We start from the raw sequence: 72,089 nt of genomic DNA, 5'->3' as shown, positions 1-72,089 counted from the left end.
TACAAGCTTGTTGAGTTGGTTATTTGAATCAGCTGTGCAGTGCTAGGGCAAAAAACTAAACAGACCCCAGGACTAAGTTTGGGAAACCTACCCTGCTATAATCACAGACAAGCCTTACTGTAGATAAAGCTGTAAATGGAATTTGAAACTCCCAGATGCTATTTGGGTCAAATTAACAAGAAAATCTCCTGGAATCCATTTTTATGCCCCAATTTAAAAAATAGATTACATTATAAATCAGGGATTTAACAATCCCACGCAAGCATTTATACACAACAGGTCGTTTATTACAGTTCGCAAACATGTTGAGATGTGGAAAATAAACTTTTGACATTTGGAAAATATGCATTTGAAATTTAAATGTAGACAGTGATTTGGCAGCGGCACTATGCTGCCAATTTAGTTTGATTGCTCAATAGAATAACAAAAAAAGATGAATTGTCAATGTTTTAATAAATTTGCGTGAGCCCTTGGAAGAGGATTGCCTAATCAGATTTTTCCACAACTCGACCATCTTGTTTTAGGCTGTATGACCTGCACACACCTTGTTACCATTAATCTATTATTACACCCCCGTGTGGCCAAACACTGTGAACTAATCTTGTATGTTGAGCTCTTCAGGTATACCATACTAAATAGAAAGTAGCAAGTACCCTACACTATGTATCAACATCAGGTGAACAATGTTCAGCCTTTTATCTGCTACAATACTTAACTGACGTGTTTAGTGTCCAAGAATAGTGGTCACCGGTTTTTACCATAAACAGATACCTGCCATTCCAGTTGTCAGAAAATCTGTTTTGTTCATTGGGACAGTGCACGACACCTCAGCTCTTTCAAGAAGTGTGTCACATCTGTCAAACCCACTGGCCACGCATGGGTCTGCAAAGCTTGGGCGGGCGAGGTGAGACAAAAAAAACGTAGGACAGAGGGCACATCCCTCTAAACTGTGAGCCCCACTTTCCAGTACCCCAACGTTTGGCCTCATGAGAACAATGGTATGCAAGTAACCCCATTCATAAACCTCCAGTAACTTGCTTTGGTTAAATTTAACTACACAGGACATGCCCAGGCAGGGCTTTCAAATTCAAATCATGCATAAAAAAAAACTAATTAGGCTAATTATGGAGACATACAGAGACCAAGTTGGAATAGCATTTAGTCATGTTTATGAAACGGCAACTTCCAAATGCAATGAACCAAACTAAGAGTGAAGTTAAACTTTTATTAAAAAACTGGAACAAACCAAAACTTCCACCAAATACAGTTTATTGGCTAAAGTAAATCAAACAATCATGGAAAACAAGTTGACGTTGAAAGGCAGTTTCAATAAAAGAAAAGATCACTTGAAAACAGAAAAGCATACAACTGGTTAAAGCTTGAATAACTCAGGAAAAAAGCCCTGTATTTATCAAAATTACAGCTTATAGAATATTATCTTCCGACCAACTGAATCATTTAAATCTTCCCTTTAGTTTGTATCACAATTCAGATTTTATAGTTTAATGTCTGAGGGCATGTATAAATAGAGGAATGGGGAAAACACATTTATCAGTCCTTTTTCCCCTTAGATCCCCAATTACACAGAAATATTTTTTGTAATCAAATGCATTGCCAGCACATGACCACTTCCACATCTAGAAGGGCATGCTTTATCTAATAGTCTGTGTAGATTTAGAACAGGACTTGTGCATGTTCAAAATTACATTGTTTCTGAGAACAGGAGTGTAGAAAGACTAGAGGGTCTATTGGGAATCAAGGCCAAGCTTTACACCCTGATCATGATAAAATGACTGTTAAAAAAAAAGAGAAATGGCAAGCATGTATTAAGCAGAGCATTAAACATGGCAGGAATTTGCATCGTCACCCTCAACCATGTATGTGGCACACTTGAAGTAGACCAACATAACCCACAGATCATTAAAACATTCAAGAATTGGTCAACAAACTTCCTGTACACTACTGAACACCCCCCCAGCAAAAAAAAAAAATATGGAACAGGTTATTTTTTTTGTCACAGCAAGAAGTCTACTTTTCTACTGGCTAAGATAAAGATCTAAGTGACAGCATAGAAATTAAATGACAAGAACCAAGGAGATAGATTATCCCTTTCCATGAACAAATGTGTAGCCTTCCCAATATATTGTTTAACCCCCACAGTAAGAATGGAAAACAAGCACCCCTTCACCCTTTTCAGTTTACTTGTGACCCCCCTTGCTGGTTTTGAAGGAAACCTGCAGGACCTTGTCTCCAATGCGGTAACCGTTGAGGCTGGCGATGGCCATGGCGGCCTCCTCGTAGTTGGTCATGGTGACGAAGCCGAAGCCTTTGCACTTGTTGGTGTTGAAGTCTCGGATGACCTTGACATTGGTGACGGCTCCAAACGGCCCGAACATCTGCCACAGGATGCCCTCGTCAGCGTCCTGGCCCAGGTTGTAGATGAAGATACACCAGCCAGCGGTGGAGTTCCCCTGAGCGCTAACCGTAGACATGCCACTCATGTGGTCCACACTCATTGGAGAGAACCTGCCAGTGGCACAGAATGAGGGTTCTTCAAATGCAACTCCATAGATGCCTGTTTAAAATAACCTAAAAACATAAGTCGCAGGCCTGTTGTCCAAGGAAATATCTGACCAAAGTACTAAAAGAGACTATAAAAATAACAAATAATTCAGGGGTGTAAGTCTTTGGGATTCGAGTCTTGACTCTCCAGGTTCACAAAATACCCTTGTTTAACAACAGGGCACTAGTGCTGAGGGATTAGTGCTTTTCTAGGTTGGTTCGATTTAACATTTTTGGAAACGTTAATTGAATTATAAAATCAAAACATCAGCTTTTTAATGGAAATTCCCCAAATAGTGAACATTGAATTACCAAAACATTTAAAATATTCCATTGTCTGTCAGGTCTCCATTGGGTAGCCCAGACTTCAATAGAAAAGGAAATTACGACGGGAAAAATATGTAATATTTCAGTTGTGTACATCACTTAGTTTTCATTTGATTACTATTATTGATCTTTCCTTAAAGTTACCATCTCAGCTCACGCAGTATCAGCCAAACATTCTCTGTACTCCCCATACATCCCATTTAGTTAGGCTAGCCACAGAGCTATCTGACAAAATAAGTTGACTAATTTGTCAAAGATGACAAGGCTTAATTTCACGAACTGTCCCTCTCGTCGTTGTGTACATTCCTTTCTATCGTAGTCTATGCGGTCCATGTGCATCTAATGTACACGGACCGCATAGATGGATTATGGTCAATCTAGTTAATTACCACATTTCTGCACTGAACTAGGTTGAATACTTGCTCAATGAAAACTAAAACTCCCGTCAGCCCAGTGTCCAACAGTTACTGATTTCTCTAGAGAAACAGAGTTGGGCTCACAGGAAACGCATACATTTCAAGTAATTGAACTAACGTTAGTCAGTTAAATAACCAAAAGAAGAAAATAAAAAAGTTGAAGCGCTCAGCACTACCGGTCACTGACATGGATTGTGTGTGTAGAACAGTCAACCATACCTGAATCTCTGGGCCTGGTGGTGTACTGGACCTCCAAAGCGCCGGCCCTGGTTGTGGTAGAGCTGGTTGATGAGCTGGGAGTTCTTGGCCTGGTTGGGGCTGGCAGCAAATTTCACTGTGATGGGCTCCGAGGCACCAGGGGGTTTCTGCCCATTCAGGTCTTTGATGGCGTCCTCCGCCTCGGCCCGTTTGTCAAAGCGGATAAAGGCCACACCCCTGGACAGGCCTGAGAAGCAAGGGGATGAAATGGAGAAGTCATTAATGGAATAGGGTGAAGATGCTGATTTGAAGTCTGTTGAAAATGTACATGCAAATAGTTAGGATTTTGAGAGGGGTAAAGTCTAGCAGAGTGGTATCCTTGGTGCTCATTTAAATGATTATACACAAATATTTCTCATTCAGGCTGTGCCTGCCTACCAACCAGAGGCCTGATCGACCAATACACGCGAGTTGATGATGCGGCCATAGCGTGTGAACATATCCTCCACGTCTTTCTGTGTCATGGTCTTGGGCAGCCCACTAATGTAAAGATTGGCATCCTTAATACCGTCAGAACTCGGCCTGGCAAAGGACACCTGATGAAGAGACGGCAGGTCAGTTTCCATTGAGTGCAATTTAAAGGAAAACAATTTTTTTTTAACAACTTTGGAATCAATTTGACAATATTACACACATTTGAAAAATAAAATCAGATTCAAAATGCCCAAATATCTCGCATTGAAATTTTCAAGCAAAATAAAAGTACAAAAAACATTCCTATTCTGATAATTCAGTCACATTGCTGAGCCGCTATTTAAGTAATAAAATAAAACCCTAATATTAAGTAAAAGGTCTGTTTTAAGAAGTTAAAAAGCTATAAAATGAAAATAGATGTAATTGCGAAATTATGCAGGGCTTTGATTCGGCACAACGTCACACTCAAGCAATAACCAGTAGTGTTAAATAAAAAAACAAACGTAGTCTGAACAAGATGAATATAGGCTTCAGTATAAATATGTGCCGAAAATAAAACCATGTCAGGTTAACCGCACACGCAAATTGCTTAAATCAAAATCGCCAAAAATGATAAATTATAGAACAAAAAGGTTAATTACATGATTAAGTAAACATGTTACCCAAATACCTTCATATCCTTTCGTAAATAGACACTTTGCAGGAGGGCTCGCCCTCAACTGCCCAGGGACTACTTGAGGAACATATCACATCAGTTGAAACATGAAAAAAAAACACCTTATTGCACGTTACCTTGATAGTTTTAGACTGTAGTCTCAGCCCATTGAGGGTATTGATAGCCCTTTCTGCATCACTAGCGTTAACATAGTTAACAAATCCGTACCCTAAACTGTGGCCTAGAGAAAAAAAAGGAAAAACAACAAAATAAAATAACAAAAGTTTGTCCATTTCTACAGATTGGATACCAGTCTTCCACGGGAGATATCGGTACACGGCATGCATTTTGGCAAAAACATTTGCAAAAGAAAACATTTTCTGCTAAATATGGCTCAAGAAAAAAAAGAAAAGCTGATCCACATTGAAAAGTCTAAATGAAAATATCTTCTTAAAATAACAATGATATTAAAACGTTGGCATTCTATCAAACAAAAATAACACTAAATTAAAGGAAAACAATTCTTCTGTTTCCAATAAATATAAAAAATGTGAAACTAAAAAGACAAGAGAAAACTACAAAAAATTCCATAATATAGGGTCCACAAAATAAATGCATTTTAAGATTGGGTCTACATATGTTGTAATCACCAGATCTTATAACACCCAATGAAATAAGAAAACATCTGCAAAGACCATGAATAGAATTCCCAACGACCACCATTTTAAAAAAAGAGACACTAAAGTAAAGTTTAAAGAACAGATTCAACAAGATGTATAGCACAGAAAAACAGGAGTTGAACAACATCCCAAAGAAAAAAAGTCTCTGATCCCAACACTAATCAGCGAGTCTGCAACACACAAAAATAGTCTTAGCATCTAAATACATTTTCATAAGATTGAGGGGGTACACAGGAGTTATGTACAAAGTAAAAGACAATTGCGGTAACCAGCAAATACCGCATTGATTTTACAGATTAGTAATCGAGACAGAAAATCTTGGTGAAGTCAAACAAAAATATCTGATGTCACAGACTTTTGTAGTGAAAAACAAAAGAGCACATGTGCAGACAAACAATGAGAATTCCAGGGCATTATTTCTCCTCAAAGTAAGTGAACCGAGGTCAAAAGAAAAGGGGTTGGACTCACTCTGGTTTTTGTGATAGGGATTACCTGCCACTTTATCGCGGATGAGTTTGGCAGACTCCACCTCGCCGATGCTGCTGAAGAGACTCCGCAACTCGTCCTGACTCATGTTCTGGGGCAGGTAATTGACAATAAGGTTGGTTTTGGCATCTTTGGGCTCATCTTCCATGTGTTCGTCGTAACCGTTATCATAAGCGTCTTGCTATAATTTCAGGAGAATGGGATGGGTGTAAGTAAGCAGTTATAAAGACATCTAGAACTTTATGAAAGATGACAGTTAACTGGTTCTGTTCTTAGAGAATGCTGCCCATGTCCCAAAATAACAGAAAAACAAAACAGAATGCTTCTCAAAATAAAGCCAAAGTTAATCTGTGGATTTACCTTCATGTTAATCGAACCCTTACTGACATGCTGTTGTGATTCCCTATTGTCACCCTGACAACTCTGTACCTCACACACCTGCAAGAGTAAACACTGGGTAATTCACAATCCTCTGCTGCAGACAACAGAGCACTTGACACCATTTAAAATACCCCCCCAGTTCTTTCGTGTCCATTTCACAATAATACAAACCATCTGTGCAACAGCACAATATATAGACAACTACGAAATAACTTCAAAACACTTAATAGAGCGACTCACTTTGAGGTATCTGATGTGTCCCCTTCTGACTGCCATGTTGATGCTTCACAGAGGTGGATTCTGAAAGTACGGGGGGGGGGGTGTTACCTTAGTTACCTGAACACAAAAGCATGTTTCCTTTGTTGTGTCCTACTGAACACCACGCAAAGGGCTTGATGACTAGGTTTAACGGAATTTATTGAACCAGTGTCATTCATTTGGAATGTGTTCGGTCAAGGACGGGTCTCTTGCCTTCCTGGCTTGATGATACTCAAACGCCCCCCCTTGAGTTATCGAGTTAGCTCGATAGATGTTCAAATTGCAAAGAGGACCAAAACAATATGATCTATTGTAGCTAATCAACTAAAGGTAATGTTCGGCAGCTAAGTGCGTCGTTAACGTCGTTAACTATCTAGCTGGCTATTACAAACTAATAGCTAGCAAGCACTAGCAGCGTGGGCGTGACAACTTTGGACAACGCAAGGACTAAATGAACTCGCTAGCCAAATGGCTAGCAAGCTAACGTGAGCTACGAAGCTATCTTTGGTAATAACATAACGTTACATATTTACGCAGTTATCTAGCTAACATTTTCTATTAGAATAAGGTTTAGAAATCATGCCTTGAATTGGTCAAGTTATTCCAAAGAATTCGGTATTTTGTAGCACAGATATTTTACAGTCTTTGGTAGTAGCGTTCGCTAGTTAGTTAACGTTACTACTACTAGGCCGGCTTTCTGGACCGCATGGCACATAGCTAGCCAACGTTACTATCTAACTAACGTTAATCTGCGAACTAATGGAAAGATTGAACACTAGACACATTGGGAAACGTACCTGCTTTATTGATACTCCCGTGATTAATAATAGGCCAAAACGGACCTAGGAAAAAAATCAAAACAAATTAACGGTATCCTGGCTAGCCAGCAATTTTTCTCTTCGTCCAACAAAAGCAAACACTGGTGCTGCTACTAAGCATGCGCGGATAGCCGACGTCACAGCTTCTCAACACACTAAACCCCGCCCCCTCCCCAAAGGCGGCAAAGTGTTTTGTTGCAGTTGATTGGGTTTGATGGCTGTCCTTCAAGTTCATTTTATCAACTCCACTAAAAGGTCTGCAAAATACCGAGGTTAAATTGGTTTTATATTCACACATTCGGACATTCAACAGACATTCGCCAAAAGCAATTTAAAAATGTAAACATCAATAACTAATTCACCGTTTGTCACAGAATCATCAAACAAGATATGATTTAATATATAAATGTCTAGCATACTTTAACAGCCTTCGTTTTGAGTAGAAATTCCATTTGACTTGATAGAAATACATACAATCAATAAAATGCCATTGAAAGCAGTATACATAAATAACTTATTCACCGTTTGTCACAGAAACATCAAACTTGGTATGAATTTTTCTATAAATGACTAGCATACTTTTTTACCTTTGTTTTGAGGAAAAATTCCAGTTTTGATTTGATAGAGGGCGTGTGGTCAAAGTTCTAACGAGTCTGTTATACCCTATTAGAAGGGACCCGGCAGAAAATTATGCATCTTCAGTCATAATAAATTAGATTACAGAAAGAAACTACGGGATGAAGGGGTCAAGCCTGACTAACAAAGAAGATAGGTGGATGGATCATGAGAACCAAGAGGATCAACATGGGCATTCCACAGTGGAGATAAGAGTGAACCATAACATACACTACCATTCAAAAGTTTGGGGTCACTTAAAAAACATCATATAGATCAGAAATACAGTGTAGACATTGTTAATGTTGTAAATGACTATTTGTAGCTGATTTTTAAAATGGAATATCTACATAGGTGTACAGAGGCCCATTATCAGCAACCATCACTCCTGTGTTCCAATGACACGTTTTGTTAGCTAATCCAAGTTTATCCTTTTAAAAGGCTAATTGATCATTAGAAAACCCTTTTGCAATTATGTTAGCACAGCTGAAAACAGTTCTGATTAAAGAAGCAATAAAACTGGGCTTCTTTAGACTAGTTGAGTATCTGGAGCACCAGCAATTGTGGGTTTGATTACAGGCTCAAAATGGCCAGAAACAAATAACTTTCTTCTGAAACTCGTCAGTCTATTCTTGTTCTGAAAAATGAAGGCTATTCCATGCAAGAAATTGCCAATAAACTGAAGATGTCTGTGTACTATTCCCTTCATAGAACATTTCAAACTGTCTCTAACCAGAATAGAAAGAAGAGTGGGAGGCCCCGGTGCACAACTGAGCAAGAGGACAAGTACATTAGAGTGTCAAGTTTGAGAAACAGACGCCTCACAAGCCCTCAGCTGGCAGCTTCATTAAATAGTACCTGCAAAACACCAGCCTCAATGTCAACTGTGAAGAAGTGACTCTGGGATGCTGGCCTTCTAGGCAGAGTTGCAAAGAAAAAGCCAATAAAACATGTAAAGATCCAATTGAAATACCCCTAAAGAAAAGTTTTTGAGTTCATGAGTTGTATAGGCATATCAATTAGAATTGACCCCAACCCAGCTCAGGTGGTAGGAAGCTCTCACATCCATTTGTATGACAGTTTTATACTCAGCGAGCCCCTCCCCGTATTTTGTGTTAAACAAGTTCTCTGTCCTTAACCTTGTTCTGAACACCTCCAACACAAAGGTCATTAGGTTTTGGTAAGAAGAATGCCCCTCTCCCCACCGGTGTGATTACTACCTCTGAGCGTTTAGAGATTGAGGTAGTCACCTCATATAAGTATTTGGGATTATGGCTAAACGGTACACTGTCTTTCTCTCAGCACATTTCAAAGCTGCACACTAAAATTTAATCTAGATTTGGTTTCCTCTATCGTAATCACTGCTCTTTCAACCCAGCTGCCAAACTAACTCTGATTGATGACCCTCCTACCCATGCTAGATTACGGAGACGTAATTTATAGATTGGCAGGTAATTGTGCTCTCGAGCGACTAGATGTTCTTTACCATTCGGCCATCTGATTTGCCACAAATGATTTTTTTATAGGACACATCATTGCACTCTACACTCCTCCGCCATCTCTGTATAGTTGCGAGTGTAACGGATGTGAAACGGCTAGCTTAGTTAGCGGTGCACGCTAAATAGCGTTTCAATCGGTTACGTCACTTGCTCTGAGACCTTGAAGTAGTAGTTCCCCTTGCTCTGCAAGGGCCGTGGCTTTTGTGGAGCGATGGGTAACGATGCTTCGAGGGTGACTGTTGTCGATGTGTGCAGAGAGTCCCTGGTTCACGCCCGGGTATGGACGTAAAGTTATTCTGTTACATTCGCCCCACTGGTTGATGCTTATTTATAAAACCCTCTTAGGCCTCACTTCCCTCAATCTGAGATACCTACTGCCGCCCTCATCCTCCACATTCAACACCCGTTCTGCCAGTCACATTCTGTTTAAGGTCCCCAAAGCACATGTAACAGTATAATTTTAAACCGTCCCCTCGCCCATTCCCGGGCGTGAACCAGGGACCTTCTGCACACATCAACAACAGTCACCCACGAAGCATCGTTAACCATCGCTCCACAAAAGCCACGGCCCTTGCAGAGCAAGGGGAACTACTACTTCAAGGTCTCAGAGCACGTGACGTAACCGATTGAAACGCTAGCACGTGACACACACACACATCCCTGGGTCGCTCATCTTTTCAGTTCGCTGTAGCTAGCGACTGGAACGAGTTACAAAAAAACACTCAAACTGGACAGTTGTATTTCAATCTCTTAATTCAAAGACTCAATTATGACACTTACTGACAGTTTGGCTGCTTCGCGTGATGTTTTGTTGCCTTTGTGCTGTAGTCTGCTCAATAATGTACCATGTTGTGTTGTTACCAAGCTGTATTGTCATGTGTTGCTGCCATGCTATGTTGTTGTCTTAGGTCATTCTTTATGTAGTGTCTCTCTTGGCGTGATATGTGTTTTGTCCTATATTTTTATTTTTAATCCCAACCCCCCTTCCCCGCAGGAGACCGTTTGCCTTTGGTAGGTCGTCATTGTAAATAAGAGTTTGTTATTAGCTGTCTTGCCTGGTTGAATGTGAAATTTTAAAATATGGTTTCCAGCAGAGTATGTGAGCAGAGTTGTGTATTTGGAAATCCCATTCATCGCCCACAGAGCGGTCTTTGTGCACTATGAGGTGTTATACGTGTCTATACCTCGATTGTAAAATGTAACTAACAACTGATAAGGCAATGCCGCAATAGAGTGATTATTGAAAGAATCGAACTCCTCATGCAACGAGAAGCAGCAATGCAGACTGCTATGAGAAACTTCAGAGCAAACTTCTTTGGGAGACTGTTATGTTGTTAGTTACATTTTACAATTGAGGTATCGACATTTTCCGGCACTCAACCTTTCCCATCTCCGCTAAAAATCGCTCAGTCCTCACACAAAAAAATAACTGCAGCTTCAAATATAAAAATATGCTCCATTCATTTTTTGTTTAAAAATATCATTTAACAAACACCCCATCTACTTTTGTGACTATGTGCCATTTGATTTTAAAGTAGGCTATGGTAAAAAAAACGTTAACATTTCAACAACATGTTGTAGGCTATTAAACAAGGACCTACCTAGGATAGGCTAGGCACTGTTAAAAAACACGTTTTTTTCCCTCAAATCTATTAATGATCAGATACTTCAGTTATAAGTGGCTCTAATGCACTTACTGATACAAATGTAGACTCCTCTTCTTTAAACAATAGCCTAAATAGAAACCAAAACGTCTCCTATGCTGTCACACAGGCTCCGTCATTGTCTAGCCATCAATACACAGGCTGTGACCTATTTCTTTGCTGACTCATAACAATATCTCTGCACATATGTGGTGAGGTAACCTAAGTAAAGGCAACAAAATAGGCCTAATTAAAAGAACTGTGATGAAGGAAATTAATAATGCTGGGCAGAGCATGGCCAGAGCTCCTAGCTGAGCAGTACCTGAGTGAAATTGGAGCGGGAGAGAAAGCCGATGATCCAGACAAATTACGCAAGCTCCGCACATTACTCCACTCCTGCACTACTCTGCTCCCTTCCTCTAAGATACATTGTAGAAATTGGCGGGGTTTATGACTACGTGGCTATAGAAACTAGTGATGGCTATAGAAGCTAGTGATGACACTACCCTGCCCACTCTGCAGGCCTTCGGTGTAACAGAGTACCACACTATGAGTCATAATACCGATAACACCTAGCGGTCAAACACGGAAATGCTTCCAAACGTTTTTCCACCATTAATTTTCCCATAGTGGATTTTAAAAACACTTCAAATAAGGGCTGTGTTTTATGTAGGCCTACCGTGGCGTGACGTTTTGATAACATTGTCACCCCCCCTCAAATGAAATGCAAATTAGCTGATAATGTCACTCTTTAATTTTTTTTATTTTTTACAATTATTTTTAAATTATTTTTATTTATTTTTATTAACAACAAATCAATACATAAAGCACATGAGGGAACACAAGCATACATAGATTACAAACAATGGACAATCGAGCTAGGGGGTACAATATCACATTACAATTACACAAGGACCTTAAGGGACATGCATATACTTACAATTCTAACAGCTTTTTTGTTAGTAGAGCATTTAACCGTCTTAAAATACAGTTCAATTTCTTTTTGTAGGATACGAAAATGTGGTTTTCTGTTTGTAAATTTACATTTGTGTATATGAAATTTGGCCAAAAGAATAATGAAATTAATTACATAAAAATGATTCTGCTTATTTCTATTGTATGTAAAGTATCCAAACAGTACATCTCTCCACAATAGTGTAAAATCTTCATAAATGTGTTCAATTATAAACCTACTGATGTCTTGCCACAGTTTTCTTACATGCATACAATGCCAAAAAATATGCACAACTGTTTCTGGGTGGTCATTACAAAAGGAGCAATTTTAGTTGATGTTTTCCTTAAACTTCTTCATATTGTGGTTGGCAGGATAATATTTATGAATAATTTTAAAGGAAACTTCCTTAATTTTGTTAACAAGTAGGTATGTTTGTGGCAACATCAAACTTTTTTCCAACAGATATTATCAATAAATCCCAATAATTCCAATAAGGCATGACATAAGGTATATAGATACAACATCCTGCTGAAACAAGGATCGTATTGCTCTGTTGTTGAATGGACCAAAAGAGAAACAAATCTTTCCTAATAATTTTGCACGCCCAATTTTTCAGTTTTTGATTTGTTAAAAAAGTTTGAAATATCCAATAAATGTCGTTCCACTTCATGATTGTGTCCCACTTGTTGTTGATTCTTCACAAAAAAACTACAGTTTTATATCTTTATGTTTGAAGCCTGAAATGTGGCAAAAGGTCGCAAAGTTCAAGGGGGCCGAATACTTTCGCACGGCACTGTAAATGATATCTTGTTTCAGCTAACTGGTCTACAATTTCATTCCCTTCTACACCCGAATGTGCTGGGACCCAGCAGAATCTCACTCAATTCTCCATAATAACATTAATACCTCCAATAATAGGTCACTGTTATTAGATTTACCAGATGATAAACTACTCAATACAGACAGAGAATCTGAGCATACTATAATTCTAACAGGTTGTACGTCCTCCACCTGTCACACCCTGATCTGTTTCACCTGTCCTTGTGCTCATCTCCACCCCCCTCCAGGTGTCGCCCATCTTCCCCATTATCCCCTGGGTACTTATACCTGTGTTCTCTGTTGCCAGTTCATCTTGTTTGACAAGTCAACCTCACGACGCCAGGACAGCGGAGTCAATCACCACCTTCCGGAGACACCTGAAACCCCACCTCTTTAAGGAATACCTAGGATAGGTTAAGTAATCCCTCTCACCCCACCCCCCTAAGTTTTAGATGCACTATTGTTAAGTGACTGTCCCACTGGATGTCATAAGGTGAATGCACCAATTTGTAAGTCGCTCTGGATAAGAGCGTCTGCTAAATGACTTAAATGTAAATGTAATGTAAATGTTTTCTCAGCTCCTGCTTTTCCCCAGTCTCTCTCTTTTTTCCCCCCCTTGCCTGTCCTGACTCTGAGCCCGCCTGCCTCTGAGCCCGCCTGCCTGACCACTTTGCCTGAGCCTGCCTACCATCCTGTACCTTAGTCTCTACTCTGGATTACCGACCTCTGCCTGACCTGAGCCTGCCTACCATCCTGTACCTTAGTCTCTACTCTGGATTACCGACCTCTGCCTGACCTGAGCCTGCCTACCATCTTGTACCTTAGTCTCTACTCTGGATTACCGACCTCTGCCTGACCTGAGCCTGCCTGCCATCCTGTACCTTAGTCTCTACTCTGGATTACCGACCTCTGCCTGACCTGAGCCTGCCTGCCATCCTGTACCTTAGTCTCTACTCTGGATTACCGACCTCTGCCTGACCTGAGCCTGCCTACCATCCTGTACCTTAGTCTCTACTCTGGATTACCGACCTTTGCCTGACCTGAGCCTGCCTGCCGTCCTGGACCTTTGCACCACTACTCTGGATTATCGACCCCTGCCTGCCTTGACCTGTCATTTGCTTGCCCCTGTTGCTGTAATACACATTGTTACTTCAACAAAGTCTGCATTTTGGTCTTACCTGAAACGCGATAGCCCCCACTGGAGGGCAACTATTGTCGGCAACAGTTCAACTGAGTATACTGACAGTTCATTTATTAGTCTTCTACATATGTGCACATCAAATTTGGGAACTTAAAACGCCTGCTGCTGTGCTCCACTATCTGGGTCCTTAGATCCATCTGTGAAAAGCGCTAAAAAAGCATCAACCAGTTTTTCTATATCACTGACTACTGACCATTCTTTCCTTTCCTCTACCCAGGATAGATCAACAATGAGATCTGGGAGTAGCCATGGAGGAACATACCCTATCACCACAGACTGGCCAACCTCCAACTCCCTCAAACCACTTTCATCAGCAAGCTTTCCAACTGTCCAACCAAAACCACTGCCTTGTCTACTAGTATATTCCCAACAGTCATCTAGAACAGTATTTATTTGTCATTTAACCTTTATTTAACTAGGTAAGTCAGTTAAGGACAAATTCTTATTTTACAATGACAGCCTACCCCGGCCAAACCCTCCCCTAACCTGGACGGCGCTGGACCAATTGTGCGCCGCTGTATGGTAGCAGTGGGATGCTCAACCTCACAGCCTTTCATCCTACCACTTTCTTTGCACTGTATATCCAAAGGCATCTCACCAGGATTGTCAACTCTATAAGCATCAGATAGAATGGATCCTATTTTATCTCGAAAAGAGCGAATAAATAAGGAGGACAAAACCCAGTTATATTATCTCCCACCAATACCAAGTCTTTCCATCTTAATCAGTAGGAGTTCTCTCCACATAGTGTCATAGGCCTTTTCAATGGCAAAGACAGTATCCATTACTAGGCTGTCATTGTAAATAAGAATTTGTTCTTAACTGACTTGCCTAGTTAAATAAAATAAAAATAAACCTCTATGTTCCAGAAAATATGACATATGACAAAATATGATCTATTGTATATAATCTTTTCCATCAGTTTACACAAGTTAGAGGTCAGTTCTATTGGTCTGTAATTATCAGCACACAAAGGGTCCTTACCAGGCTTTACAAAAGGTAATATTACTGCACATTTCCAACCAGAAGGTATAACCATCTCACTCCAAATCTTATTAAATAATCCCAGGAGAACATGCATGAGGTAGATGCTTAAACATTACATAGCACAATTGATCATGACCTGGGGCTGCATATCCACAGCCTATTAAGGCTGAACACATCTCGTATGGTAAAAACAGCATCCAAAGAAGTCAAGTGTTCATTTTTCTTATACACATTAACATGAGCATTTAAAATCTCACACCTGCGTTGCTTACATACTTCATCCAAAATAACCCCACTATGTACCCTAGCAAATGTGTTTGCCAACAAACAGCTTTTTCTATATCAGTTACGGCCATTTTTTAAACACACAACCAAAAGTGGAATTTGAGTGGACTTGCTTCTTCCAGTCATCTTCTTCAGCATAGACCATGCACCCCCAGCTCAGTACCCCTGCCTATTGTAGAGCAGAATTGTCTCCATGCATTTCTCTTAATGACCATATGTAGGGATTTTCTGGTGACCGTATTACCGCCACACTGGCGGTCACAAGTCATGAAGGCAGTCAAATTCCACTTGACCGCTTAGTCACGGTAATTAGGCTTCTCCAAGCTCTGATGCTGCTGATGGTCATTAGTAGCTTACCAAACTTGCTAACTGCCTGGTACTCAGAACTCTATTGTCTCTCTAATCACTCTGACATCAATGAAAATCTAATCCAAAATCTAATCAAACACTTCATGAGAGCCCATGAGCTCATGTTGGCAACATTTCTATAGGTTATGCAATTGTGCAAGAAAACAGAGTGATGGCCTCTATTAAAAAGAGGAGGATCCCATCAGCTTTCTATAGGCTAGGCCTACTATATATATATATATATATATTTCTCAACTCTCCTATATTAAGCATATTGCAAAGATTTTTAGGGTGCATTACGACCACACAAAGGGAATGCCGGCGTGAAATTTGAGGCATTATTAAGTGTTGTCAGATTGTGAATGAAAGACTGATGAAGTGTTTACAGCCTGCGCAAAAAAACATAGAAGAGGTCATGCCGTTCATGCAACTTTTTCCAAATCATCATTAGTTGCATCATGCAGCTAATGATGTATTAAACATCAAAACATATGGCTCAACATAGTGGTCCTTCTGTAGCTCAGTGGGTTCGATCCCCGGGACCACCCATACGTAGAATGTATGCACACATGACTGTAAGTTGCTTTGGATAAAAGCGTCTGCTAAATGGCATATATTATATTAACATTTGTAGAACAACTAAAGTTACATTAATAACTCTAAATGAATCATATAGGAGTACCTATTTCTTTGTTAACCGCTCAACACAGAATGTGCATGTGCATACTCCCTCAAATCGTTTGGAGAAAATATATTTTCGATTTTATTCAGCTTTGTTCAATTGTATTCTTCATACTATAAAATAATGCCATGGAATTCTAAGCAAATCTTGTCTGCTAAATGAACTAGTGTAGCCCACAGCCATTTGGCATAGCCAGATCAGGACAACAGAGTATGCTATTCTGTTCTTCTGAAAGAAGGGGGGGGGGGTTTGTGTGCATAAAATCCCACATGTGACTGCAAGAAGACCAGGGCCAGTTAGTTAGTTGTTTTTGGAGGATAGTGGGGTGTGGCTCCTGTCCTTGAACCCAGACTGACAGCAGATGAGTTTTTTTTTAAATGTATTTTTTAGCATTTGTAATAGTTGTATTGGTTGAGGAAAATGTCTTCCATTTTGAGTAGTTTTGTTCAAGCTCCTTCAGAGGTAGCCTTAGAGTTGCGTACTAAGGAGCAGTTAATTGAATTTGCTGAACATTATCAGATTGAGATTGTTGATTAAAAAATGAGACTCTTAAAACTAGATTAAAGCAGCGTCTTAGAGAAGTGGGTGGTTTTTGTGGTCAGTCTGCTAGTAGTGAGGGTGCAGGTTTTCAGTCTAGCCCTTCATTAACTTTTGGGCAGCAAAGGGAGCTGTTGCAAATGCAGTTAGAGATGGCATTTCTCAATCACTCTAATAGACCAGAAGGACTACCACAGTTTGATGTTTCACAGAATCTTTGTTTGTTGCCTAAATTTGATGAGTCAGATCCAGACACATACTTTGCTTTATTTGAGCGTATTGCAGAAGCTAGAGCTTGGTCAGATTTGGACATGACTATGTTATTGCAATGTGTACTTACAGGTAAAGCACGTGAGGCTTTTACAGCACTGAGTGTAGGTGACAGTAAAATTTTTGCTAAAGTTAAATCAGCAGTTCTGAAGGTTTACGAGCTTGTGCCAGAGGCATATCGTCAACGTTTTCGTTACAGGAACAAGTTAGATTCACAAACCTATTCTGAGTTTGTTCGTGATTTGACTTCTGCATTTAATCGTTGGTGTACATCTTCTGACGTTAGTACTTTTGAGGGTCTGTCTAATTTGAGGCTACAGCAAGGAAAGGAAAGACCCAGAGCGAAATACATACATTTATATACATTACATACATACATACATACATACATACATACACGTAAGGGATAAACACTTTACATTATCTAGAAATAATGGACAACTTGGTACTGCCCGAGTTTTGTTCCAGATAATGTACAGAGCGAAGGTGTTTCTACCACATACAGTGACGATTTTAGCATGTAAATCTTGGTGGGGCAAAAAAAAAAAAGTCACTAAACAATACATTAATTGCACTATAACGATGACAAACTGTGCCCACAAACTGTTAGGGCCAAAAGCTGTCCCAACAGCAGTCCCAACACCCTACCGCTGCTTTACTGCCTTTAAAAAAAACATAGCTGATATGGCTGACTTGCTTAAACAAATGTGGTTTCTACTGACAATTGAGATGTTCAGACTATGTCATATGGGGACGACCAGCGGTTAAGAGGCAATCCGTAATTTCGATTAAGACTCGAGTGGATTTGGGCCGTTCCTGGGGCCGTTTCTGTCCCTAAAATGGCAACTTTGATTCAGTTCAGGCTGCCGTATCTGGCCTGAATGACTCGGGCCTAGTCTGTATCGTCATTCATTTCAGACTGGGGCTGGATCCGGTAGCTGGGTCAGCAGTTTTAGATCTGGCATGCCGGAATCAGTCCAGATGTTTGTGCTACCTGGTTAGGCATAGGCCGACACACTTGTGATTTAAAACAAACCACAACTAACTAATGTAAAGAAGCTCATGAACACTGTGGCTAGGTCATGCTCCCTGGTGAAGTAATTATATTATATATAATTATATCATTTGGGCCAAACATGAATTTCCTTTCGTGCAATCCAGCAAACTACAATGTGCACTCGCCAACTTTCTTTTCCAATTCACAAGAGACTGAAACCAGAGATCTGTATATAATGACGAGATGATCACGTCTCTGCCCTAACAATGGGAGTCTTTGTCCCAAATGCCAGAAGGCAGGCACCAAGTTTATGTCTGTATATTATGCCCATAGAAATGCATTGGGCTTATTCTTGACAGATTTTGGCGAGATCCATCTCGCTTCGTCTCTTCCCCTCTGCTGAAGCTATATCACCTGAGAAAGTATTTGAGCGAGCGAAAGAACAACCCCTCTATACAGTGGGGCAAAAAAGTTGTCAGTCAGCCACCAATTGTGCAAGTTCTCCCACTTAAAAGATGAGATGCCTGTCATTTTCATCATAGGTACACTATGACAGACAAAATTAGAAAAAAAATCCAGAAAATCACATTGTAGGATTTTTAATGAATTTATTTGCAAATTATGGTGGAAAATAAACTTTGTTATTGACCAAATACTTATCTCAATACTTTGTTATATACCAGAAACAAAATTGTAGACCTGCACCAGGCTGGGAAGACTGAATCTGCAATAGGTAAGCAGCTTGGTTTGAAGAAATCAACTGTGGGAGCAATTATTAGGAAATGGAAGACATACAAGAACACTGATAATCTCCCTCGATCTGGGGCTCCACACAAGATCTCACCCCGTGGGGTCAAAATGATCACAAGAACAGTGAGCAAAAATCCCAGAACCACACAGGGGGACCTAGTGAATGACCTGCAGAGAGCTGGGATCAAAGTAACAAAGCCTACCATCAGTAACACACTACACCGCCAGGGACTCAAATCCTGCAGTGCCAGACGTGTCCCCCTGCTTAAGCCAGTACATGTCCAGGCCCATCTGAAGTTTGCTAGAGAGCATTTGGATGATCCAGAAGAAGAAGATTGGCAGAATGTCATATGGTCAGATGAAACCAAAATATAACTTTTTGGTAAAAACTCAACTCGTTGTGTTTGGAGGACAAAGAATGCTGAGTTGCATCCAAAGAACACCATACCTACTGTGAAGCATGGGGGTGCAAAGGGACCAGGACGATTGATCCGTGTAAAGGAAAGAATGAATGGGGCCATGTATCGTGAGATTTTGAGTGAAAACCTCCTTCCATCAGCAAGGGCATTGAAGATGAAACGTGGCTGGGTCTTTCAGCATGACAATTATCCCAAACACACCGCCGGGCAACGAAGGAGTGGCTTCGTAAGAAGCATTTCAAGGTCCTGGAGTGGCCTAGCCAGTCTCTAGATCTCAACCCCATAGAAAATCTTGATGGAGTTGAAAGGTCCGTGTTGCCCAGGAACAGCCCCAAAACATCACTGCTCTAGAGGAGAACTGTATGGAGGAATGGGCCAAAATACCAGCAACAGTGTGTGGAAACCTTGTGAAGACTTAGACAGAAAGACATAAAACGTTTGACCTCTGTCATTGCCAACAAAGGGTATATAACAAAGTATTGAGATAAGTATTTGGTCAATAACAAAGTTTATTTTCCACCATAATTTGCAAATAAATTCATTAAAAATCCTACAATGTGATTTTCTGGATTTTTTTTCTCATTTTGTCTGACATTGTTGAAGTGTACCTATGATGAAAATTACAGGCCTCATCTTTTTAAGTGGGAGAACTTGCACAATTGGTGGCTGACTAAATACTTTTTTGCCCCACTGTATGTAGCCCATGTATCTGATACTGTCTCGCCAGAAATAGTATGCCATACTCTTTTGGTCCAGACAGAATCAGATACATGGTCTACACATACTGAGACACAGGGACACTGTTTTGCTCGCTCAGATGCCTTAGCTGAGATTGATGGGTCTTTCTGTCGGCGCGTGTCTCGGTCAAATAAATGATCAATATTTGATTTGGTCGGGCAAGGAGGTACGCAGGCCCTGCTTCAGATATATAGTACTAGACCTATACACACGGAGGATAGATTTCACAGGTACTTGGTTGAGTGTACAATTACAAGACAACAACAAAAAATCAGCTCCCCAGAGTGGTTTCCACAATTTCAGATTCAGAAATCCTTGTCTGATATCCCTATTTTTAGTTATAAGAAAGGAACTCTGTGTAGGAATAGATTAACCTGAGGCTTCTTTAATTTACAATCAGTCTTTTCTCCCGAGTGGATCTAAGGCACTGCATCTCATTGCTAGAGGCATCACTACAGACACCCTGGTTTGAATTTAGGCTGTATCACAACCGGCCTTGATTGGGAGTCCCATAGGGCGGTGCACAATTGGCCCAGCGTGGTCCAGATTTCGCCAGTGTAGGCCGTCATTGTAAATAAGAATTTGTTCTTAACCGTCTTGCATAGTTAAATAAAGGTTACATTTTTTAAGTCAAATAGTAATGTTATTACTTTCCATATCCTGTTTCTCTCTCTCGTTGACCCAACTAGTATGCAATCAACATTTTGATTTAGGATAAAAAGGTTTCCCTTGTCCAACGTTTGAATTACAGTTCACAATGTTTCTCACAAAACATTTTCAAATTGCCATTCTTAAAAGCATTTTACAATGTTGTAGAAGGTTGTGGTATCGTACTAGATTGTATATGCTCCTGTCCTGAAAGTCATACAGTAAAAAATAAATCAGTTTAATTTCATGTGTATGTTCAGCACTAAAGAGTCAAGACTAAAGTATACTGCAATCTAGCCTCATGAAAAGCACTAGCTGGTAGTGGTGTAGCATTGCGTGGGTGATCTTCGGGACAAGTAAGAGTTGTGATTGTAAGCATAGAGTTGTGTTCTATTGAATTCTGTGATTGAGGTCCTCTCTCGCTCCTAATTTCTGTAACTCTCATGCAGGCTACAGTTGGTAATTTAGGGAACAGTATTTATGACACGAGTTAACTGAATGAAGGTTATCTGCATTATGAGAGCGGCTGGAGACTGGTGTCACTTATAAATATGAGGAATCATTGTCATGAATATAAGATTTTTTTTGTAATACCATTTATGAGTATTTCAACCATAACATAGCATACAACATTCAATGGTATAATTAAACACACGTCATGCTAGGATATCACACTTTGAATGTATGTATGCACATACAGTATACATTTAAAATACAATCAATGTTCTTCTATTAGTACCTGCTGACTAATATGCGGCTGCTGCCCTCCCATTACGAACGGAGAGTATATGGTGGCTCAGAGACTTAATCATCTTTTCCAGGCGAGGTTTGGGCATGGCATGGCGGCTGAACCAGTAATTATCCCAGGGCCTATACTGGCTCAGTGGGCAACAGTACATTGCATCAGAGGCGATCAGGTGGCTTCCAACACGCTTGGATACATAAAGCTTGTAGTCCCACAGGGGGCAGCGTTCTGGGTCGTCGGCCAGGCCATGCATCCGTACGGGGCTCTGTTCTGGGAAATTAGTATTGTTCCACTCCAGGTATTCCAGTTTTTCCCCGTCGCCCGTCCCTGGGTGGGTCTCAGTGGCCGTGTGGAAGTCGGAGACTCGCCCGGGCCAGACTCCCTGGAGGTGGAACTTCCCAAAGGCCTTGAGGTTGTTGAGCAGGACCAGGTTGAGCAGCCCATCCGGTGTGGCCCTAGACAGGACCCCTGCCTGCCTCAGTGCAGCCTCCTCTTCTCTCCTCAAGCTCTGGATCACCAGGATATCTCTGTCCCACTCTCTCTGCTTCAAGTGCTGGCAGCAGCTATCCAGTTCCCTAATGGTGTTTGTGAACTCGGCTGACTTCCGGATACTGAAGCTGCAGCCCTGGTTCTGCAGATCACGGTCCAGCATACGGGCGTATGTCGTAAGAGTGCTGCTGCTCAGGGCCTGCAGGCGGGACTCCTCCCACACATACTGGAAGAAGGCGACCAATAACCTGTCCAGCTCGGCGATAGGCAGGCTGCCTGGACAGCGGGCCCCGGAATGGTTTTGAGAGTTTAGCCACATGACAAAGGTCATGAGATTGCCCAGGCTGGCCTCTGCTCTCTTTGGCCCCCCTGGAAGATAGAAAAATAACAGTCACACTATTAACCTTGCCCCAGACACCATTTACATTGAATAAACATTACAGTAATTTAAATGTGAGTAACTACAATGTAAACAATCATACTATTACCATCGATAATAGCGCCGAAGGATATGGCCACCGTTTTACGATCCTGCAACCAATTGTGCTATTGTGTATGTTTTTTTTGCATTATTTGTAACTTATTTTGTACATAATGTTTCTGCCGCTGTGTCTTATGACCGAAAATAACTTCTTGATATCAGGGCAGCGATTACTCCCCCCGTGCTGGAGGAATTCTTCAACGAGTCAGACGGGAAGGATTTACTCCAGACACCCGACAAGGCCCTCATCCCTGTCCATCCCTGCAGGAGGAAAAGACGGAGGTATCATGGACGACAGTCCGGGTGCCTTTTAAGAATACGGCGCAGAGAGGGTAATCTACCTTTACCATCGGTCCTATTAGCCAATTTACAATCAATCGATAATAAAATAGACAAACTACGAGCACGTATATACCACCAACGGAACATTAAAAAATGTAATATCATATGTTTCACCGAGTCGTGGCTGAATGATGACAACATACAGCTGGTGGGTTTTAAGCTTTTTCGGCAGGATGGAACAGCAGCCTATTGGTAAGACGAGGCGGCGGCCTATGCATATTTGTTAACAACTGGTGCACGAAATCTAAGGAACTCTCTAGGTTTTACTCACCTGAGGTAGAGTATCCCATCATAAGCTGTAGACCACACTTTTTACCAAGAGAGTTTACATCTATATTTTTCATAGCTGTCTATATAGAGTTGAAGTCGGAAGTTTACATGCACTTAGGTTGGCGTCATTAAAACTTGTTCTTGTTAACAAACTATAGTTTTGGCAAGTCGGTTAGGACATCTACTTTGTGCATGACAAGTACTTTTTCCAACAATTGTTTACAGACAGTGAAATAATCTATCACAATTTCAGTGGGTCAGATGTTTGCATACACTAAGTTGACTGTGCCTTTAAACAGCTTGGAACATTCCATAAAAAGATGTAATGACTTTAGAAGCTTCTGATAGGCTAATTGACATAATTTGAGCCAATTGGAGGTGTACCTGTGGATGTATTTCAAGGCCTACCTTCAAAATCAGTGCCTCTTTGCTTGACATCATGGGAAAATCAAAGAAATCAGCCAAGACCTCAGAAAAAAAATTGTAGCCCTCCACAAGTCTGGTTCATCCTTGGGAGCAATTTACAAATGCCTGAAGGTACTACGTTCATCTGTACAAACAATAGTATGCAAGTATAAACACCATGGGACCATGCAGCCGTAAAATCCAGACTTTATTATTATTTAACTAGGCAAGTCAGTTAAGAACAAATTCTTGTTTTCAATGACGGACTAGGAACAGTGGGTTAACTGCCTATTCAGGGGCAGAATGACAGATTTGTACCTTGTCAGCTCAGGGGTTTGAACTTGCACCCTTCTGGTTACTAGGCCAACATTCTAACCACTATGCCGCCCCAGACTAAGGTTTGCAACTGCACATGGGGACAAAGATCATACTTTTTGGGGAAATGTCCTCTGGTCTTATGAAACAAAAATAGAACTGTTTGGCCATAATTACCATAATTATGTTTGGAGGAAAAGGGGGGAGTCTTGCAAGCCGAACAACACCATCCCAACCGTAAAGCACGGGGGTGGCAGCATCATGTTGTGGGGGTGCTTTGCTGCAGGAGGGACTGGTGCACTTCACAAAATAGATGGCATCACGAGGCAGGAAAATTATTTGGCTATATTAAAGCAACATCTCAAGACATCAGTCAGGAAGTTAAAGCTTGGTCGCAAATGGGTCTTCCAAATGGACAATGGCCACTAGCATACTTCCAAAGTTGTGGCAAAATGGCTTAAGGACACAAAGCCCTGGCCTCAATCCTATAGAAAATGTGTGGGCAGAACTGAAAAAGTATGTGCGAGCAAGGAGGCCTACAAACCTGACTCAGTTACACCAGCTCTGTCAGGAGAAATGGGCCAAAATTCACCCAACTTATTGTGGGAAGCTATGTTTGACCCAAGTTAAACAATTTAAAGGCAATGCTACCAAATATTGAGTGTATGTAAACTTCTGACCCACTGGGAATGTTATGAAAGAAATAAAAGCTCAAATAAATCACTCTTCTATTATTCTGACATTTCACATTCTTAAAATAAAGTGGTGATCCTAACTGACCTAAGACAGGGAATTTTTACTCTGATTAAATATCAGGAATTGTGAAAAACTGAGTTTAAATGTATTTGGCTAAGGTGTATGTAAACTTCCGACTTCAACTGTACCACCGCGGACCAATGCTGGCACTAAGACCGCACTGTATACGGCCATAAGCAAACAGGAAAACGCTCATCCGGAGGCGGTGCTCCTAGTGGACAGGGACTTTTCTATCAGCATGTTAAATGTGCAACAAGAGGGGGAAAAAAACCTCTAGACCACCTTTACTCCACACGCAGATGCGTACAAAGCTCTCCCTCGCCCTCCATTTGGCAAATCTGACCATAATTCTATCCTCCCGATTCCTGCTTACAAGCAAAAACTAAAGCAGGATGCACCAGTGACTCTGTCAATAAGAAAGTGGACAGATGAAACATATGCTAAGTTACAGGAGTGTTTTGCTAGCACAGACTGGAATATGTTCCGTGAATTTTCCGATGGCATTGAGAAGTGAGGAGTACACCACATCAGTCACTGGCTTCATCAATAAGCGCATCGATGACGTCGTCCCCATAGTGACTGTGGGTACATACCCCAACCAGAAGTCATGGATTACAGGCAACATCCTCACTGACCTAAAGGGTAGAACTGCCGCTTTCAAGGAGTGGGACTCTAATCCGGAAGCCTATAAGAAATCCTGCTATGCCCTGACAAACCATCAAGCAGGCAAAGCGTCAATACAGGACTAAGATGAAATCGTACTACACCGGCTCCAACACTCGTCGGATGTGGCAGGGCTTGCAAACTATTACAGAATACAAAGGGAAGTACAGCCATGAGCTGCCCAGTGACACAAACCTACAAGACGAGCTAAATTACTTCTATGCTCGCTTCGAGGCAAATAACACTGAAACATGCAAGAGAGCTCATCACTATACTAAGGACCCTGGGACTAAACACCTTCCTTTGCAACTGGATCCTGTACTTTGTGACGGGCTGCCCCCAGGTGGTAAGGGTAGGGAACAACATCCGCCACGCTGATGCTCAACATGGGGGCCCCTCTGGGGTGCGTGCTCAGTCCCCTCCTGTACTCCCTGTTCAATCATGACTGCATGGCCAGGTACGTATCCAACACCATCATCAAGTTTGACGATGACACAACGGTGGTAGACCTGATCACCGACAACAATGAGACAGCCTATAGGGAGGAGGTCAGAGACCTGGCCGTGTGGTGCCAGGACAACAACCTCTCCCTCAACGTGATTAAGACAAAAGGAGATGGTTGTGGACTACAGGAAAAGGAGGACCGAGCACGCCCCCATTCTCATCGACGGGGCTTTAGTGGAGCAGGTTGAGAGCTTCAAGTTCTTTGGTGAACACATCACCAACACCAACTAAGACAGTCATGAAGAGGGCACAACAAAACCTATTCCTCCTCAGGAGACTGAAAAGATTTGGCATGGGTCCTCAGATCCTCAAAAGGTTCTACAGCTGCACCATCGAGAGCATGGTTGCATCACCACCTGGTATGGCAACTGCTTGGCCTCTGACCGCAAGGCACTACAGAGGGTAGTGTGTACGGCCCAGTACATCACTGGGGCCAAGCCTCCTCCCATCCAGGACCTCTATACCAGGCGGTGTCAGAGGAAAGCCCTAAAAATGGTCAAAGACTCCAGCCACCCTGGTCATAGACTGTTCTCTCTGCAACCACAGGGCATCGGTACCGGAGCGCCAAGTCGAGGTCCACAAGGCTTCTACCCCCCAAGCCATAAGACTCCTGAACAGCTAATCAAAGGGTTACCCAGACCCCTCTTTTACGCTGCTGCTCCTCTTTGTTTATAATCTATGCATAGTCACGTACATATTACCTCAACTAACTGGTGCCCCCGCCCATTGACTCTGTACCGATACCCCTTGTATATAGCCTCGCTTGTTATTTTACTGCTACTGTTAATTTGTTACTTTTTTTTCATGTTTCATGTTTTTACTCATGTTTTTTCCAGTTAACACTTTTTGGTTAACTTCTTAAAGCAGGGGTGGGCAATTCCAGTCCTCCAGGGCCTGATTGGTGTTACAGTTTTGCCCCAGCTAACACACCTGAATCCAATAATCCCCTAATCATGATCTTCAGTTTAGAATGCACTTTGATTAATCAGCTGTGTTTGCTAGGATGGAGTAAAAGTGTGACACAAATCAGACCCTTGAGGACTGGATTAAAGCATTATTGGTCAAGTGCTTGTAAGTAAGAAATTCACTGTCAGGTCTACCTACACCTGTTGTATTCGGCACATGTGACATAAACTTTGATTTGGTGTTATAACCACTATATTCTGTGCTGTAATGTAAAGTCCTACCCACATGAAAATATATTTACCATAGCCTCTGTACAAAGCAGGTGCTATTAGTAAATCTGTCCAATAATAATGTACTAATCATTACCGCAGCAGATGTACTCACTTTTCTCTGCTGGTTTCTTGGGTGCTGCCTTAACCTTGCCTTTATTAAGGGGACAGTGCCCTGAGGCCGCACCTGATCTCTCAGGTGTAGGTGGGAAGATGGCAGCACTACAGGAGCCCTGCCTGTGGGTTTCACCCTGGCCCTGGAATAGGGGTTTAGGAGGGGAGAGGGAACACTGTCCACCCTTAGGAGTCGCCCACTCCTCATCTTCTGGGGCACGCTCAATGTCTGAAAGGCGGCTTCGGAGAGGGGTGATGTCAAGAGCTGTAATGAGGTTTTCATTTGGGCCTGGGCTTTCCTCCTTTAGAACTGTCCTCTTTTCAATGCCCCTTCCCTCTTGGTTTGTCTCCTTGTTCTTTTGCTCTAGCTCCACCCTAACTTCCATGTTGATATTGCCTTTGGGTTGCTCCTTAACAATCATCCTAGGAAAGAATGGTTGTTTCACAGTTCTCTGCTGCTTGGACTTTAAAGTCAAGGCCTCTTCCAGCATTCTCACTGGGGCATCTCCTCCCTCTCTTGACACATGGGTCACAAGGCTACAGAGGCTCACATCAGATTCAACCCCATTTTCATCAGTAATATTCCCAATGGATGGGGTATATACCATCTCCCCTTCCTCTTCCTCATCCGAGGACAGGCATTGTATTCTCCTCCTCTTGCTCCTATGACCTACATCCACCTCCTCTGTCTTTTCCTCCTCAACTTTCACCTCTGTGGCAAGTGTCAAGGCCCAGTCGAAGGCATGTCCAACCTCACATCTCCAATTAACTTTGCACTGATGCCCAACCCCTGGGTTAAGTTTTCCCTTGTGCCAAAGCTTGTGGGGACAGTGGGAGCCATGAGAGTGAGCCCAAGTGACTAATTTCCTAAGATCCTCCAGCATAATACCTGCTTGGACATGGCAGGTGGGCTTTCAAAGTAACAAAAAATACAAATGTAAGCTTGGAGTGTCTGGCAACCAGTGACAGTTAAATCAACTATTTGCATTAATCAGTGCTTGACTTGGGCAGGAGCTCATCAGAGCGGAGTACCTGCACCTCAAATGTTACATTAAATAATCCTCCCAGGAAGTATTGTTTATTTGATCAATGGGGGGGAAATATACATTTTAGCCTATGAGGCTATCAAATCTGAAAACACAGACACAATGTATGTTATAAACTACTCATCCGAGGACAGTTTAGCGTAGTTATTAGAAAAGAAATGTAGCCTATTTGCAAACTAAATCAGTGTAAAGCAAAATGCCTTACCTCTTCCATTGCTCCTATGCCTTTGCTGTAGAGTGCAAAATCAATAACGTCGATTATTGTCAAATATCTTATTACCTAATTTTTAAATGCTCTGCAACACTAAGTTTGTGCATTTACTTTGAAACATCAACAAGCAATCATCTAATGTTGTGACAACAGTATTTTGAATGTCATTGGAATTTTAGAACGTTCAAATACACCGCGAAAAGTATGGCATGTTTTCAAAGCGTGTGAAACGTCTCAACCAGAAGAGGTGGCTCCGCTCGACAACGTTTCGCTACAAAAGATTGACAGCTTCGTTGGCGTGGGCATGAACCTATTCAAGTAAGTAAGTCAGTACATTTTTGAAAATGTTAAAAAACGATGTATTATTAGCCAGCTAGCTATGTAGGCTAATTAGTGTGTAGGCTAATGAGTTGCTAGCTAAATACTTGGCTATGTGAAATATCATCAGTTAGCTTTCTTCATATTAGCATGGTATCTTGATTTAGGCATATTTAGAATTTTAAATAAAAAACTCAGGCTCTAAATACATTTGTAGATTTCAGCAATGGAAGAGGGTGAAATAATTTTCTGCTTCAACTGTCATAAAAAGAGTACGTTTAGTAGTTAAATAGGGCGGTTTGTAGGATGACATCATGAAAAGAGTATCCAGTTCTCGTCCTTAGAGATGAGAACTATGAAGACAGGCAGATAATAATCATGGCTGTGTAATTTAAATAAAATTAAACATGTTGCTTTGTGATGTCTTTCCTGAGACATGCTGAAAGCCTGTCTGCAGATGAAGAGGTCCCAGTGAATGTCCCAAGAGACTGCTGACACGTCCTTGTTATGCCATAGGTTGTATGTGTACTTATGTTATCACATGTTGTACACAACAATACAGTTAAAAGTCACACACAATGTAGGCTACAAACTTATTACAACTGTAGCAGGCCAATCCTTCTCCCGGAGGTATGCTGGGTGTGCAGGCTTCTGTTCCAGCCCAGCACTAACACACTTGATTCAATGTATCAAACCTAATGAGTTGACAATAACGTGTATTATTGCTGGGCTGGAATAGAAGTCTGCTCACCCTTTAGATCAGGGAGTGGAGCAAGGTTAGCCACCTTTTGGTATGATCTTTTTTTTAATCCAAAATGATGCTTTAGTAAGAATAGCCTACATACTAAAATGTCTAATATTCTGCCCTTGAGTTGCGTTCCCATGCAAAACTAGCAAAACTAGACAGATAGCTAACAACTAAGTCTTCAATAAAACTCCCAAGGCGTGACTTTTCTTGAATGAATATATTGAAAACGTTTATGTTGTGAAACTGCAAAATACAGAAAAGAATATACTTTAGTGTTCAATTCACACCGACATACTGTAGCTGTACATTAAACATTTGAAGTTGCATAAATACAAAGCACGTGCTAAGGTACCATGCATCTGGCATGATGCCAAACCATATAGCTAATTGTTAACCATATGGTAATTGCTCCTTTCATTACTCTAATAATGTATAACCATCTATGTAGAATAACAAAGCATATTACACTAGAAACAGTAACAAAACTACAGTATTGTATATTTTACAATTCGTTTGCATGACGCATGAGCAAAGTAATACAGCTAACGACATACACAAAAGGCATTGCAATTTGTGAGTAAATGCAACCAACATTGATATGTAAGAAACTCTATCATAACAAGATTATTATCATTAGCTAAATGCTTGAATTGAACTTTACAAACAAATATTTTTCCAAGGCTGAAGCGTGACAAGAAATAACTACATTGAAAGACCTGCACCGTAGCCTTGTTTGTAGCTGCTTCTTTGCGTGCAAAACAAATTCTGAACTTCCCGTTTGCGTTGTCTTTCTAAGTACCAGAAAGCGCCACTAGGGGGCAAATAACACCATTGAACACAATGAAAATCCAATTTAACCATTGTAATAAAATAATCTGTTATCTTCTAACAGGATGGCAGCACATCTAACATTTACAAACAAGTTAGATTATTAGATTATTTGTACATTTTGAAATGATATGTTGATTCATTCAATGTTGATTAATTGAAGTGTTTAAACTTGTTTTAATTGTCCATGTAAAAACATTATTCAAGATGAACTAGTGTCAATATTCATTAATCACACATCACAATTCTGCAATAAAAATGTATGAAGGGGATCTGTCTCTAATTCGTCTGTGTTTCCTGTGTTGCTTTCTCAAATGAACATGACCCTTTTTGTCCAGTTGTGAGCTTTCCAATATGTTTTATTTGATTTACTCGGTCTCAAGATATCAGCTGAGGTGAACCCATTTAGCAGTTTATCATAATGGAATGCATCACCAATGCAGACAGGCCTAGAGTATGATGACATTACTAGCCTAATGGGCATATACAATCCATGTGCCCATTGTCATTGTACATCTGAAGCAGAGAGTAGCTAAACTCACACATCATTTGCACATTGTTGAACTAGCTATATGTTCTCAATTTAAAATGATACCTGTAGATACTGTATATGAGGCTAACCATAAACCAGATTTTGTACATTATTTTTCTGACATTAAATTGTTTAGAGTAAATTCAACCCTTGCATTCTATATACATTACTGTACATTAAAATATGTCACTGACAATTTGTAGGCTAATTAAAAATGTCTAAAAGGAAAATAATGGATCATGGGGAGTGTTGTAATTCTGCCTTGTTTATTTGCTGAGAAATCTTTTAGAATACAGAGACAAAATCAGAAGTTCAGTGGCATGGAGGAGGATTGCAGACATGTTGATGGTGAGTGAAGATACATTTGCACAACAATGTTTATGTTTTACAAGTAGGCCTATGTATTTTACAGAAAGTGAGCTATAATCGTCAATCTCGTGACACAGGTCAAATGAAAGCGCCATAAACTGAGAATCACAATGTTAAAATACCACAATCCAATTGGTAGCATACTACAGGATAAATGCATGTTTAGGGTACCATTTACAATGGTATTGCGTGATACTGGTGATTCCTAACCTTTGGTGTGCAAATTTCACAATTTAATTTAGTCAACACATTCACAAATTGTGGCTTTGGTCAGTTTTTAGGTTTAAATGTATTTATGTTCCTAGCTAGTTAGCAGCACAAGCAAACGTATAATCTCTCTTCACCCACCATCAATACCAACAATCTCTGCAATCCTCCTCCATGCCATTGACTGTATGATTGTGTCTCTCTGTATTTTTACAAAGCCACATCATATAGTAATACCAATCACATCGATGACTGGCTTTCCTATATTTTTTTGTTGTTGTGCTTGCCCGGAACTAATCACAGGTAGAACTATGTTTCATGAACGGAATATTTTCAAGCAAACATCTGCTCCTCACCTGATTGGTTAACGGAAGCGGTGGCCGCGTGATATTTGCATAAAGTAGAGCAGAGATTTTTCAACCTCACAATCGCCTGCGTATATTGCTTCGCGTGCCCCTATTGAGAATGAATGGGGCGGGGCTTCGTCTGACAAATGTGGAAGTGGTGGAAACCTTACGTCAGTTAACCGCACGATGGCGCTCAAGCGCAGATTTAACAGCACACGGCAGCACATGAAACGGCGAACCCGTTTCCAGGGCAATCGAACACACTTGACCAACATAATCGTGTGTGACACTGCCGATAATAACCAGCACACTATTAAGATTGTCCTAAAAATTCGAATTGATTATTGGCCATGATTTGGATGGAGTGTAGGCTCCCGCGTGTTTCAACAGTCTAAGGCACTGCATCCTGGGCTGTATCACAACTGGCTGTGATTGGGAGTCCCATAGGGTGGCGCGCAATGGGCACAGCCACTGGGGAGCCAGGCCCAGCCAATTGGAATTATTTTTTTTCCCCACGAAAGGGCTTTATTACAGACAGAAATACTCCTCAGTCTCATCAGCTGTCCGGGTGGCTGGTGTCAGGCGATCCCACAGGTTACTAAGCCGGATGCGGAGGTCCTGGGCTGGCATGGTTACACGTTGTCTGCGGTTGTGAGGCCGGTTGGACGTACTGCCAAATTCTCTAAAACAATGTTCGAGGCGGCTTACAGTAGAGAAATTAACATTAAATTATCTGCACACAGCTCTAGTGGATATTCCTTCAGTCAGCATGCCAATTGCACGCTCCCTCAACTTGAGACATCTGTGGCATTGTGTTGTGTAACAAAGCTGCACATTTTAGAGTGGCCTTTTATTGTCCCCAGCACAAGTTACACCTGTGTAATGATCATGCTGTTTAATCAGCTTCTTGATATGCCACACTTAATCAGGTGGATTATCTTGGCAAATGAGAAGTGTTGACTAACAGGGATGTAAACAAATTTGTGCACAACATTTTTGAGAAATAAGCTTTTTGTGTATATGGAAAATGTCTGGAATCGTTTATTTCAGCTCATGAAACATGGAACCAACACTACATGTTGCGTTTATATTTTTGTTCCGTATACATTTAGCGGAATTTTATGAAGGGAAAGATTTGTCTGAGAAGTTTTCAAAATACTTTAAATATTATTAATTTCCATGTCGGCTCTATTGCCGCGTTTACGTGCTAGTTGGAAGTAGGAAACTTGCACATTTCCAAATTGCTAACTCGTAGCAAGATGATCCCGAGTTTTCCACTCGGGAAGTATGAAATACGTCTGATGGCTTCTGACAGAGTTAGCACATCCAGTTAGTTGCATTTAATAAAACAGGTTGTTTCTTTACATGGTGGGACAGCTGATACTTATATTAATAATAATAATAATTATAATATATAGGCTATTTTAAATGTTGTTAATATTAAGAAAAATATTTGTGAAAAAAAAGTTCTGATTGTCCAGTCTTTCAAGAATCCCTGAGGTATATCTATGGCTCTGATAGCTGAACCATATGTTTGGATTTGTATAAATAAGAAGCAACTTTAGATTAGTATGTCTTGCATTATTACTCATGTATTTATTTCACACTGTTAGGTAGGGGTACATCTTTGGAACTATCAGAATAGAATTGTTCACATATTCCCTTTCAGAACATGCAGCCCTAGACAGACCTGTATTGTAGCTCAATGTATTTTGGCTGTGTGATGATGAATGGTGAGCCTAGAGAAACAATGGGCTTCAGTCTGGTCTGGTCTATGGTGGACACATCAATTATTCATCAATGGGCAGGTGTATCACCTGCACCCAAACAGAATGGTAATTTTCTGAAAGGGAGCATGTGAGGTAATTATTTATGGTGTGTTACCTGATATACAGAGATGCTTGTGAGATACTGTTGGCAGGTGAGTTGAGGAGCTTCCACTGCAATTGGCACACATTAAGTTTATTTCCTATTTATTCAGTGTATGTACAGAATGTACACTGAACAAAAATATAAATGCAACATGTAAAGTTTGATCCCATGTTTCATGAGCTGAAATAAACACTGCCAGAAATGTTCTATACACACAAAAAGCTTATTTCTTTCAAATGTTGTGCACTAATTTTTTTACATCCCTGTTAGTGAGCATGTATCTTTTGCCAAGATAATCCATTCACCTGAGAGGTGTGGCATGTCAAGAAGCTGATTAAACAGCATGATCATTACACAGGTGCACCTTGTGCTGGGGACAATAAAAGGCCACAGTAAAATGTGACGTTTTGTCACGCAACACAATGCCACAGATGTATCAAGTTTTGAGGGAGAGTGCAACTGGAATGCTGATCGCAGGAACGTCCACCAGAGCTGTTGTTATTGTTACTTACTGTATTTTATTGTGTTACGTTTAATTATTTTTTGCTTTAGTTTATTTGGTAAATATTTTTTTAACTCTTCTTAAACTGCACTGTTGGTTAAGGGCTTGTAAGTAAGCATTTCACTGTAAGTTCTACCTACACTTCTTGTATTCGGCGCATGTGATAAATAAAGATTGATTTGAGTTGTTGCCAGACAATTGAATGTTTGTTTCTCTACCACAAGCTGCCTCCAATGTCGTTTTTGAGAATTTATCCAACCTGCTTCACAACCACAGACCACGTGTATGGCCACTGGATGTCAACGTTGTGGACCGAGTGCCCCATGTTGGCGGGGGGGATTATGGTATGGGCAGGCATAACCTTGATAAGGAACACAATTGGCATTTTATCGATGGCAATTTGAATGCACAGAGATACCATGACGAGGTCCTGAGGCCCATTGTCGTGCCATTCATCCACCACCATCCCCTCATGTTGTGAGGCTCTGTGCACAATTCCTGGAAACTGAAAATGTCCCAGTTTTTCTAGGGCCTGCATACTCACCAGACATGTCACACATTGTGCATGTTTGGGATGCTCTGGATCGACGTATACGACAGCATGTTCCAGTTCCTGCCAATATCCAGAAACTTCACACAGCCATTGAAGAGGAATGGACAACATTCAACAGTCAAAATTCAACAGTCAAAATCAACAGCCTGATCAACTCTATGTGAAGGAAATGTGTCATGCTGCATGAGGCAAATGTTGGTCACACCAGATACTGATTTATTTTCTTACCCATGACCCCACTTTTTTTTAAGGTATCTGTGACCAACAGATGTATATCTGTATTCCCAGTCATGTGAAATCCATAGATTATGGCCAAATGTATTTATTTCAATTGACTGATTTTTACATGATCTTTAAAATTGTTCCATGATGCGTCTATATTTTTGTTCAGTATATGTTGACATGATGCAAATCTTCTGTACATGTTAATAAAAAAAACGTACATTGTATTTTAATAGATTATCTTTCATCTGCACAGTTGTCGTTGTCAGTGTAGCCTAGTTATGCCATTTTACATAAATTGCATTCAACCCATCTCTCCTTATGATGTTTAATTGTTACAATTTAAATGAAGGGAAGAGGAATTTAGATTTTCTTTTGTTGTATAGGATGTTGCCATTGCAGTGAGGCATTTTAGGTCCAGGTGGTATGGGGGCTCGGTCTCCCTGTCCACTACAGAGGTTTTACCACATCAAAGAGTCCCATAGCCTTTGATGCCAAACAAGGTTGAAATCTAATCCGCCTAGATAAATGTCCGATCAGGCAGCTGATCAGGCAGCTGCACAGGGTAGCCTATGCACTGACATCGGCAAAGTTTTAAACAATAAATTCCCGACTGTTTTTTGTCATCCCAGTATCTCATACATTTGCCAAGGACATGCTCACAGATTTAGGCCTACATCTTACGAAACAAGAACGACTTTGTGCCTATAGGCCCAGCTGTAGGATATTCGTTTTTTTGGAAATCATAGCGAGCCAAGTAATTTGGATAGATTGCCAAAACATTTACTGACATGGACATAATTGATAGCATCTTTGTCCTTTATTTTTTCTTTAGGCATATGAAGAATACTTGATTGTCCATTTCCCCTACAGTCGTTCAGGGTACCTTGCAGAACGGTCTCTGAAAACATATACGCAGTTCCATCACAAATGAATCCTGCATAAAAATTATGAAATGCATAAACTAATTTCATCATCATGCAGAATGGATTTGTAACTGGCCATTTACAATCAAACTTAAACTTAGTTTGAGACCGCCCCTCTCTGGCAACTTTCGTCTTATCCTATCAGCGCAGCGCCCACTTCTCGTCTCAAACTCCCACAACTTTACTAGCGAGCTAGGCTAATCACGTTTCGTTTCTCTATTCTCCGCCATTTTGTAAGGGTATAAGAAAAGTCGGCCAAGCAAAACAGACCTGATGGTCTAATTAAACTGTAACTATCTAGTTTTGTGTTGTGCAATGGACGGGTAAGTTCAAGGTAGAGAAAAGAACTACAAACGAATATGCACGTATTTAACTAAGTAATTATCTGTAAATTGCTATATCCTGTAACGAAAATTAGCGGTGTTATATTTTGGTTGCGATGGAAACATGGTAAAACTGCTTTCTGTGTACCCGTTATAGACCCAGTAATGTTAGATCGTTGCTTTGGTGTTTTAGTTAGCACCAGCAGGCTATATGTGTGTTATTTTTTTAAATTAACATTTTACTTTGTCTGAATTCAATTGGTCTGTACCGTTATCTTATAAAAGCAAGACATTCAAGCAACTGGTGCATATTGCGTGGACTGAGCACTGTGGTTTTGCTCATCTGTGTTGCCTTTTGCGCATGTTGTAGCTAGCCACTGCACTGAACATTTTGAAACCACCTGTGGCAGTGCGATGTTACTTAACGAGCTATAACGTTCTCCATCATATTCTACCTTATTGTCTAGCGAGCACAGCAGACTGAAATGACTGACAATTTAACTATATATTTGTTAGCTTTAGTTAAGTATTGGCAACAACGTGGCTATGCATCTTGTTGTTCTGATGTTCCGTTTCTACTGCAGAGATGAACAATATTCTAAACTTGAACATTTTATATTAATATTGCTAGACACATCGTTATGCTAGATTTGCAGCAACTTGAAGTTTAGGTCAAGTGAAAAGACAAGATAATGTGACTTAGCTAACTACCAGGCTTGTTATTAACGCCACATATCTTCCTTCCAGCCGTCCAGAGACTGATTTGTATCCCATGGGATCCACTTACGTCACTGAACTAGAGTAAGTCATTATTTAAGTAACATTTTATAAATGTACGGTACCAGTTAATTCGTTGTGAATATCTGATAATACATACACCTTTAGTTTTTTTGTGTGTATGTTGGAATACATTTTTACATCTCATTCTTGTAGAATTGTGAGATGCTCATTGTTGATGCCGAATAACCCCCATAAGGGTGGTGAGTGTTGAGCCGGTTTCTCCGCATGCAATGACTTGGTGTGAGCATTGAGTGATTTGACCTGTAATTTGAGCTGTTGCATTGTCTCGCTCATCCTCCCTCTTCCCGTCAGTTTATCCTTTATTAGTCTACTTAGTGTCAAGCCTACTCTGAAAGCATGTCAATTTGACATGGAAAATAGTTTTGTTTTCCAATAGGTTTCAACATGTGTAAAGTGGTAAGTATTTATTTATTTTTGGGGAAAAGTTGCCTGTGGGCATCGAAACCTCAACTTATCTTTCATGGCTGCAGATATTTGGGTCTGGGGAGTTTGAGGGACATATTTGGCACACAATTGTCCTAAATAACAGTGCCTTGTCAACGCTGTTTTCAGCCAGTGGTAAAATGATTTTAGTGATCACAAGTGGCTAATCTGTCAAATGTTGATTTAGGAAGGGTTGGAGATGGGAGGCAGCTCTTAGGCTGTGTTTCCTGCTTGTAGCGCATGAGAGGTTAATCTTCAACTGAATGTCGGCGGGGCCAAGGTCCCAAATACGACTAATATTTCACGGGCAGAGCTGTGGGAAAGGGAATGTTTGCACTGTTTTCTCTATTGGCCTTTAACATGAGGGTTATCAAGGGAATGCGTTTAAATAGACTAGGGTTGGGTGGTATCCAGATGGTTTCATACCGTCCCTGTACCATATTGGTGTGTATGGTATTACCAGCAGTGCACACACACAAGGGGCAATATTTCTTTACAAACTGAAAAAACAATAATATAAAATGTACGTATTAGAACAAATTTGGGCAGCATGGATTTTGGTCAAGGAGGGGATTGTCTCTGCTGTAACCAAGAAACTTAGCTAACAAGTTGGCAAACCAAGTGCATAGCTGGAGCCCTGAGCTGGAGCCAATTTATTTGGCACATCTTAAATAGTTCTAAGCAGTAGTGTATCAATAAACAGATTTCTTTATTTTCATAGAATGATAGGTCTATATTTTTTTTTTACATGCTTCATTTAAAACATTTTAAAACATTTTTCTTGTACATATTATGTACATTAAACATGTGAATACAGTTGGAAGTGGGGAACCATTTGATGATCTCCCAAGTAGGGCTTGTATTGCAAGAGTTATGTTTTCATCAGCGTTTTATGTCCACTTGGTTTCGTCTCCTTCTGTGCTGTGTGCACCTACCCATTTTACACCAGAGATCTGAATACAGTGATGAGATGCTCATGTCTGTCCTAACAATGGGAGTCGTTGTCCCAAAGGCGGGAAGGCAGGTGACAAGCATGGGTCCAAATAAACTCATAGAAACGCACGGTTTGCTTTGTCTTTCGCTTCGCCTCTTCCTCTTTGTTTACACACACCAATCCCTTCCCCATGCCACTCACAACAACACAGATCAGATCACTTCCTCTATGACAAGTGGTTTCAACTCGCTATTAGTGTTTGAGTTTGGTCCAACAGAATCAGTCATATGGACAGCGAAACACATTGAGCCAATTTACTGTACTAGAGGAGACATCAACTTTCCTAACAATACTCTTTTTATGTCTCAACTCCTCAAATTGTGCACAGCGCAGACTCTACTCGGTTTTTCACATACAGCTAGCACCATTTTAGCCGAAGACTGTTATACTAGGTGTCTAGTCTGTTTTGTAAATGTGCAATAAGCATGAAGCACAATTATATCAGAACAAAGTGGACAGGCTAGCATGCTGTTCCAAACAATTCAACTGTTCTGTCTTGTTAGTTAGCAAGTGGATCCAAATTCGCTAAACTTGAAATATACAGATTAGCTGGCTACTCACTAGGATGTGGGCTTGTGTTTGAGACCTGTTACATTTTTTTCTAGAATGCCTGCTACAAGAAGTTAGTCGTTATTAGTGAATGTGCTTTATGTATGGTTCTGGTATAACAAAAACATAAAATACTAAAGGAATTTTCATAGACATACAGTTGAAGTCGGAAGTTTACATACACTTTAGCCAAATACATTTAAACTCAGTTTTTCACAATTCCTGACATTTTATCCTAGTATAGATTCCCTGTCTTAGGTCAGTTAGGATCACCACTTTATTTTAAGAATGTGAAATGTCAATAATAGTAGAGAATTATTTATTTCAGATTTTATTTTTATTTCTTATCACATTCCCAGTGGGTCCGAAGTTTACATGCACTCAGTTACTATTTGGTAGCATTGCCTTTTAAATAGTTAAACTTGGGTCAAACGTTTCGGGTAGCCTTCCACAAGCTTCCCACAATAAGTTGGGTGAATTTTGGCCCATTCCTCCTGACAAAGCTGGTGTAACTGAGTTGTGTTTGTAGGCCTCCTTACGTATGCTTCATACGCTTTTTCAATTCTGCCCAATTCTGCCCATGTTCTATGGGATTGAGGTCAGGGCTTTGTGATGGCCACTCCAATACCTTGACTTTGTTGTCCTTAAGCCATTTTGCCACAACTTTGGAAGTATGCTTAGCGTCATTGTCCATTTGGAAGACCCATTTGCGACCAAGCTTTAACTTCCTGACTGATATCTTGAGATGTTGCTTTGTTGCTTCAATATATCCACATAATTTTCCTGCCTCATAATTCCATCTATTTTGTGAAGTGCACCAGTCCCTCCTGCAGCAAAGCACCCCCACAACATGATGCTGCCACCCCCGTGCTTCATGGTTGGGATGGGGTTGTTCAGCTTGCAAGCCTCCCTCTTTTTCCTCCAAACATAACGATGGTCATTATAGCCCAACAGTTCTATTTGTTTCATCAGACCAGAGGACATTTCTCCAAAAAGTATGATCTTTGTCCCCATGTGCAGTTGCAAACCGTAGTCCGGCTTTTTTGGGCGGTTTTGGAGCTGTGGTTTCTTCCTTGCTGAGCGGCCTTTCAAGTTATGTTGATATAGGACTAATTTTACTGTGGATATATATACTTTTGTAGCTGATTCCTCCAGCATCTTCACAAGGGCCTTTGCTGTTGTTCTGCTATTGATTTGCACTTTTCGCACCAAAGTACGTTAATCTCTAGGAAACAGAACGCGTCTCCTTCCTGAGCGGTATGACGGCTGCGTGGTCCCATGGTGTTTATACTTGCGTACTATTGTTTGTACAGATGAACGTGGTACCTTCAGGCGTTTAGAAATGACTCCCAAGGATGAACCAGACTTGGAGGTCTACAATTTTTTTCTGAGGTCTTAGCTGATTTCTTTTGATTTTCCCATGAATGCCAATCTTTACTACACAATAGTGAACCTCTTAGTTCCTTAACCCTAGATTTTTTTGGAGTTTCAATTTTTAATCTATACTGCTTCTAACATTCCTGTCTTCTCTTTTCTTCACAGCAGTGTCCATGATATTACAGTTGGTACAAAGGTAGGCACCTCTTTTCTCCTTTTTCCTCTTCGACATTAGTGGTGTGGCGAAAAATCAATAGTTATATCGTCCAAGATACTGTGCTATGGATCTACTTTTTAGCATTTATTTCTGACTAATCAACTCATTTTCTCATGCTCTCTTGTCTCTCTGCAGCAGACGTATAGAGAGCAATATGTTTAGAACATTAAATCACAATAAAACCAGCAGTATCGAATCCCAATACATATCGAATTGGCACCTACGTTTCGTGATAATACCGTATCGTGACGTCCCTGGCAATTCCCAGCTCTAGTCAACAAGGTGTTTGACTAGGTCTTCAGATTAGGATGATTTATAGATGTAGCAGTGTGCTGTGCAGGATTTACAAATTGTAGCCCAGTTGTTTCTAAGGCTACATTTAGTCCTGTCATCTGGATCATTGGGGTCACACAGCCATGCCCAGTGTTGCTGCATCAGAAATGAAAGAGTTCAAAGAAGCTAGCATTAGAAGGCACACCTACATCCAGTTTGGATCTGGTAATTGGAATATTCTGTTGCAAAGGTTGTGGTTTCAAATCCCCTTACAGGTTATTTTGTTTGTATGGTAGTTGGCTATTTAAACTGTGTTGTGAAACTGTGAAGGAGGCATTCACAAACTAGTAGTAGATACAATTAATGTTGCTTGTTTTGTTACATTTCGCTACACGTCAAGTAAGTAAAGCACACAATTCCCAGTCACTGGTAACCAGTTGCCAAGTTTAAATCTCTTAAAATGTTTGCATCCGGTGTGGTGAGAACATTGCTGTTGCTGTGGAAACGGTATGGTCTAATTATTGGTTGTCTTTGGCATTGTGGCTGGAATAATCTGGTATTTTTGTGTTCCCTCTCTCTGGCTCCTCCAAGCCCTCTTCTCTCTTTAGGGACTTCTGTCTCATCACTGATTTACGTCAGTACATGTCCCACTCACCTTTAGCCCCTCTAATGCTGTACCACTCGTTTGATGGTCTCATCCCTCCCTTGAGACCCTTCCCAGGAAAATAACAACTTTAAACACACACGTTGGAGCCCTGCAGTCTGTGGGCCGGGGCTAGCTAGCTTGAGCAAAAGCAGATGTTTCTAGATGGTGGAAGTTTGAACGAGTGCAGACACGCAGTGGTAAGTGCTACCTCGTCTCCCTGATGTTGAGTGGCTCCTCCAGGATATGTGGGTTTGGGATAGCGATCAAACGCTAAGTGTTTCTAGCTCGGCGTGTTAGTCGTCTGTGTTCTACAACACTGTTACTTCTGTCTTCCAGTTTACCCTTCAAAAGCCGCCCCACAGCAACCGCGTTCCCCGTTGCTCTTTTAGATGGATAATATTCTGTGGTATGTTCCTAGCCACGGGGCCCCGTAGCACAAAGACAGATTCTCACAGGTACCACATGTATATGAGAAGGCTATTTTGTTACGCACAAGCCAGCGGTAACCTTAAGATGGGGGTGGTGGTAATATGGAGTGGTTTATATTCACAGGAAAGGAGAGCAGTTTACTGGAATATGGGTGTTTTTTCCATCCGTTTTCTAATTGCCTCTTGGTTCCTGTTCTCCCCCGAGGTGTGTCATTACAAACTGCCGGCCTCAAAGAATGGCCTGTTGACTTTATCAAAAAGGCCTGTTGACTGTATCAAAAAGGCCTGGAGGGTCTTGGATGGAACTAATTTAGATGGTGTTCCTTTACTGTTAGGCTTAGTTAGTAATATTGTAAGAAGGCAAGTGCAGTATTTAGTTAGTTGGTTTATTCACTGGATCAGTTGTGGTTATCCTGGAGAAAATTGTAACCCTTTTACATCATGTTCTCGAAATGCCACTATGGAGGTGTTCTCTACTGTTTTACTCGTCAAATGCCCTTTGGGGCTTTTCCATCGGCTAACTAAAATCCTATAACGTTGCATATTGTTCGCTTAATCTTTTAATCAAATTGGTGTGGGGAATGGGAAATTTAAAAAATACTATTTACCTTGGCTGTGTTGATGTCCTCTTGCATTCCTCAAGGATGGGAGAGGGTGGGGTCATGGGGATGAATGGAACCTATTCAGCACATGCAAATATGTTTCCCCCCCATTTTCAACATGCATGTTGTTCCTTTGGCCTCTGTTTCCCAATGTAAGCTAATTAGGAAAAATATGGTAAAGAGCCTGTTTTTGATCATTGCAGTCGCCATTAGCAAACGTTGTTAGGTAGCCAGCACATCCCTAGTCATGTCCTCGGAGCATGTGCAGACCAGCTGGCTGGTATGTTTACGGACATATTCAGTCTCTCCCTATCCCAGTCTACAGTCTCCACGTGCTTCAAGATGGCCACCATTGTTCCTGTTCCCAAGAAAGCTAAGGTAACTGAACTAAATGACTATTCCCACCGTTGCAATCACTTCTGTCATCATAAAGTGCTTTGAGAGACTAGTCAAGGATCAAATCACCCTACCGGTCACTCTAGACCCACTTTAATTTTCTTACCGCCCCAATCGGTCCACAGACTATGCAATCGCCGTCACACTGCCCTGTCCCATCTGGACCAGAGGAATACATTTACATTTACATTTAAGTCATTTAGCAGACGCTCTTATCCAGAGCGACTTACAATACCTATGTGAGAATGCTGTTCATTGACTGTAGCTCAGCATTCAACACCATAGTACCCTCCAAGCGCATCATTATGCTCGATGCCCTGGGTCATTGGGTGCTGGACTTCCTGGTGGGTTGCCCACAGGTGGTGAAGGTAGGAAACAACATCTCCACTTTGTTGTGGGGCCCCTCAAGGGTGTGTTCTCAGCCCCCTCCTGTACTCCCTGTTCACCCATGACTGCGTGGCCATGCATGCCTTCAACTCAATTAATTAAGTTTGCAGACGACACAATAGTAGTAGGCTTGATCACCAACAACGATGAGACAGCCTACAGGGAGGAGGTGAGGGCCACTGAGTGTTGCCAGGAAAATAATCTCTCACTCAATGTCAACAAAACAAAGGAGATGATCGTGGACTTCGGGGAAACTGCAGAAGAAGCACCCCCCTGTCCACATCGATGGGACAGCAGTGGAGAAAGTGGAAAGTTAAGTTCCTCAGTGTACATATCATGGACAAACTGAAATGGTCCACCCACACAGACCATGTGGTGAAGGCGGCAAAATTGCACCGCCCACAACCGCAGGCCTCTCCAGAGGGTTGTGGAATCTACCTGCCCTCCAGGACACCTACAGCACCCGATGTCACAGGAAGGCCAAATATTATCAAGGAAAACAACCACCTGAGCCACTGCCTGTTCACCCCGCTACCATCTAGCAGGCGAGGTCAGTACAGGTGCATCAAAGTTGGGACCAAGAGACTGAAAAACAGCTTCTATCTCAAGGCCATCAGACTGTTAAATATCCATCGCTAACACAGAGGCTGCTGCCTACATACAGACTTGAAATCATTGGCCACTTGAGTAAATTGAGCACTTGTCACTTTAATGATGCCATTTTAATAATGTTTACATATCTAGCATTACTCATAGAATACAGTATATACATATGATATCTATTGCATCGTAGCCTATGCCGCTCTGTCATTGCTCATCCATATATTTATATTCTTATTCCATTCCTTTACATATATTTGTGTGTTAGGTATTTGTTGTGGAATTGTTAGATATTACTGCACTGTCAGAAATGTGACCCTGTGTAGCTCAGTTGGTAGAGCATGGCGCTTGTAACGCCAAGGTAGTGAGTTCGATCTCCGGGACCACCCATACGTAGAATGTATGCACACATGACTGTAAGTCGCTTTGGATAAAAGCGTCTGCTAAATGGCATATATATATATATATATATATATATATATATATATATATATATATATATATATATATATATATATATATATATATATATATATATATATAAATGGAAGCACAAGCATTTCGCTACTTTCGCAGTAACATTGCTAACCATGTGTATGTGACCAATAACATTTAATTTGATATACGTTATGAGCTAGATTTAAACTCACAGCAGCCCAGACCTAGTGGCTCCAAGAGGCAAAGCATTGAGTTGCCGTTCTTAATTAACTTTTAATTTTTTAGAGGCGTCATAACTGGTTTCGCAAATATTGTGTGCAGCTTGGTAATTGCTGGGAGAAATGTACACCTAGCTGTTGGTCCGAGGAGAATCAGCCTTTTCTGTGTTCAGGCCAAAAGTCAGGAGTTTAGTTTGGCCTAGCAGCTCACCTCACCTGGTGCCACAGGCTAGGGTTCCTATGGTGACGGAGTGACATTCAAGGCTGCCCCGGTACAGGCCCCATTCTTGAGGTGTAATTGTCTCCTGCGCCTGTTAACTTTTAAAGTATGTTTTTTTTGTTGTCTCCTCACCTTCCTAATCTATTTCATTTATGCCTTCGATAAGATGGCTCCCTCAAACTTCTCTATAACACAAGTCACTTCATTAATATTTGTAAACCTATTGCCTCAGCACAGCATTTTGAAACATTGCTGCTTAACTGAGTTTTCTGACAAAAGTGCCTGTTTTGATCGTGTAAATTTTATTTTATAGAACATAATATTTAACGGGCTTAACACTTCACAGGCCAATACATAAGTTTTAGTCTAATCAAAAAATTGCTAGGGGACAGTCTGGCCAATTGATTGCAGTAACTGTTTTTTCTCACCTGTGTAAAGGCCATTGGTGAGAATGTTATACCCATTTCAGACTGAAGATGTGGTATATAACCCATTGAAAAAAGAAGCAAAAAAGACCTGTATATGAACCCCCCCTCTTTCAAATAGCCTTTTATTTACCTCTTTCGTGTGTGTGTGTGTGTGTGTGTGTGTCCACCCCTTTATACATATCAGTGGGAAACTGGACAATTTGGAGGGGTGGGTGATGGTGTTAAAACCATGGGGTCTGTTTGCATTTCAAATTCGGGAGGTGTTTAAAAATGGAAGTGTAAATTTAATTTACCTGCAAAAAAGCAGAGAACCATTCACACAGACCTGATACCTGTATTTTCCTGTATGCAGGATTCATGACTAGGTCTTTAGGTGGATTTCAATTAGACATATATCTTTTTTTAACCCCTACCCCTTTCAGATATACAGTAAGCTGGTATAAAAAAAAACTGGCATGGTAAATTAGTAGAATTTTGGTCTGTGTGTGAGAGGGATATTAGTGGCAGACAAAGCCTGCTCTCTGACTTGCCTGCCAGCCCTGCGACATCCTAAAGTGTCATCTATAACAGCACCAGGAACATGCATTTAGCTACTAAGCCTCTTTAAAGACCTTTACCCACACTAGCCCCCCTGCCCCTCATGTATGGTTTTCATTGAGTCCCAACCTAGTGGAATTTGGAGTGGCTGGTGGGGGAGAGGAGAGGGCATTCTGTTGGCGTCTCAGCCCTGCGGGAAGTCTGTTTATTTGTGTACTCTGGTGATCACTTAAAGAGCTGGCTAGCGGACGGTGGCTAGCTTTTTCAGTTTCCCCTTTTTGTTGATGTTATATAGAGGACAGCTGGTGTGCAGCCTCTTCACACATGTTGTAAAGTATACTTCACTCTACCTCCCATTTTTATAGGATCTTGAACATTTGAAGTCGGAAGTTTACATACTTAGGTTGGAGTCATTAACTTGTTTTTCAACCACTCCACAAATGTCTTGTTAACAAACTATAGTTTTGACAAGTGGCTTAGGACATCTACTTTGCATTTTTCCAACAATTGTTTACAGACAGATTCCTTAAACAGCTTGGAAGTTTCCAGAAAATTATGTTATGGCTTTAGAAGCTTCGATTGGGCTTATTGACAAGATTTGAGTCAATTGGAGGTGTTGCTGTGGATGTATTTCAAGGCCTACCTTCAAACTCGGTGCGTCTTTGCTTGATATCATGGGAAAACCAAAAGGAATCGGCCAAGACCCCAGAAAAAAAATTGTAGACCTCCAAGTCTGATTCATTCTTGGGAGCAATTTCCAAATGCCTGAAGGTACCACATTCATCTGTTCAAACAATAGTACGCAAGTATAAACCCCATGGGACCACGCAGCTGTCATACCACTCAGGAAGGAGACTCATTCTGTTTCCTAGAGATGACCGTACTTTGGTGTGAAAAGTGCAAATCAATCCCAGAACAACAGCAAAGGCCCTTGTGAAGATGTTGGAGAAATCGGGTACAAAAGTATCTATATCCACAGTAAAACGAGTCCTATATCGACATAACCTGAAAAGCCGCTCGGCAAGGAAGAACCCACAGCTCCAAAACCATATTAAAAAAGCCGGACTACGGTTTGCAACAGCACATGGGGACAGGGATCATACTTTTTGGAGAAATGACCTCTCGTCTGATGAAACAAAAACTGTTGGGCTATAATGACCATTGTTATGTTCGGAGGAGAAAGGGGGATGCTTGCAAGCCGAAGAACACCATCCCTACCGTGAAGCATGGGGTGGCAGCATCATGTTGTGGGGGTGCTTTGCTGCAAGAGGGAGTGGTGCACTTCACAAGATAGATGGCATCATGAGGGAGGATAATTGTGGATATATTGAAGCAACATGTCAGGAATTTAAAGCTTGGTCGCAAATGGGTCTTCCAAATGGACAATGACCCCAAGCATACTTCCAATGTTGTGGCAAAATGGCTTAAGGACAACTACGTCAAGGTATTGGAGTGGCCATCACAAAGCTCTGACCTCAAACCCATAGAACATTTGTGGGCAGAACTGAAAAAGCGTGTGCGAGCAAGGAGGCCTACAAACCTGACTCAGTTACACAACTCTGTCAGGAGGAATGGGCCAAAATTCACCCAACTTATTGTGGGAAGCTTGTGGAAGGCTACCTGAAACATTTGACCCAAGTTAAACAATTTAAAGGCACTGCTACCAAATACTAATTGGGTGTATGTAAACTTCTGACACACTGGGAATATGATGAATGAAATAAAAGCTAAAATGAATCATTCTCTCTACTATTATTCTGAGGCATATGTAAACTTCCGACTTCAACTGTAGACCATAGCCAAATGCATTTAAACTGTTTTTCACAATCCCTGACATTTTAATCCAATAAAAATCTCCCCGTCTTATGTCCGTTAGATCACTTTATTTTTAAGAATGTGAAATGTCAGAATAATAGCAGAGAATGATTGAGTTATTTCAGCTTTTATCTCCCCTTTTTCATCAACATGACAATAGTCAGACCAGCTAACATTTCTCCAAAAAGTACCATCTTTGTCCCTATGTGCAGTTTCAAACTGTAGTTTGGTTATTTTTATGGTGGTTTTGTAGCAGTGGTTTCTCTTTGCTGAGCGGTCTTTCAGGTTATGTCGATATAGGACGATATAGGATTTCCACGACAGCAGTCTCCAACCCCCACTAGTAACCACCCGGTGTTGGCTAGACTACGGGGGTGATGAACCGCCAGGCCAGTGACTCTGGTTTCTGTTCCCCCTCCCTCCCCCGCCCTCATTCTTGCAGTTTGGTGACCAAGAAATGGAGTTGTTTTTCCCCTTCCCTCTCTGGTTCTCTCACTAAAACCTATGCAAGTACTGTGACCCCCAACACCCATAGTTGCGTGCGTGCACATACAATGCATAGGCAGTGGGGGTAGGTGTTGAGTGGGACAGGGTGTGACCATAGAGGACCTAATGAGGTTACAAGTCCTGTCTTTGGATCCCCATCAGTCTGCAACGTTGATACGTTGGCCTCACCATTTGGTCATCTACTTGTAGCTCAGGGGTGATCCGAGAACCTTTCCTGTTAGCTAAGAAGCCGACCCTTTCCAGTTTTCCTGTTCCCATTGTCACAAGGCAATGCCTGCTGGCCTGTGTTTGACTCAATGGGTCTCCTGTTTGAAGGCAAGGCTGTTGAAGGATCATGACTGCTAGGCTATCTGTTAGTTTAGGCTGTGATGGTGACGACCTGTGACTGGGACAACCCGTGCCATTGTCAATATCTGTCTCCCCATTGTTTTGCAAGGTCAAAGTGGATGGTTTACTTAGTGGCTATTGTTACGTTTCTTTTGTGTTGCCAATGTACATGGGAAGTTGTTTCTCCCTTTATCCTTCATAAGTTCATGCCGGTGGGGAGATTCTGCATTGGTCTCAACATCATGTCCTTTCCCCTTTACAGAGAGGATCAGACAAGCTTTTCTCCTGCGCCTCAAACGTACCCAATATAATGACCTGTGCCACAGGTTAGTTTTGAAAACACTATTTTGTTGTTGTTTTAATATCAAAGAAAGAAACTTTTTAAAGTTTGTCCTTTCTCCAAAAGGATGTACATCCAAACGGTGCTCTGCATTTCTTCCACAGCCAATGGCAATGACAGCAAGAAGTTCAAAGGTGACATAAGGAGCCCGGGCATCCCGTCGCGTGTAATCCACATGCGCAAGCTCCCCGACGACATCAACGAGGCTGAGGTCATCTCCCTGGGCCTGTCCTTTGGTAAAGTCACCAACCTGCTCATGCTCAAAGGAAAAAACCAGGTAAGTGTTCTTGCATGCATTTCTATTCCAGAACTAATAGACCTGATTAAAGCCCAGGGGCTACCGTAAAAATTGTGAGATGTCTGGGGGGTCCCCGAGAAGAGGTTTGAGAACCACTGGCTCATTAGCTCTAGCAGGTGGTGGTGGTGGTGGTGGTGGTGGTAGTAGTAGCAGCTGCCAAGTGTTATCCAGAAAGGAACATGTAGTGCTGTTCTGAGATGTTATTCTTTTTGCTTTCTTCTGTGTGCCCAGGCCTTCGTAGAGATGAACACGGAGGACGCGGCCCAGGCCATGGTCAGCTATTATGCCTCTGTGACGCCCGTCATCCGCAACCATCCCATCTTCCTGCAGTACTCCAACCACCAGGAGCTCAAGACTGACAACTCCCCCAACCAAGTGGTGAGTCACGTTCATGTAGTGTGCATCCTTCTCAACTTTTCACAACCCTTTATCTGCTCAGGTGTACTCTTGTGGAAGGCCATAAGAGAAGTTGTAGGCCTACATATGGACTTGACTCAAGGACTCTTCATTAAGATTGTTTTGTTTGTAGGTAGCGCTGAGCAAAGACTTTGATGCTTAGAGCCAACATGAAGTGGGTTTCCTCTTAAGAGATATTTTGAACCGGCTATGGGCTCTAGCTCGCCCCTCTTTTTCCTGTTTTTCAGGGTCAGAATGACTCATTTTGGAACTGTGTTCTTGCCAGGCCTTGTGTGACTGCACAAGCAAACCACCTGTCTACTTGTCAGCATCGTAGCTGACAACAGCCAATCAGAATTAAGATTTTCCATGTTAGCGAAAAGGGAGCTGTCGGCACTCTACTGCTAATTTGTTCAACTTCTACCTTCTTTTGCAGTGTGTTTCACAAGCTTAAAGGCTTGTTTACCTTTCCCTGCATATCTTGTGGTTGAGAGTGTAGTGTGTACTATGTGCCCTCCAAATGAGGCACTCCCCTGGGAGACTGCATGCCAATGGTGACCAATAGAAGCCACAGCTGTGCTCTCTGCTCCCCGCTCAAATGACTCCGTTCCTAGTCTTATCTGCTCATTGACCCATACAGTGAACATAAACACTGCTGCGGTGCACATGAACATTCCAAGATGATTGTTTTGCTGATAAGAAGTTTCTCTCCATGGGGTGTTTTTTTCCCACCAGGTGTATTACACTCACAAATAGGCCCCAGAGTTTCCACTGATGAGTATACAAACATGTCACCCCCCCCCCCCCCCCCCCAAGTGAATGTCAAGCAACTAGGGACTTGGGCTATATTACTAACCTGAGTTTATTCCGTGAGGTGAAGCTTAAAGATCTTAACTTATTTAAATGTTTTGTGTAGAACACAGATGACTGTCTGTGGTAGAGGTCGACCTAAGGCATGGGCGATTTAATTAGGGCCGATTTCAAGTTTACAGAACAATCGGTAATCAGCGTTTTTGAAATTACATTGCACTCCATGAGGAGACTGCGTGGCAGGCTGACCAACTGTTACGCGAGTGCAGCAAGGAGCCACGGTAAGTTGCTAGCTAGCATTAAACTTATCTTATAAAAATATAAAAAATGAACTAGTGATTATGTTAACTACACATGTTTGACGTTAACTAGCTTGTCCTGCATTGCATATGATCAATGCGTTGCCTGTTAATTTATTAACAAAAGAGCATTTGCGAAAAAAGCAGAATCGCTGCAGGAATGTACCCAACCATAAACATCAATGCCTTTCTTCAAATCAATACACAGAAGTTTTTATTTTTTTAAACCTGCATAGTTATTTAAAATAAATGAATGTGAGCAGGCAATATTAACTAGGTAATTTGTCACTTTAATTGCGTTCATTGCATGCAGTTAGGGTATGTGCAACAGTTAGTTCGCAACGAGCCAAGCGGCCCTAACTTGCCAGAATTTTACATAATTATGACATAACATTGAATGTTGTGCAATGTAACAGCAATATTTAGACTTATGGATGCCACCCTTTCGATAAAATACGGAACGGTTCCGTATTTCACTGAAAGAATAAACATTTTGTTTTCGAAATGCTAGTTTCCAGATTTGACAATAATAATGACCAAAGGCTCATTTTTCTTTGATTTGATAGAGCAGTCTGAGCGTTGGTAGGCGGCAGCAGGCTCGTAAGCATTCATTCAGACTTTACTGTGTTTGCCAGCAGCTCTTAGCAATGCTTGTATCAAAGCACTGTTTATGACTTCAACTAATGAGATTAGGCTGGCAATTCAAAGTGCCCATTAGAACATCCAATAGTCAAGGTATGTGTTTTTGCATTATTTAAACCAAATTGAGCATGTTTCATTATTTGAGACTAAATAGATCTTATTTATGTATCATATTTATTTTAAAATAGTGTTCATTCAAGTATTGTTGTAATTGTCATTATTACAAAAATATATACAAATCTGCGTATTGAATTTTTTAAATTACATTTTTAATTTTAAAAAATTGTTGGCTTTCTTTGGTCCTCCAATAATTGGTATCGGCGTTGAACAATCTAAATTGGTCGACCTCTAGTCTGGGAGTCACGTCAGCTCTACTCGTTACATTTCTACCTGAGCTTTTCAACTCTTCCACTGAACCACCCTCCTCTCTTCCCCTCCCCACAGAGAGCCCAGGCGGCACTGCAGGCGGTGAACGTATTGCAGACGGGGGGCATGCCCATGGCAGGGGTGGATGCCTCGGCCGGCCTGAGCGGGGCCAGCCCCGTCCTGCGTGTCATAGTGGAGAACCTCTTCTACCCCGTCACCCTAGAAGTGCTGCATCAGGTAACAAACTCATTACATGTATGAATGTTTAGATCTATGTTTGTATTCCGCCTGACCATGCTGTCGTCGCTCACAGATCTTCTCCAAGTTCGGAGCGGTGCTGAAGATCATTACTTTCACCAAAAACAATCAGTTCCAGGCCCTGCTGCAGTACTCTGACGGCCTGACTGCTCAGCACACGAAACTTGTGAGTGGCACCCTCTACCTGTCACAATTAATACACAGCACTTCATTGTATTCTTAGATCCTGACTTGAATGTGTTAACATTTTGAAAATGGGGTGGAAAGGAATACTCTGAAAGACGAATGAGCAAATCCTGGATATTTGGACACTTTTATGGATAGTTTAATGTTGAAACTGTTGCCCTGTGTTGAAGTCTTTAGATGGGCAGAACATCTACAACGCCTGCTGCACCCTCCGCATCAACTTCTCCAAGCTGACCAGCCTGAATGTGAAGTACAACAATGACAAGAGCCGGGACTACACGCGTCCCGACCTGCCCACGGGGGACAGCCATCCCTCAATCGACCACCAGGCTATGGCTGCAGCCTTCGGTGAGTACTATGGTAAATATGGTTAAAATACCTCTCGTCCTTTCTCGCTTTTCATTTAGACACAACTGAACAGGTGGGGAGCTACACTACATGACCAAAAGTATGTTGGCACCACCTCCTTGAACATCGCCTTCCAAAATCATGTACATTAATATGGAGTTGGTCCCCCCCTTTACTGCTATAACAGCCTCCACTCTTCTGGGAAGGCTTTTCACTAGATGTTGGAACATTACTGCGGGGACTTGCTTCCATTCAGCCACGAGCATTAGTGAGGTTGGGTACTGGTGTTGTGTGCTTTGTGCAGGCCAGTTCTTCCACACTGATCTCGACAAACCATTTCAGTATGGACCTCGCTTTGTGTACAGGGGTGTTGTCATGCTGAAACAGGAAAGGGCCTTCCCCCAAACTGTTGCCACAAAGTTGGAACACAGAATCCTCTTGGAGGACATTGTATGCTGTAGTGTTAAGATTTCCCTTCACTGGAACTAAGGGGCTAAGCTCAAACCATCAAAAACAACCCCAGACCATTATTCCTCCTCCACCGAAGTTTACAGTTGGCACTATGCATTGGGGCAGGTAGCGTTCTCCTGGCATCCGCCAAACCCAAATTAGTCTGTCGGACTGCCAGACGGTGAAGTGTGATGCATCACTCCAGAGAATACATTTCCACTGCTCCAGAGTCCAATGGCAGAGAGCTTTACACCACTCCAACTGACGCTTGGCATTGCGCATGGTGATTTTAGGCTTGTGTGCGGCTGCTCGACCATGGAAACCCATTTCATGAAGCTCCTGGCGAGCAGTTATTGTGCTGACTTTGCTTCCAGAGGAAGTTTGGAACTTGAGTGTTGAGGACAGATCATTTTTACGCGCTTCAGCACTCAGTGTTCCCATTCTGTGAATTTGTGTGGCCTATCACTTCGCGGCTGTGCCGTTGTTGCTTCTAGACGATTCCACTGCATAAGAATGGCACCTACAGTTGACCGGAGTAGTTCTAGCAGGGCAGAAATTTGACGAACTGACTTTTTGGAAAGGTGGCATCTTATGACGGTACTACGTTGAAAGTCACTAAGCTCTACAGTAAGGACATTTTACTGGCAATATTTGTCTATGGAGATTGCATGGCTGTGTGCTCAATTTTATACACCCGTCAGCAATGGGTGTGGCTGAAATAGCCAAATACTAATTTGAAGGGGTGCCAACATCCTTTTTTTTGTGTGTGTATATATTGTATATGGCTGACCCCTGTACCTTTTCCCCTGTAGAATAATTTGAACATTTGTTTGTATAATTTACAATAAATTGATCAATTCAAGCAATTGATTAACACTCCTCTGTATCCACGTGTTTTTCTCTCAAGGTCCTCCCGGGATTATCTCGGCCAACCCATATGCGGGAGCTCACGCCTTCCCCCCAGCCTTCACCATTCAGCAAGCTGCAGGTTAGTTGGCTCCTCCTCTGACGCTCGGCTCCTGACGTACATAAGACTTTTTCACTAAAACTTTACATTTAAAGGGGGAAACTGTCCTCATCTACTACCATTGAGTGGCAACACTGACTACTTTGATACTTTTGCAGACCTTGACCTATGAGCAGATTAGTGTCAATTGTGCGGCTTCCTGTCCAGCCGATTATCTGTCAACCCATTTCGAAGCTTGTTCAATGAATTGTTATCCCGCTCCATTTGCTTCCCTCCACAGGCCTGACGATGCAGGGGGTTCCTGGAGGCCTGGCCCATCTGACCATGTCTGGGGCTGCAGCGGCTGCAGGCAGAATGGGCTTCCAACAACTCACCGGTGGCAACTGTGTTCTGCTGCTCAGTAACCTCAACCCAGAGGTTAGTCCTGCCTTGCCTCACTCGCGCACCCTGGTGGCCCAGGTCAAAGGAGTCTCCAGCTGTGAGCTTCTCTGTAGATGTGGGTTTCCTTCCTATTTCCTACCCTGTTCCCCCAAGTGTGTACTTGCTCTCTCTTCCTTCATGTGTTTTTAAAGGAAGTTGATTGTCACCATATTTCGTCCCGCCAGGTACTTACTTTTAAATCCATGAGAGGAAGTGAATGAGTGTACACTTTGGGGAAAAGGGTAGAGAATTGGACTGCAGCCAGTATGTGGAGCGAGCTGCTTCAGTTGGCCCACATGAAACATGCCAAGTACATTGATGGGTGTGTATTATATGCTGCCACTCGGCGTTAAAACATTTATGTTAATGTACCATGTCTATTGAAAATGTTTAGAATTCTGCCCACCCTTCACACACACACACACACACACACACACACACACACACACACACACACACACACACACACACACACACACACACACACACACACACACACACACACACACACACACACACACACACACACACACACACACACACACACATGCATTAAGTCATGCCTAGGTGATATACAGCAGCATAGAGTTGGGGCGATATTACGATAGCATCTTCTGACAGCCATGATTGATGGTGACGACCTCGTGATGTGACCGACAATGGTTTAGCTTAATTCATGATAGCAGTGCAAAAAAATGTTTCTCTGTCGGATGCCTGAACATTTAGGCTATTGCCTAAACCTTATTTTTATTTATTTTTATAACGGACACTTCTCAACTACCTTGTCTAGCTTATTACCCAAATACATGTATAGTAGCCTACAAAGGTGTTGTTCCGAGTTGATGTGACTTTCACAAATAAACAAGAATGAAAGTCTATAGGCATAGGCTATTCTCAATGACAGCTTTATGAGAGAGAACAAACAACTTATTTTTCTATTGTTTCGTGAGGCAAATAAAGCAATTGTTTAAACGGTAGACTGTTTCTATCCAGCCTATAACCTAACTCTCTACGGTAAGACACTAACTTGCCATATTTTGCTCTTCCACCAGAAAGGAACACTAGAACATTTTTACCATTATCTGCGCTTCCAGGCTTTTTGTCATGATTCGTCCAGTTGCATTCGATTTAGCGCTTTTGCCCAATTGTCATCTTATCATAGTTTAAATGTATTTAATAAAAGAAAAAAAATTGGGGGTGGCTAATGTATTCCACAAGGTTTTATGGGCACCTAGTCATGAAAGGACAAAGGTTGAAGTCGTCCAACCCTAATATAGCACCCCCCCTTTTCCTCCTCCTTTCTCCTTCAAGAAGGCATTGCATACAAGTCCAGTGTAGCAGAGCTCTTGGTTTCTTCTTCCCTAGTTTTTCCCTCTCACTCCTGTGTTGTACCATCCCGATACTGGTGTTTCACAGGCAGAAGATACAAACACTTAGGAGATACATTTATGTTGCCTCATTCAATCATTATTATAATTCTAAATATTGGCACGTTTTCATTAAATCAAAATGCAGATTCGCTTTTGCGCCCTTCTCATGCATACGAACTATAGTATTTAACATACAGGCAGTAGGACCTACATTCTGTACATAAACTGTGTGGAATTTCTATTAACGTTCAATTTCTCAACATAATGTTACCAGTCCCTCTTCATCTACTAAACATGATACACTTTAAATTGTTCTTTGAGAAATCATTCCCGTAACCTATCACATACATGTAGAGCCATTTTTCATCCAATTTAGAGCCAACATTGCTTTTATCGTTTGCATGGCCTTCAGCTTAAGCCCAACATATATTTCTACAATCATTAATCTAAAGAGTGTATCTATTTATGTTAATGCCAATGGTACACTTAAACTCAGACAGAATTATAGAATACATGTTGTCTCAGCCACTCGCGTATCATTCCTCCTAGTTTCATTGTAGGTTCGGTGATCTTTACATAATTTAAACCCTTTTTAATGCACATTCTATGCTGTATGGAACACTTCATATTTCTTTGTATACTGACCTTGTTTTTTTTTTACCTCTTTCTTGTCTCTCTCTGTCCCCATTCCCCCTATCTCACCCTCTTTTTTTTGTTTTTTTTTGCCAAACTGACCGCACGCCCCATGTATCCACTTTCTTTCCCTGAACCATTACACCACATCTTCAACACACCACGTATAAACATATCCACTCATCTCTGCTCATATCATGTTGTTACATACCCCCCCCCCCCTCCCCTTCCTCTCTCCTGTCCAATTTATTAACCCTCATGATCCAACCCCGTGGAACTGCCTCCGCTGTGGATGATATGTTGAACCTCCTCCACTCTCCTGCCTCCGATCCTTTTCCTGTCCCTTCCTCCCTCCGCTGCCTTCCTCTGCTGTCTTATAAAGAGAGTTACGCCCCAATGCCTCTTTATTCTTTTCGGTATGTTGTCATTGGCACCTTTAAAAAAAAATATTACTACTTGTTTGTTCAGTTCTATTTTTCATAACCAGTTTGTTTCAAATGTTTTGAGTGTCTTGTGTTGGTTTTGCGTGTTGATTTGAGAAACTTGGTGGAAAAGTTGCAGCATTTTCAATGTTTGTGTCCACAGGCATAGCAAATGTTTTAAAGGAATAGATTGGTCAAAAATGTTTCCTTATCTGAAATGTCTATAGTTGATATGGTTTGAGTCTGGTCGTCAACTTCGGCCAAATTGGTAAAGAGTATATGTGGACCTTAAAAGCAATGCAAATTTTGTGCCGATCTCTCAAGGCTGCATTTTTAGGTCCCACGCTATATAGATATTGCTGACTAGTCTCTTTAATACTATTGACCAATTTCATGACCTGAGATCCTATGAATAATTGTTTTTATCAGAGTTTACTATTCTCTTAAGCATAGTGGAAATGACAAGACTGCAGGTTGTGCATTTGAATTGATAAGAATATCTTGTGGGAAATTCAGTGAGATGCTGTAACTTACATGAGATTTTATAATTTGTCTGTTCAGTCATAGTTTTCATGGTAAATTTGCATGCTGGATTTTTTTCATTTTGCATGCCCTTTTTACAAACGCTGTGTCAATTGCTTTTGGTTAATGTTCAGAGTACATATGTCCATTTTTTTCAATGTTTAGGATCCTTATTCTTATTTCTGACTCGGTTCCTGTTTTTTTGTTTTTTGTTTTTTAACCATTAATGGTCTTCAATGTTATTTACCAATTCAACAGGGAGGGGTCACTTGGTAGACACACGTCATTTCCTCCTTGATAAACTACATAAAACCCTCATTTTACCTTTGACCTTTTTCCATCCAAGTGTAACTTTTGCAGTTCCACTGCCTTTCTCTTTGAGAATTCCAATTCCTTGAGTTTATTTAAACCGATGTCCACACGGTAGTCTACTCTTTTTGATTAACATTTATGGTGTAGTTTTTTTAATGGACATTTATGGTGTAGTGAAGTCACACAAACTGTACCTCTGAGTAATTCACAATAGTGGCCATGATGCAACATTTTAATGATCAGTGGCTTCAGTCGTTCTTGCTAGAATGCATTTCACCCCCTTCTCATTTGACTAAATGGAGGAGCATCTTGATTGTGAACTGAAGTTATTCATATACACAAGCTTCCCAATGTGGCCCAGATAGGTGTTAAAATCTTAAAGGTGCTCAAAAACATGGTTTCAAAAAGTTGTTGTTCTCTCCCCATCCTAAATCTGTGTGAAGGTGTATATGGTGATGTAATGAGAGTGAAGATCCTGTTCAACAAGAAGGAGAACGCTCTGATCCAGATGTCTGATGGGACTCAGGCGCAGCTAGGTAAGGCCCAGCTAAACTTTATTGGAAAAGTAGTGCTAAACAAAACCATATGTAGGGAGCGATGTACATCTTGGATTAGAAGACTCAGGGCTTAACCTCTGCTTCCAACAGCAATGAGCCACCTGAATGGCCAGAGGCTACACGGGACAGCGCTGCGAGTCACCCTGTCCAAACACACCAACGTTCAGCTGCCCCGTGAGGGCCATGAGGACCAGGGCCTGACAAAGGACTACAGCAACTCCCCTCTGCACCGCTTCAAGAAGCCCGGCTCCAAGAACTACTCAAACATATTCCCTCCCTCAGTCACCCTGCACCTCTCAAACATCCCGTAAGTAGACTGGAGGCGTTTCTGCTGCAATGAGCCCACTGACTCTTTCTATAGCTGCTAGTCCACAGGTACCACTTTCATGGTACAGGAAAAACTCAGCCAATAGCTACAGGATGTCTTGGTGAACTACTGCTAAAGTCTTGTCAAGTTTTTCAATTGTGTCTTTCTTTTTAGTCCCTCTGTGGTTGAGGATGACCTTAAGATGCTGTTTGCGAGCTCTGGTGCAATGGTCAAGGCCTTCAAGTTCTTCCAGTAAGTTATCTTTTCCCCATTTAAAAAAATCAATAAAAAAATGTATATTATTTTCTATCTGGTTGTATGGATGATGTTTTAAGGAATGTCTACATATCGGACCGTATGTCAAAAGTTTTTTTTTTAAAGTCTGTGTATCTGACTGTTGGTGCATTGTTTTTTAGGAAAGACCGCAAGATGGCTTTGGTCCAGATGGACTCAGTGGAGGAGGCCATAGAGTCCCTTATCAAGTTCCACAATCACGACCTGGGCGAGAACCACCACCTGAGGGTGTCCTTCTCCAAATCTACAATCTGAGGGGGCAGCCCAAAACGCTACTGCTAACGGGCCATAGTGAGTTGTGGTGACTCGGCTCTTCATAGTAGCCTCAACCACAGAATTCACTTACATCATTCCTAGTATATGATATTTATATACACAAAGCTATATACATTCACCTATGGAAAAAGTAATTTAACACCTGGTTTTACTGGGGTTTTACGTTCTTAGTTTTCTATTATCTTGCCTTTTTGAGGTGAATGAATTCCTTGCTCTGTCTCTGCACAGGCACAAGTAGTTTACACTTGCCTTTCTGAGTCTGACTAAAGACACTCACCTAGCCTAAACTTCAGCCTACTGGAAAGTTCCATTTGCCTTTGGGGTCCTGTACCACTAGGCACTGAGGTACTTCTGTGATGCCTCATGTCCTCTTTGCCTTCTGATGTTTTCTGTGCCTTACTAAAGAAGTCTTACGTCCTTCAAATTTATATTTTGGGCATTTTACAAGATAATTGATTTGGCCATCTTCCCCTCTCAAACCCTTTGTTTGCAAAGACCAGGTTTACAGCTGATTTTATGGGTTTACCATTTTGTATGAAATGTATTACAAGGTTGTCCATTTCTCCCCCCCATATATCATGAAGGTGTCCTTTTTTAAATATTCTTTTTAACTTGTTTTAAAGCGCCCTCTTGTTTTAAAAGTTGAGAACTAGTTGCAAGATTCAATCCACAATGCTATATATACACGCCGGTACAATGGGTTATGTGATTCATATTCCTATTCTTGTTTAATGTATCTCTAGATGTAGGTTGTTTAGAATTTTCTGAAATGTATGCAATCATTTTTGTACAAATCCAATATTGGCCACAATTGTTATTCCAATATACTGTTGGTTGTAGACAGGTCTTGGTCAGTGGTTGCCTTAACCACTGTGCCTTTGCAAAAGGTCTATTGGCGGAGCTTTCCTGATAAAAGTGTATTGTTTATGATTTTTGTCCTAATTGCTTGCCTCCCTCTGATGCAGTGACTGTTTGATTTAGTACATTTGTACAACTTCTGTCATACACTTCAGCTCAAAACCAAATGAGGCTTTTTTGCAAGTTATTGTAGCTAACATGAGACTCACAGCTTTATTCATAGTTCATTACCAGTGTGGGAGTCTGCCTGCACATTGTTGCACATTTACAAGGCTCTTTTGAGTCTTACACATATGCAGACTATTTGCGACTGCTGCTGTGATCTGTGAATTAAGCTGCTCAGTTCGTCATTCATCTTGGCATTAAACTGTCATATCGTTTACAATTGCGTCTAAGAACAAATGATGGTCATTTTACATGTTAAGAAATGTGTGAATATTTTCAAAAGTCTGTCACTCATAAGTGTTCACAAAGGCCTTCTCATGAGGGGTTAGTAGACTTGTGTTACAGGGCTGTAAACTTACTTCATTCAGTCAATGCTAAAAGCGGCTATACTGCACCCTCTCTGTCATGGTAGTCTAGGAACTGGACTCGTCTGGACAACGTGCCTCTCAATTTGAGATCCATTTAGCAATTTTTGGACAGGTGCTTTTCAAACATTGGGGTGTTTTTTTTTGGTCTGTTTAGTTGTAATGAATGTATGTTGTTTCTGGCTTACAAGCCCTCAGACTTGTAGGAATTGCACACGTCAGACAACTACACGTCAGCAGTGACGCTATACGCTGGCTACATTGATGGACACGTTGTAGACCACTTATGAATAGTTATTTGAAAGGTCGGTATTAATACATATTTCACTTGTGCATCATTTTCTGTTGGAAATGTTGAGTAAGTGGTTCTTTTAGTTTTTCACAATTTAGTTGTGCATCAACTCCTCAGTTTCTCCCAATGTTGACCTGGTGCAAAAGCAATAATAGAATTTTGGCGTCATAGGGCTCAACCATTTTGTTCAATCACTTGAGGTTCCTTGACCATATCAGTTTATTACATGCTAACCTATGCATGGACTCCAATGTAGAAGAATCACAATTTATAGACAAGTCAACCTGACTTAAGGATAAGTGACACTTGCTTCTATCAATATGTAGCATGTGTTGACAATAAAGCCCTTTTACGTACTTTGCATACCCCAGGCCATAGCAAGAGTGGGTTTACCAATTATGCAAAATTGCAAAGCATTTAAAATAATTACAACCTCGATCACTTAATATGGCAGATTTTCTTCAAGGTGATGTTGCTTGCTGGGGGGGTTGGGATGAAAAGCTGTGTATAATGATTTTCTTTTTTTTTTGTACCACAGAAAGTATCTATTCAGAAGCAATATAGGTTTTATATCAATGAAACATTAATATTTTGATTAAGTGTCATAGAAAACAAATGACATTTGTTTTGTAACACAAATGTAAATTATTTTGTCATTGTGTAGTGTTCTGTATAGCTCACACTTTCCTGGTTCTTGTGCCTTCAATAAATATTTTCTCTGCTTTTTACTTGTCATTTCCTCTTTAGGTTCTTCACCTGTTTCTTCTTTGTCCCGCAAAGCATTTGATCTATAAAGACTGCTCCCATTTGTTTCTGGGCTAAATACTAACTAACTTGAATCTATTTTAACAGGAGTTCCCATTGAGACAAGGTCTCTTTTGCAATAGAGCCCTGCTTGCTTATAATTTAATATATTACAAACACACACGAATGACCATAGTTCCTATTTGAGCTTATCTGTCCAAATGCTTATGAAAGAACTGGACATGAGCAGCACTATTAAATAAAGGTTAATAGTTAAAGGTCAAATAAAAAGTATTGATTTGAAATGGTAAAACTGGCATACAATACTTTTGGAAGGTACCTTGTGTGGCATCATACATCACAAGTTTGAGGGGGCACTGGTGGTCAAATTCAGTAAAGTCTGAGTGAATGTCTGCTAAATGACTTAAATGTAAATGTATTGTATCCTAAATACTAGTAACGCTGAGAGCCAACTTCTTTAACTGCATTGTGTAGTAGCTTGCTAGTTTTGTTTCATGTCATAGATAGGGGCCTGTTTTTCCTGACGGCCTGACCAGGAAAATGTGTGGCTATAACTAGGGCCTTGAGATTTCCCTGGTCAGATGTATAATTATACACTTTTTATAGTTTTTTCTGATGAGCCTATTTAAGCAATGTATTAGTTAGATGATAATCTAGCCCAAATGCAGGCAGATGGCGATATTGGGTCGTTCCAGATTAAACGACTCAATATCGCCATCTGCCGGCATTTGGGCTGATGATAATCATGATACGCTGTGCTGATTAGGTTTCTAGTTAAAATGACTATTGTATTATTACTTTCATTACGTTTTCCATTTCCCCAAACATTGTAAATGAAGGTAGACCCACCTGACAGTAAAATAAGACATGTATACATTTAAACGTTAAAACGTACACGAATACCCGTGACACTGCTGGACAACTGCGTCACGACAGGAAGAACATCCCAGTGGATGAATGTACTTATCAAAACAAACAAAACCACGTATGCTTTCAACGAAATGCTCGAGTGAACTTGCTATTACCTCGATTGAAACAACGTGCCGATTTAATTCTAGTGTTACGCCATCTTTTTTAGTGTTAACCAACAACAAAAATGCCATTTCAAGGAGCCATGAGGATTATTTTACCGACGTTGTGGGCTATTTCAACCATAGCAGAGGAATCCACGATGTCAGGCATTACTACTGCCATCAACACCAAACATATCACGAATTCGAGTGCCAACAACACGACGTCCAAGAACAATCACCGCAACTTTTTCAACGCTTTCAATGTAGATAATTCAATGATACAAAGAACATTGTATGTCCTTATTGGAGTCACCACAATTGGAGTGCTCTATTTCCTCGTGAGAGCTGTGCGGTGAGTATAACAAGTTGATTATAACATACTACTAGTTGTTGGTAGCAATGGCTGCCTAATTCATTTCAGCGTTGAATGCCTGTTTCCGTGTGTATATGACATTTAATTATGTTATGTTTAGGCTGAAGAAAACAACAACCTCTCGGAAGAAATATGGCCTGTTGTCAAACTATGATGACAGCGTGGAGATGGCTGCTCTGGAGAGTGATGAGGAGGAGGACGACACTGTATATGAAGCCAGGTCCCTGAGAAAGTGAGTTAGATACCATGTCTACAGTCCACGCAATGTTACTCCTGTACTAACTATACAAAGTCCTTTACTTTGCAAGTTTGCATTGATACTGAGACTAACGATCACTCAAATACAAGAACAGTACCTCAAACTTTAAAGGACAGCTTTTTTTTCATGTAACTTGGTCCACCAATCACATTGAACATGTTATTGTGTCAACATGTGTGGTTTGTTATTAGACAATGACCCCTGATTCAATTATTACACCTTCAAACCTTGTTAGTGTCATTATTACTTGATTGATCTAACTTGTGCTCTGTCTGTCTTTATGTTTTATATTTACCAGATAAGTCTGGGTCTTGTCAAAGAACAAACATTGGACTAGGGAAAGAATGGAGACCTTCCCAAAGCATATTTTTCAACGGTTATTATGGCATATCATTGTTTTTCTTAATCTCTTGGCCATGAAAACAGCAAAACTGGCTATCAAAATGACTGCTCTATCCTCTGATGAACACTCATGTTGTATAGCTGCCTGGGTATGAAGAAGACATGGTGTTTTTGGTGACCAAACCGACCTTTGATTCTATCTATGAAGAAGAAGAAATGGGATTTGTAACATTACAAGACCAAACCAGTTGTGCTGGGTCTGATGCCAAAGCTGCTTGAGTGAATGTGAGCAGAATAATGTTTTCAAATCAGCTCAGCGACAATGCGTTGTATTGTGTAAAGTGGACCACTATGTCCCCTCTGCCCATTTTGAACTGTGCATAACAAAGATGACAATGAACAAAATGAAATATCTCAATTAACCCGGTCGATGTGGTGTTGCCAAGGTTTTATTTCTTTGTCTCCTAACAAAATACTGTTGCCATGTCATCCTATATATTTTGATGTCCACCTTGAATCATACCTGGACCATTCGTTAGGCTAGTGGCTAATAGCCTGATTGTGTTTACAAATTACTGTAAACTAAACCAGCCTACCAATCTCCCCACCCCATTTGAACTATGCACCAGCACTAGAATGTTGTACTGTAGGATGTACCTGCTCTATTTGGAAGACCCAGACCTAATATGTTCACAATACTATTAACACAAAGGAGTTTCTCAGAAAGCAAGACTTAAGACATTTTTACAATCTCAGACAGTATGGAATTTGTCTCTAATTATAGCACCTTATTTAGTAAATGCAGGCTAATCAATATGCAATTCCACTGGCAATCATAAATATCACGCCCTCCTTTATGTTTACCTGCAACTTTGTCAGAGAAGATGTTAATCATATCAGTTAAACTGTAACGAGAAAAAAAAACATATGATGGGATTTTCTAAAGAATGACTCATTTCAGAGCTGGTTCTTTGCTTTTTGTTACACATGGTTGCTGTTCACTGATTGAAATTGTATTTATGTTTATGAAGTTCATTTTCACTTTTGGAAACATTTACTCTGTTTTGTCCAGAGAACTTGCTGTTGTATTAACACAAGATCCTACATTATTTAAAAGAAAATCCTTTACCAATCTTTGGTTATTCCAAATACGTTTTTGAATCCATTGTGTATTACGTTTCCAAACCATACTCAAGTTGCTGAAGCACTTACTTTTTAAGTGGATCCCTGGAATTCTCTGTCACTACTGTACTTGTTTCCATAGCAATTGCTAGGGGGAAACCCAGCGATATGACACACTGCTTTATACATTGTAAAATCTTGGTTAATTGTACCTTTCTTTCAAGGAGGTAACTGTATTGATAGTAGAATGTGAGGTTACCTTCCCGATAATCAGAAGAGAGAGATCTCTCAAAAGGGCAGCTATCCTGCTGAGAATACTCCCAGGTGTCCCTCTTGTGATTACACATATTGGAAAAATTGATTGTACCCTTTAAACAATGTCAATATCTCTGCCATTTTGCTCTGGCTAAAGTAGCAGGCCCATTAATCTGGCTGATCACCCTGATACCCTCCCTAATGTATCTCCATAAGTCATTTTGGATGCTATTCAAGAAGCGAAATTTGGGATTGTGTTTCTGAGATAAGTGTAAAACTATATTTTCCCTCATGACAGAAAATGGCATTTCTGAATTAATATAGCATCTCCTTTTTGATTTGTAATGTTATGTCAAGTACATGGATCCAAATGTGTAGTCTTATCTCAAAAACATATGCCACAAAACCCAGTTACTGTGCTTGTTTGAATAGGGTCCAGAATCTGGCATCAAGTGCCATGAGTGTCTGTTTTGCAGAGTATGCAACTCACTCACTCACCCACCCAGCCAATGTAGACTATTCTCCAGCCATCAGACCTCTATAGAGAATGAGTAGGGGGACTGGGAGCACACAGTTGGAACTGACTATCAGGGAGGGTTTCTGATGATACAGGACAGAAATGGGAGAAACCATTGGGGAATCATTTGGGTGTGGATGTGGGGGAGAAACAGTACGTCTGTACTAGAAACAGTCATATTTTGTAAGAATGTAAATGCTGCACCTGAGCTGGGAACAGCAGCTTTTGGGATGCCAGATCACATCGTTCGCTGGTGTAATAAGATTTATTTCGTCTCAAGGTGTTTTTCTGTCTGCATTCCATTCAGTCTGTGCTAATCTTGTATTTAATGTTAGCGATGTTAGTCACATGATTAAGGCCTCATTGAAACTTAAATTCTCTGACTGGATCTAACAAATATAACGATGACCTTCTCAGTTTGAATATCTAATTTGTTACCAATACAGTTTTGACTTGTTTTCATGGGTTTTTTCTCGCCATCCTCTCTCTGTCAACTGTATGGACATTGTGATCGACAATATCATTCCTTTGTCAATACTTTGGCCTGTGTGACACAGAAGTCACAGTCGTGTTGGGAATGAGTTCAAAGTCTGTGTGTATTAAGTCTTGTGTTCCCTGTTGAAGACTAGTAGTGAGTGCTGTGTGGATGCAGCAGGGCCGAGGCCCTCTGGTTGGTGGTGGGTAGCCTCTGCAGCAGGGCCGAGGCCCTCTGGTTGGTGGTGGGTAGCCTCTGCAGCAGGGCCGAGGCCCTCTGGTTGGTGGTGGGTAGCCTCTGCAGCAGGGCCGAGGCCCTCTGGTTGGTGGTGGGTAGCCTCTGCAGCAGGGCCGAGGCCCTCTGGTTGGTGGTGGGTAGCCTCTGCAGCAGGGCCGAGGCCCTCTGGTTGGTGGTGGGTAGCCTCTGCAGCAGGGCCGAGGCCCTCTGGTTGGTGGTGGGTAGCCTTGTTCGATTGTTCTGACACTTAGGCTGTTCCTGTTTGCTCTTTTCAAATAACAATGAAAATAAAAACAGTGAAACTTTGACCAAAACTGACTTGTTTTGCTGGTCATTGTGAAGGTTCTAAATCAGTGGGATTCTGAAAAACTGTATACAGAACAGGGCCTATTGCAACTTCAGCAATTCAGGAGTTTTTTTGGATGCAATTGAAATTTGACCTAGCCATTCACATAACAATAATTCAAATGGAATGGACCCAAATTCTCTTCATATGTTGCCGATTTGATTTGAAAAGTTTACAGTATGGACATAACAAAGAACTGCCACCAGATGGCAACCTATCTCCACTTGTTCCACTATTAATATCCAAACTCTGCCCAGAGACAGAGGCCTAGAATATAAGAATGTTACCACATTTGAGTGTGTGTGTCATATGTTCTCCAATGGGGTATATTTTCTCCACACCCCCTCGGTCCTTTCTGACTCATCATCATTATAGCTGTTCATCCTACTGATCAGTACATTATCTTCCGACTACCCAAAGCATCAGTTGGCTGTTTATACAGGGATGTAATAAGATAAACTAGCTAGGTTTCCATTCAATTGGTGACAGATTTTCAAGGGAAAGAAAATATGCACATTTTCCCACCTGTGGTTTGGTTCCACCAAATGGACTTGTGGATAAAAATCAGGGCATGATGACAGTGCACACAAAATATATTGTCTCCTGTAAGTGGACCGAATAACAATCTGAATTTCAATGTGTTTCCATCGCAGTTTCAACTCTACCGACTGTTTTGTCACAAAAACTGTTGTGTTAAATAGTAAATGTGCCTACGCTGGTTTTGGCACGTGCACTCAATAGAGAATAAGACCCTCAATGTTTATTGGAAAGGAACATCAATATCACGGTGCACTTTCACCACCCGGAGAAGTTCATCATTTAATCCATTTGTAACCTGATAAACCGCATGGTTTCCCGAGTAGTGTGGGAGAGGACCACACACCATATCATCACGTGATTCCAAGTTTACTTCAATATGATGGTTATTATATCAATATTTGCACATAGAGGAGTTTACACTACCATTTCTCTCATTATTAATTTTACCAACACATGTCTAACTAACAAATTAACCTAACTTCCTGTTTCTATACAATCATACGGTATGACTTTATATGCATAAAAACTGTGGACGGAAACGTGGTTTGTAACCACATTGGATGGAAACCTAGCTAGTAAGACAGAAATATTTTAGGTGGGCAGGGTTTTTTTCTGGCTCAAAGGGGACTTATGGTGCGGTTGCTGGCCGAACATTTTCGAGGCCCTCAGGTTGGCTGCAGTGAAACATGTTGTAAAGTTTATTTCCTGCAATTCTACACATTTTGCCTTGGCTTATGAGTGACTCGAACATTATAACAAAATCAATGTGGGACCCATGCCACGACAAAAATACAAATTTTTAGAATTTTAGATTCTTCCAGACTGTCTATCTTTTCTTTTGGTGATTGTTAGTTCTCAAAGATGATCTTATTTTAACAATATATTAGTTCATTATCTTTTTCTACATACGTTATATCTGGTTTTAGTCGTTTAAGTTTACTCTGAACCTTTTCACATCCCGAAAATGCTATATATATATATATATATATATATATATACAGTTGAACTCAAGTTTACATACACCTGAGCCAAATACATTTAAAATGTGTTTTTCACAATTCCTGACATTCAATCCTAGTATAAATTCCATGTCTTAGGTTAGTTAGGATCACCACTTTATTTTAAGAATGTGAAATGTCAGAATAATAGTAGAGAGAATGATTTATTTAAGCTTTTATTTCTTTCATCACATTCCCAGTGGGTCCGAAGTTTACATACACTCAATTAGTATTTGGTAGCATTGCCTTTAAATTGTTTAACTTGGATCAAACGTTTCAGGTAGCCTTCCACAAGCTTCAAACAATAAGTTAGGTGAATTTTGCCCCATTCCTCCTGACAGCTGGTGTAACTGAGTCAGGTTTGTAGGCCTCCTTGCTCGCACACACTTTTTCAGTTCTGCCAACAAATGTTCTATGGGATTGAGGTCAAGGCTTTGTGATGGCCACTCTAATACCTTGACTTTGTGGTCCTTAAGCCACTTTGACACAACATTGGAAGTATCCTTGGGGTCATAGTCCGTTTGGAAGACCCATTTGCGACCAAGCTTTAACTTCCTGACTGATGTCTTGAGATGTTGCTTCGATATATCCACATAATGTTCCTACCTCATGATGCCATCTATTTTGTGAAGTGCACCAGTCCCTCCTGCAGCAAAGCACCCCCACAACAGCACCCCCACAACACTGTTCTTTGGCTTGCAAGCCTCCCCCTTTTTTCTCCAAACATAATGATGGCCATTATGGTCAAACAGTTCTATTTTTGTTTCATCAGACCAGAGGACATTTCTCAAAAAAGTTATTTGTCCCCATGTGCAGTTGCAAACCGTAGTCTGGCTTTTTTCTGTGGCGTTTTTGGAGCTGTGGCTTCTTCCTTGCTGAGCGGCCTTTCGGGTTATGTCGATATAGGACTCGTTTTACTGTGGATATAGATACTTTTGTACCTGTTTCCTCCAGCATCTTCACAAGTGCCTTTGCTGTTGTTCTGAGATTGATTTGCACTTTTCGCACCAAAGTATGTTCTTCTATAGGAGACTTCTCCTAAGAACACTTCTCCTTCCTGAGCAGTATGACGGCTGTGTGGTCCCATGGTTTTTATAAATGCGTAATATTGTTTGTACAGTTGAACGTGGTACCTTCAGGTATTTAGAAATTGCTCCCAAAGATGAACCAGACTTGTGGAGGTCTACAATTATTTTCTGAGGTCTTGGCTGATTTCTTTTGATTTTCCAATGACAAGCAAAGAGGCACTGAGTTTGAAGGTAGGCCTTGAAATACATCCACAGGTACACCTCCAGTTGACACAAATATCAATTAGCCTGTCAGAAGCATGCAAAGCCATGACCTTTTCTGGAATTTTCCAAAATGTTTAAAGGCACAGTCAACTTAGTGTATGTAAACTTTTGACCCACTGGAATTTTGATACAGTGAAGTGAAATAATCTGTCTGTAAACAATTGTTGGAAAAAAATTGTGTCATGCACAAAGTAGATATCCTAACCGACTTGCCAGAACTATAGTTTGTTAACAAGAAATTTGTGGAGTGGTTGAAAAATTAGTCTTAATGACTCCAACCTAAGTGTATGTAAACTTCAACTGTATTTATATATACAGTGCCTTGCGAAAGTATTCAGCCCCCTTGAACTTTGCAACCTTTTGCCACATTTCAGGCTTCAAACAAAGATAAAAATAGTTTTTTTGTGAAGAAACAAGTGGGACACAAATCATGAAGTGGAACGACATTTATTGGATATTTCAAACTTTAACAAATCAAAAACTGAAAAATTGGGCTTGCAAAATTATTCAGCCCCTTTACTTTCAGTGCAGCAAACTCTCTTCAGTGAGGATCTCTGAATGATCCAATGTTGACCTAAATGACTAATGATGATAAATACAATCCACCTGTGTGTAATCAAGTCTCCGTATAAATGCACCTGCACTGTGATAGTCTCAGAGGTCCGTTAAAAGCGCAGAGAGCATCATGAAGAACAAGGGACACACTAGGCAGGTCCGAGATACTGTTGTGAAGAAGTTTAAAGCCAGATTTGGATACAAAAAGATTTCCCAAGCTTTAAACATCCCAAGGAGCACTGTGCAAGCGATACTATTGAAATGGAAGGAGTATCAGACCACTGCATTAAGAAATGGCTTTCTTCTTGCCACTTCCATAAAGGCCAGATTTGTGCAATATATGACTGATTGTTGTCCTATGGACAGAGTCTCCCACCTCAGCTGTAGATCTCTGCAGTTCATCCAGAGTGATCATGGGCCTCTTGGCTGCATCTCTGATCAGTCTTCTCCTTGTATGAGCTGAAAGTTTAGAGGGACGGCCAGGTCTTGGTATATTTGCAGTGGTCTGATACTCCTTCCATTTCAATATTATCGCTTGCACAGTGCTCCTTGGGATGTTTAAAGCTTGGGAAATCTTTTTGTATCCAAATCCGGCTTTAAACTTCTTCACAACAGTATCTCGGACCTGCCTGGTGTGTTCCTTGTTCTTCATGATGCGCTTTTAACGGACCTCTGAGTGCAGGTGACCTCACAGTGCAGGTGCATTTATACGGAGACTTGATTACACACAGGTGGATTGTATTTATCATCATTAGTCATTTAGGTCAACATTGGATCATTCAGAGATCCTCACTGAAGAGAGAGAGTTTACTGCACTGAAAGTAAAGGGGCTGAATAATTTTGCACGCCCAATTTATCAGTTTTTGATTTGTTAAAAAACTTTGAAATATCCAATAAATGTCGTTCCACTTCATGATTGTGTCCCACTTGTTGTTGATTCTTCACAAAAAAATACAGTTTTATATCTTTGTTTGAAGCCTGAAATGTGGCAAAAGGTCGCAAAGTTCAAGGGGGCTGAATGCTTTCGCAAGGCACTGTATATATAAAATGTGGACACACCTACTTATTCCAGTGTAGAATAATAGTGTAAACATCAAAACTATGAAATAACACAAGCATTTCGCTACACTCGCAATAACATCTGCTAACCATGTCTATGTGACCAATAAAATTGGATTTGAATTAACAGGTGTGCCTTGAAAAAGGTTAATTTGTGGAATTGCTATCCTTCTTAATGTGTTTTAGCCAATCAGTTGTGTTGTGAGAAGGTTGGGTTGATATACTGAAGATAGCCCTATTTGGTAGAAGACCAAGTCATTATTATGGCAAGAACAGCTTAAATAAGCAAAGAGAAACAACAGTCCATCATTACTTTAAGATATGAAGGTCAATCAATCTGGAAAATTTCAAGAACTTTGAAAGTTTCTTCAAGTGCAGTCGCAAAAACCATCAAGCTCTATGATGAAACTGTCTCTCATGAGGACCGCCACAGGAAAGGAAGACCCAGAGTTACCTCTGCTGCAGAGGATAAGTTCATTAGACTTACCAGCCTCAGAAATTGCAGCCCAAATAAATGCTTCACAGAGTTCAAGTAACAGACACAACAGCATCAACTATTCATAGGAGACTGTTTGAATCAGGGCTTCATGATCGAATTGATGCAAAGAAACCACTACTAAATGACACCAATAATAAGAAGAGACTTGCTTCGGCCAAGAAACACAAGCAGTGGGCATTAGACCAGTGAAAATCTGTCCTTTGGTCTGATGAGTCCAAATGTGAGATTTTTGGTTCCAACTGCCTAGTCTTTGTCAGACACAGAGTAGGTGAACAGATGATCTCCGTATGTGTGGTTCCCACCGCGAAGCATGGAGGAGGAGGTGTGGGGGTGCTTTGCTGATGACACTTTAAGTTATTTATTTATAATTCAAGGCACACTTAACCAGCATGGCTACCACATCATTCTGCAGCGATATGCCATCCCATCTGGTTTGCGCTTAATGGGACTAGCATTTGTTTTTCAACAGGACAATGACCCATCACACCTCCAGGCTGTATAAGGGCTATTTGACCAAGAAGGAGAGTGATGGAGTGCCGCATCAGATGACCTAGCTTCCACAATTACCTGAACTCAACCCAATTGAGATGTTTTGTGCTCTCAGAAACCATGAGAAACAAGTTTCTCTGGTCTGATGAAAATAAAATTGAACTATTTGGCCTCAATGCCAAGCATCACATCTGGAGGAAACCTGGCACCATCCCTACGCTGAAGCATGGTGGTGGCAGCATCATGCTGTGGGGATGTTTTTCAGCGGCAGAGTCTAGGAAACTAGTCAGGATCGAGGGAAAGATGATTGGAGCGAAGTTCAGAGAGATCCTTGATGAAAAACTACTCCACAGCGCTCAAGACCTCAGACTGGGGCGAAGGTTCACCTTCCAACAGGAAAACGACCTTAAGCACACAGCCAAGAAAACACAGGAGTGGCTTCGGGACAAGTTTCTGAATGTCCTTGAGTGGACCAGCCAGAGCCCGGACTGGGAGACCTGAAAATAGCTGTGCAGTGACGCTCCCCATCCAACCTGATAAAGCTTGAGAGGATCTGCAGAGAAGAATGAGAGAAACTCCCCGAATACAGGTGTGCCAAGCTTGTAGCGTCAAACCCAAGACTCATGGCCATAATCGCTGCCAGTGTGCTTCAACAAAGTACTGAGTAAAGGGTCTGAATACTTATATAAATGTGATATTTTTTTAT

The 72,089-nt window shown here is 41.1% G+C and overlaps 3 protein-coding genes across 11 annotated transcripts; 1 reads left to right on the top strand and 2 right to left on the bottom strand.

Annotated features, from left to right (window-relative positions):
- Positions 1-1,211: 1,211 nt before the first annotated feature.
- LOC123997700 (ELAV-like protein 1) lies at positions 1,212-7,369 on the bottom strand. 3 transcript variants are annotated; one of them, XM_046302190.1, is made up of 8 exons: positions 7,235-7,369; positions 6,420-6,479; positions 6,159-6,236; positions 5,781-5,979; positions 4,770-4,873; positions 3,946-4,099; positions 3,525-3,750; positions 1,212-2,526 (listed from the first exon to the last, which is right to left on the bottom strand). In XM_046302190.1, the coding sequence occupies exons 2-8, from the start codon at positions 6,453-6,455 to the stop codon at positions 2,199-2,201; spliced, it is 1,125 nt and encodes a 374-aa protein (XP_046158146.1). In that variant the 5' UTR covers positions 6,456-6,479; positions 7,235-7,369; the 3' UTR covers positions 1,212-2,198. The 3 variants fall into 3 exon arrangements, with proteins under 3 accessions (XP_046158146.1, XP_046158154.1, XP_046158162.1); XM_046302198.1 differs by having other exon boundaries at positions 5,805-5,979; XM_046302206.1 differs by lacking the exons at positions 4,770-4,873; positions 6,159-6,236; positions 6,420-6,479; positions 7,235-7,369 and having other exon boundaries at positions 5,805-5,942.
- Positions 7,370-21,241: 13,872 nt separating this feature from the next.
- Positions 21,242-27,791, bottom strand: LOC123995704. Its single transcript, XM_046299375.1, has 2 exons — positions 26,909-27,791; positions 21,242-22,251 (listed from the first exon to the last, which is right to left on the bottom strand). Exons 1-2 carry the CDS (start codon positions 27,789-27,791, stop codon positions 21,395-21,397), a joined length of 1,740 nt encoding a protein of 579 aa, XP_046155331.1. The 3' UTR covers positions 21,242-21,394.
- A 7,981-nt stretch (positions 27,792-35,772) lies between these two features.
- Positions 35,773-60,975, top strand: LOC123997670 (polypyrimidine tract-binding protein 1-like). 7 transcript variants are annotated; one of them, XM_046302137.1, is made up of 16 exons: positions 35,773-35,911; positions 36,659-36,712; positions 40,224-40,251; positions 48,357-48,420; positions 48,539-48,711; positions 48,964-49,110; positions 51,324-51,482; positions 51,559-51,669; positions 51,860-52,049; positions 53,395-53,475; positions 53,735-53,871; positions 56,260-56,293; positions 57,577-57,669; positions 57,781-57,997; positions 58,172-58,249; positions 58,414-60,975. In XM_046302137.1, exons 1-16 carry the CDS (start codon positions 35,904-35,906, stop codon positions 58,544-58,546), a joined length of 1,707 nt encoding a protein of 568 aa, XP_046158093.1. In that variant the 5' UTR covers positions 35,773-35,903; the 3' UTR covers positions 58,547-60,975. The 7 variants fall into 7 exon arrangements, with proteins under 7 accessions (XP_046158093.1, XP_046158102.1, XP_046158084.1 ...); XM_046302146.1 differs by having other exon boundaries at positions 40,221-40,251; positions 51,860-52,037; XM_046302128.1 differs by having other exon boundaries at positions 40,221-40,251.
- Positions 60,976-72,089: the final 11,114 nt, after the last annotated feature.

The sequence above is a fragment of the Oncorhynchus gorbuscha genome, linkage group LG02 (genome assembly GCF_021184085.1).
Source record: "Oncorhynchus gorbuscha isolate QuinsamMale2020 ecotype Even-year linkage group LG02, OgorEven_v1.0, whole genome shotgun sequence".
Lineage (NCBI taxonomy): Eukaryota > Metazoa > Chordata > Actinopteri > Salmoniformes > Salmonidae > Oncorhynchus > Oncorhynchus gorbuscha.
This window is presented reverse-complemented; position numbering and strand designations above follow the sequence as displayed.

Bases quoted from the DNA above. Each gene is read 5' to 3' on its own strand.
- LOC123997670 (XM_046302128.1), top strand. The intron at 51,670-51,859 runs GTGAGTGGCACC...CCTGTGTTGAAG, and splicing joins CTGCTCAGCACACGAAACTT to TCTTTAGATGGGCAGAACAT. The intron at 57,670-57,780 runs GTAAGGCCCAGC...TGCTTCCAACAG, and splicing joins TGGGACTCAGGCGCAGCTAG to CAATGAGCCACCTGAATGGC.
- LOC123995704 (XM_046299375.1), bottom strand. From the start codon at position 27,791: ATGCTGGAGGATCTTAGGAAATTAGTCACTTGGGCTCACTCTCATGGC. The intron at 22,252-26,908 runs GTGAGTACATCT...TCTATCTTCCAG, and splicing joins CAAGAAACCAGCAGAGAAAA to GGGGGCCAAAGAGAGCAGAG.
- LOC123997700 (XM_046302190.1), bottom strand. From the start codon at position 6,455: ATGGCAGTCAGAAGGGGACACATCAGATACCTCAAA. The intron at 6,237-6,419 runs GTGAGTCGCTCT...TTACTCTTGCAG, and splicing joins GACACATCAGATACCTCAAA to GTGTGTGAGGTACAGAGTTG. The intron at 2,527-3,524 runs GTATGGTTGACT...TGCCACTGGCAG, and splicing joins CACCAGGCCCAGAGATTCAG to GTTCTCTCCAATGAGTGTGG.